This window comes from Cricetulus griseus, chromosome 7 (assembly GCF_003668045.3).
Source record: "Cricetulus griseus strain 17A/GY chromosome 7, alternate assembly CriGri-PICRH-1.0, whole genome shotgun sequence".
Lineage (NCBI taxonomy): Eukaryota > Metazoa > Chordata > Mammalia > Rodentia > Cricetidae > Cricetulus > Cricetulus griseus.
In genome coordinates, this window is record NC_048600.1 from 30110601 (window position 1) to 30182689 (window position 72089).

Below are 72089 nucleotides of genomic sequence, written 5' to 3' on the forward strand. Positions count from 1 at the left end.
ACGCAGGGGCTAGGTGTTTAGAAGCAGTTAGTCGTCAGAGAAGACCCTTTAATTCCACAGACAGGGCAGAAACTAACTGTGCTCTTGCAGACATGTTCTGCAAATGCCTCAGGTGATGACACTCACTCTCAGTAATAATGGGAGAGAGGTCTCAACTAATTTTTTTATTTATATAATTAGATTCTAAAGGTTTTACTGTTCATCAAGGCAAATGGGAAGATTTAATGAAAGCCTAGCAAATCATTTATGCTTTTTAAGATCATTTGGAAACTATTGAAAAGAAGACATTGTTCTGTCTCCGCTGGAAGAGATAATGAAAATTATCTCACCAAACTCAAGTTGTATCTTTTACAAAATGTTAGAAGTCTCCCAGGAAGAATTTAAGCATGTAATGCACAGAATAGACAAAAGCTATATTAAGAAGGGCTGGGTCTGTCGTAGTTCCCCAGAGAATAGGATCCATGAGGAGACAGGAAGATTAGACTGTACAGGCTGAGAAATCCATTGACTTGCCGAGATGCAGACAGTCTCCCAGGAATGTGAGGGCTATAGTTCCAGGCATATACCCAAAAGAAGCACATTCATATAACAAGGACATATGTTCAACTATGTTTATAGCAGCATTATTTGTAATAGCCAGAAACTGGAAGCATCCTAGATGCCCCTCAACCGAAGAATGGATAGAGAAATTGTGGTACATTTACACAATGGAGAAAAAAAACAATGGAATCTTGAAATTTGCAGGAAAATGGATGGAACTTGAAGAAACCATTCTGAGCGAGGTAACCCAATCACAAAAAGACAAACATGATATGTACTCACTCATATGTGGACCTGCTTTATGATACATAGTAGTGACCATGCTTTATCAGAGCTGTTTTTAATGATGTTGCTCAGAATGGTTTCCTCCCAGATGATGACTGAGAAGCTAATTAAAAAAAAATGGTGCCAAGTACCACAAGAATAATAGAACTGTGCTGTTTTCTGGGATTTTGTTTTTTTACTTTTTTGTTGTTGTTGTTTGTTTTTTTGTTTTTGTTTTTTTTTAATGGAGTGTGCCGATGTATCTACAATTTTGTTCAAATGACTGCAGAACCTGGAAAAGCTGTTGCTGCTATTGATGCATAACATATTGCCATTATTGCTATCTATCTATCTCTCTATCTATCTATCTATCTATCTATCTATCATCTATCTATGCTAATTGAAACTCAAATATGTGATGAATACAAGGTGTTTTAGTGAGTGCTCACCTGTGCATGCAAGTTTGATTTCATCTTTAGTAAGTAGTAAAGTTATATGCTTGCCAAAAAAAAAAATAAGTGACACACTGGAAGACAAATGTCACACAATTTCAATTTTATGTGTAACCTAGAAATGATGAACTTATGGGAACAGAGAGCAGAATTGTGGCTATTAGGCTTCAATGTGGGTCTTTTAACAATGGGGAAACGATTGGTTTAAGGATATAAAACTGCAGTTGGACAAGAGGCATGGACTCTGTGAAGTCTTGAGGTCTACTGAGAGCATGATAAATATGGTTGATAACAATATGCTATATTTTAAAAGTTGTGAGATAGTATACTTTAAGTGTTCTCAAAACAAAAATGATGAATATGTGTGATATAACATGTTAATTGGTTTAATTTAACCATGCCATTGTGAACATACTGTATTGTGTATCATAATTGTGCATGACTTTATTTATGAGCTAAATAAATGAATGGAAAAAAAGAAAGAAAAGGCATGCAAACCAGGAGGAGCAAATATCCAAGGGCAAAAGAAAGGATATTATACATCAAACACTGAGGAAGAGCCTGCCTACTCTAGATTCAGTCCTGTTGTTGTGCCAGAGACCCAGTCATAAAGCAATGTAGAGAAGAAAGGGCTTATCTAGCTGACAGCTCCAGGTCACGGTCCATTGTAGCAAGAGAATCAGGCACAAACTTAAACCAGCTGATTGCATCATAATCAAGAGCAGAGAGATTAGACCCTTGTTTGCTTTCTTGTTCTCAGGTGACTTTCTTCTGTCTTATACTGCCCAGGACCCTGGCCCAGGAAAAGAAGTTGCTTATAATAGATGGATTGGATCATCCTGTATCAGTTATCAATCAAGACAGTCTCCCTGCCCATACATACCCATAGGCTCCCAGATCTAGATAACTCTCCACCAACGCTCTCTTCCAGGTGATGCTAGGTTGTGTCAGGTTGATGGTTAAAACCAAGTAGCATCCTGTCCTCCCTGCACATTTTCATCCTCCCAGGCCTCAGAGTCTATGACTTATCCCGATTAGGGGTCTCTACTAGACCAGAGTATCTTACCCTGGGGAGCTCCCACACAGACAAAAGAGGAAAACTTTGTCAGCTCTCTGACATCTGGACTTACTCAAGGATGTTCAAGATTTGGGCTTCTCTGAGCCATACAGGATAAAGAGGAATTGTCTTAGGTCACACATTAAACCCAGAGGTGTCCAACCAGCTATCCACAGGTTGCAAGAGAGCTGTTGAATCATACTTTGACAAGATATTGTCATCAACACACCTCACAAAAGCTCAATTGAGTTATCACATGAAGAAAGAAAGAAAATTCTTGTAATGTTTAAAGTCAGTGTATGATTTTATGTTGGGTTGAATTCACAACTGTCAAGGGGGTGGAGACTGGATTTCCCTGAACTGGGTGTTCACAGGCCTTGGTCGTTTCTTTCTGCCTTTTAGCATCTAGATGATCTTCCCTCCACCCAACTCTTTCTTTCTTTTTTTCTGCAGATTTTTTTATTTGCATTAGAAACAAGATTGTTTTATATGACAATCCTAGTTCCCTCTCCCTCCCTTCTTCCTCTACCCGCCCCCCCACGAACTAAAACCCTACCTATCACATACCCTTTCTGCTCCCCCTGGATGGTGAGGCCTTCCATAGGGTGTCATCAGAGTCTATCGTATCCTTTGGGATAGGACCTAGGCCCACCCCTGTGTGTCTTGGCTCAGGGGTATTCCTCTTGGAATGGGCTCCGAAATTCCACACCTACGTTAGGGATAAGTACTGAACTACTACAGGAGGTCCTATAGATTTCCGAGGTTTCCTCACTGAAACCTTCATTCCTCGGGTCTGGATCAGTCCCATGTTGGTATCCCAGCTATCAGTCTGGGGACCAAGAGCTCCCTGAAGGTCAGCTGTTTCTGTGGGTTTCACCAGCCTCCACCAACTCATTCGTTGTGACTTTCCCCCATTTGCTGGACAGGAACAGGGTGTTTTACGCTTTACCAGTGAAGATCTGTGTATTGGAAAGTAGAGCCCTTGGCTCAGTGTGTGTGAAACATACACCCATCTGGGTGTATGGAAGCTGGGAGTAGCTGGCTTGTTGCCTACACTAATCCTGTGGAGTAGAATGGATTGGGGTGTCACTTCCATCTCTCCTGTGAGTGCTCCTGGTCTTACAATCCACACAAATAGATGCAGCTCCAAATGGTCTTCTACTTCCCCAACACTGGAAAAGCTGGGTTTCTGTGACCACAGGCAGATGGTGATGGGCTTGTGTTTGGGGCTCTGGCCACACTCTCAGGGAAACATTATCATGGCTGCCTTCAGGGTGCACCCAGAGCCTGGGGCTTGCAGACACTGTCTCATCCTAGTTTACTTATTCCTCAATGTCTCCTTGGACACACTAGAAGTCAAGCCCTTCTTGTGAGGTTTCATTATGGGGGACATCTACAAGTGTTAGTGGGAATTATATAAGAAAAAAACCATGACACAACTGAAGATCCCAACAAGTCCCCAAATAGTTCCATCTATTTGCAGTAGCTATTCAACCTCACATGCTTGGCTTATATATAACCAGAAGCATATACCTTGCATTTATCATGCAACATAAATAATCCCGTCTGTAGTCAGATATTGGTTTGACCAGGCCCCTTTGTCATTTTGAAACACAATAGAGTGATTCCTATCAGTAGGTGGCATGATCTTCACGTGTGATGCACAGTTGATCTGCATGGTGGTAAATATGGCAATGACCTGAAACCTGCTGTGGGAACACTCTGTGTTTGTTCTTCAGGGTGGGGATGTGTCCCACTGCTCAGTTGTGTGGTTTGTTATCTGTTCATATCGATCGGCATCTTTGAAACAATAATTTAAAAAAATATTTGAATCATCAATCTTGAAAAGATGGATGGTTGAGTTTTTAAGCCATAAATATCTTAAGTATTTTGACGGCAATGATCACAGATTTCTAGATTTAAAAACACATTGTCAACTTGAGCAAGGCATAGATGTGCTCAGAGTGGCTTGCCATGAGAAGTGCTGGATACAGCTTCAGAAAGCAACTGAGGCAGGAGTCTCATGATTCTCAGCTAAGAGATAAAGTTAGCTATGGTTTCAGGTTAGGACAGAGCCAGTATTTGGTTTAAGCCTTTCAAATATCTGAATTACAATGGGAGAGACCCAGGGGAGAAGAGAGAATGGGACAAGGGGCTCAGATGCAGCCTCATGGGTTGTGTTCTTCAGACACTGGCCAGACAGAATTTCTTGTTGGTAGAAGCCTGGAAGCTGGTAGAGTATTCTTCACTAAGCAAAGAGTCAACATGTCTTCTGAGTGAACCACTAAAGCTTGGCACTCTGCCTGCTCTCTGGGACTGATCTCCAGTGGAATATGAAGCTATGGTGTCTGCAGGTGTTTGAGACACATCCAGAGAGCCACCCTGTTGTTCTGACAGAATCCCTTAGCAGACAGAAGTAGTTCTGAGCCAAAGATGGTTGGAGATGGATGAATCACCAATTCTTACTGAAGTTTAGGAACTAAGAATTTCAATTCTCACTTCTAGAAATGCATGATATTAATTTACTAATAGCTAGGGAAGTTTTATCAAAACCTTTAACAATTTTACTAAATCAGTTCTAATGATGAATTTCTGTTTTGATGTAATTGCTAACTGCACCTCTAGCAACTGGGGATATGGGATGAGTCATCCCAGTGAGGTAGGCATACAGCATGCCCTATGAGACAGCCATGACAATGAAGATCTGCATTTAGAGACATTGCTATTTCATGTAGTCACTCAAAGGACACAATGAAGGGCAAGGAGTACTGGCAATTTTTGTCTTCCTCCTCTATTATTGAAGTTTCCCTAAACTACTTTCTCTAAGAGAAAAATTCTTACAGCAGAAGATGGAAGTGGGGGCTGGGAGTGACACGATAAAGGACAGAAACAAACGTAGCTAATCAATTTTTCAGGTAAATATGACTCCCAAATCCTCCCCTCAAAATTCCTAGAGCCTTTTATCTTCACAGATCTCTATGCACAAGTTACGCACCCCCAGGAAACATGTTCCTTGGGTAGTCGAACATGTAGCTCGCATGCCAGATAGCTGCTGGCATGTTCTATTTCTGGACATGCTGTATTTAAATACCATCTGAAGATGTGAACAGCCACAAAATTTTGATCTCTGCCTATGTATAAGACCCAATCAAGGCAGACTTTTTAAAGCTTGCTATGCTCGCACTTTTAATTTAGCATTAGTGGGACATCTGCGAGTCAACAGAGGCCCTCTCTGCTCTGCACTAAGCATGGAGGCCCAATTTTGATTTGCTCTGAGTCTGATTATCAGTTGGTAACACGAACACAGAAATAGTCATTCAAGCGCCATGGGACTGTGACAAAAGAACAGAAGGCTGAGCTATGGAAGAGTCCTGAGAGTCCCCAACATCTTCCCTGTGATGTGGAGGTTCCTAGATATACATACCACCTGCCTTAGTCAGGAGGCCGAGAACCTCTCATAGCTGGGCATGCCACAATCCGCTGGGGCCTGTTAGGTTATGGTGAGCTGCAGCCCACAATGCCCTGTGATGTTTAAACCTCAATTCTGGACTTTGGGGACCCTCTTTGTCCAGTATTACTTGGAGACGTTTCCTCTCTGGTGGGGTACCTAAATCTAGATCTAGTCTCCCTCCTCTGATGGGGCTGAATTGTCATAACACTCTCCTCTGGATTCATTTATAATGTTTTGGATCAATTCCATTGTTAGGAAGTCCTAGGCTTTTTGAGTAGACTTGAGGGGATTCAGAGGGGTCTGTGATAGGACTTGTGCAAGACACAGGGTTTTGATGAATGGTGTATTTTCTGGGGTAGATAGGATTTGGTAAAGAAAGCTGAGCTGGGACACCCTCGGCAGCCACAGCCTGTGTGAGGACCCCTGGGGACTAAAGGTGATAGAGCAAATTTATGGAAGGAGAAAGGTGCTATGTGCTGTGGTTACTCTTTACACAAAGGATTCTTTCACTTAGAGTTTGGGATCAAATAGATTGCTTCTCTAAAATGCTATCACAACTGGGGTGTGGCAAGATTTAGTCATAATATATATGATTTGACTGACTCAGCAAATTCATATCGCCAACCTATGTGGTAGACCTATCCTTTCTGTCTTCTTGTATATTGGATTTGTGAAACAGCCCATAGGGCTTCCTGATTCTCTTTTCCAGTGCATGCAAGAACAGGCATGAACTCTCTGGATGCAATCAGAGGAGGCTACGCTCATGGCTGTCACTATGGAGTCAGCTAACAAGATAAAAGTCTCTCTGTATTTGAAGAGCATTTGGGTAATTTAGCCCCTAATAGCTTCAGTGTATTTGCTGCTTCAAACATGAAATATATCACATTTTAAAAATAGAAGAAAATGAAAATAACTCCGCTTACTATTGGTCATCCTATTAAAAGGCTGATCATTTCCCTTCATAAATTGAGAAGCTAAATTAAAGAGCAAACCTTTGATAAGGCAGAACAATTTGTCCAGAATGATTAAGGTATTTGAAAAAAATGGAGTAAGGATGCTGGTATCTGGGAGTTAGTATAGCATTTCCTAGTGTAAAATGAAGCAGCCAGGAGCCACTCAGGATGGAAGACCTCATGTCGGTCACTGTTCAGAGAGAGACATGTTCTAAGCTTTGAGTGTCCTACATGATTCAGGATGCTCAATTTAACGGCTAGCCTGTGTTCCAGTGCAGAAATGTCTTCACAGTTAAGGAGATTTCACATTAAATAGAAAGAATATAGCCGTGTAAGAATATGTGTTTATATTATATTTCCTCTAGAAATGTCATATGGTTATGTCTTCAAGGGGATTCCAACATTTTGATGCTGCAATATCATATTATGTAGTTATCTCTACAGTTCACATTTGGGAACTGCATAAATTATAAATTTTAGAAAACACAAAAAAGCTAACGTTTTAAGTGAGTTTATGAGTTTGCATTAGGCTACATCCATAGTCACCCTTATGCAGACCTGTGGGACGCAGTTTGAACCTGCCTGAAGTTGATGCAAGTGCTAATTAATTTAACAGACACTCACAGAATACATAGTACCTGTTAGAGACCATGGCCTAGGTTGTAGCATTGTAGCAGGTGATGCCAGAACTGGCTAATTAGAATGGATAAGTATTTACCCAGAAATGGAACAAGAAAAACTAAGAGCAGGCGGAGGCAGCCTCATCGACACATAATATTAGTGAAGGAAGGGGTGACAATAGAGGTTATGCCCGCAGGGCGGTCTGAAGGCAAATGCAGTCCTGGGGCTGAGAGAGGTGGCTGTGGAGTTGATGGCACTCACACACACACACACACACACATACAAGTCTATTGGGATTGGGAGGGGTGGGAGGGGGAGAGACAGGAGCTAAGGCACTGCCACTTCTCTGCTGTTGCTGTTGCTGTTGCTGTTGCTGTTGCTACTAATGACACTGACAGCTGACTTTGAGACTTGCTGGGCCAGGCATTTAGTATCTTGAATAATCAATGCCCCTGTTTCTGTGAATCTGCCTCTGAGACTGATACAATTGCTACCCTGATTATTTTCTTTTTCTTTTTTTCTTTAAAAATTTTCATACAATTTATTTTGATCAGGTCTTCCCCTCCCCCAACTCCTCCTAGATCCTCCCCCACCTCCCCTACCCACCCAAATTCTTGTTCTCTCTCTCTCTAAAAAATTTAAAACAAAAATCAAAGCAAAAGACCAATGAGACCCTACACACACACACACACACACACACACACACACTAAAACACAGAGTTTGTTTTGTGTTATCTATCTACTCCTGGGCACTAGACCTGCTCTGGCATGTGTTTGAAATACTCCCCGAGAAGATCTAAATGTAAGTGAGGAGACAGGAACCTGGACGAGTCTTCAGAACTTAAGAGTTTTAGAACCACCCCTGCCAGCCAGTTCCTCATAGACTGGAAGGTCAGGGTGCTCTGAATTAGCACTAGGTTGAGTGTTCTCCTTGTGGTCTGGCAGAGCACCTTACCAAGTCCTGAATTTGATCTTGGGTCTCATCAGCCCTGGGTATCTGCTGCTTCATCTGCCTTTCCCACAAGGCTGCAACTACCCAAGTCAGGGAAGTCTGTCCTGGGTCCAAACAACTACAAAGTCGGTATGGTTTCCAACATAGCTTGGAGAGGGAGGAAGCAAGGCAAGGGCTGCATCAGGTTGTGCCTCCATGGAGAAGCACTCACAAAAGGCTGAGTAAGCCAGGATGGATGGAGTCAGGAAGCTCTTCCATTCCAAGTCCTTATTGCAGCACCCTGAATTCTGCCATGGGAAAAGGTTCATAGTGTTCAGTGAGACACGGCGGGGGCAGGTTGAGCCTCGGAAAGCTTATTTGAGCTGTGTGCAAATGGAATAAAGGAGATGTCGGAGGTGCCAATTAAGAACAGGCTGCAATCACAGGAAGGCAAATTCTGAGGGTTTGAACTAAGTGTCTGTGATGGCTAATTGTATACGTCAACTGCGCTGTGCCACGGGGTGCCCAGCTATCATTCTTTGTGCTTATGGATGAGATGAATGTTTAAATCAGTAACTGAATTAAGCAGCTGTCCCTTGCTGATAGGAATGGTTCCCCGGGAACCGTCTGTAAGGTGCATCCTACATTGCCTGTCCCAACTAGCATCTTCTACCCTGATTTATATCCCTGTCTTGGTTGGAAAACTCATTATCTAATATAAAACCTTAATAGTTATGTTTGACTCCATCATCTCATACATTCCTTGTGTCCTATTAAGTTCCATCCTAAAGACTGACTCTACAATAGTCATTTCGTATTCACCCCCTTTTCTATATCTAGCATCCTACTTTGTATTAATGACTTTAGAGGAGTCCATCGAAGTGCTACCATTTACTATTAATATCTCTTTTGGCTTCTGAGGTGATTATTAATCTCTCTATGCTACAGATGAAAAGACTCTCAGAGATCTGGGAAATGAGGAAATATTAGCTGCCAAGACATTAAGTAACTTGCTTGGGACTGTGATTCATTTGGGTCTAAAATTCAAAGTCTAAGCAGGCTTCTAGTCTCTTTCTTCACACTCTTTGTTGATAAAGAGTTGGTGTTTGATTTGCATAATTTGCATTTTTCCTCAATCAAGTGGACTAAGGCTTATTGTTTGTTGTGATATTCTAGGAGTTGTGCCTGGTGCTGGGCATGGCAAAGTGGAACAGGTAGGTTCTGGTCACAGCTGGACAGCATCTGACTGACAGATAAGGAGCAAGTCAGTGGCAGAAAGTGTGATCTGTGAACAAGACAGGAAGTTGAGTTGTTCTTCAAAGCTGGTGTGAGAATGGTTTGCATTAGGCAGCCCTTTTGAATTGTGTTGGTCGTTATAAATGGAAACTACCCAGGTGGTTCCAAACCAAGAGTCTCCTTGACCAAACAGAGCCAGATAATCATCACATTGACCAAGCACAGGTAGTTAAGCACTCACTCTGAACAAGCATGGGTAGTTAAGCACCCACTCTGAGCAAGCATGAGTAGTTAAGCACCACTGTGACCAAGCATTGGTAATTAAGCACCACTCTGACAAAGTGTTGCTAGGTAAAAGCACTCACCAGCACAATTCAGGTTTGTTGGTTTAGACTCAATTAATTCATTTGTCTCATTTGCAAACTGAGCCTGCATTTTAAAAACTCCTGTGAGTGACTAAGCTGAAGTCAAGCAGTGGAGAATGAGGAGAGAAGCCTACCACCTTGTGGACCTCTGAACAGTGTCCAGGTTGGCATGCCTGAGGTGGGGAGTCACCAGTTAAACTCACTCCCTGCCCTCCACCTTCCCAGAGGTAACAGCAGGAGTTAGTTTCAAGTGGTAATTAGCCATAATGTACAGCTTGATCCGATCCTAAATGCCAGTGTTGGTGATTTAATGATGAATTATCTGAGTGCCTTGCAGTGCTTAAAATAATCCAGAGATGAAATGAGCTAGGCTCTGTCATACACATTCATGCAGCACAGACCCTCACTGTCACACCGACTGCTGACAACTGAGGTGGCTCACCAGAGTGGCTGGCCCCTCCTAATTTGCTTTCTCAGAGGCACATCCATATTCATGACACGCTGCTGTCTGTCTGTCACCCGGAGAGGCCCTCCCTATCTCAGTATTACAATTACAAGAAAATATGCACATTTGGCTAACAAATAGTAGATTCAGAGAATCCGAGGTCTGGTTTTTGTTGTTGTTTTGAGCCTTTCATTCCAGAGCAGAGCACCAGTTACCTGAGAAAGTGATTATCCTAAACTTTTGGTCTGTGGGCAGTCATGTATCAGGTTCCTGAGATAAGATGTTCAGGAGAAAATATATATTAATTCACATTGGGGTTCCATGGCTCCATACACTTCCAAATGTTCTGTTCTCCTGAGCACTGGACAAACACAGATATTACAAAATGTAAAAGTGGGGACTGAAGAGGAAGCATGTGTGTTATCTTTCAGGTTTGCTAACTGCTGACAAGATCCAGGTTTCCCTCAGCCATCACAGGGGAGCTGTGCCCATGTGATACACCATACAGTGTTCATGCCAGAATTTTTCTCTCTAGGAGTTCACAGTGTTTTCTTAGCAAGTAGACAAGAGAGCATGACTGTGTTGGCTTTGCTCAGGTGGGCTGTAGTCACCAGCACTGTAGGTGACCAAGGGAATTGCTCTTTGCTGCTATAAGAGACTGCATCTGTGAACTTACACGAAGTGGGATGTCTCCTGAATGCAGACATCTACTGTTTCATTCATGTGAAGGTTGTAACTCTCACTGGCATTAGGCAATGTCAATCGTTGGGTACTGCAGCAAGGTAAGGACTAAGAGTGCAGGTGCACCACCGCCCTCTGAAAAAGACATGGCTTATTAGATAGTGAAAAAACATTACATGTTCTTGCAAAGCCTCCACCAGGCATCCCTTCTGATCTAACGAGGCTAAGATCAGCTCTGCTGGCAGTATTCGTGGCAGGGACACGCTGATTAATTTAATATTCTGATTGGATGAGCGGCAGAGCTTTAACGCCTGTTAACTTTTTGGCAAGTAGCTCTGAGAGGGCGATAATGAGATTAACATCAGGAGACTAGATTTGCTTTTCTGCTGTATTTGATTACTACTTTGACACCGAATAGTACTGCTGTGGGTTTTCCAGACAGCACCTTATTAATCCATGTTGTGTCACACAGAGGAGCCTACTTTGTAAAACCTGTGGAAAAATGGGGCTTTTATGCCCTGTTCTCTACAAGATGGAGAAGAAGGGGAGACATGGGTGAAGCAGGTCCTCTCAGCAGGAAGTCCTTGGCGATCATTTGGGCTTCTATGCCCATTCTTTGGTGTTATGTCACATGGTACCGAATCCTAACATGATTCTAGTGTCCACAACACATTTTCACACATCACATCAGCTGATGATTCCTAAAGCATTTTAAATGTAGTATGGCTTGCTTACCTCAGGGAGGAACAGACTGGATCATAGATGGAGAGGCTAGCCCAACCTCGTGCATATTTGTTCCCTTGCAAATAACTTCAGGTTTCTGTTACAATAAATCTTTCTGCCAGAAGCCACCGAGGCCACCACTACGTGTGCGCTCTACGCCAACCGCCCGCCTGAGTTAGGGCCCCAATTAATGCACAGAGAGACTTGTATTAGGTACAGTGCTGCTTGGCCAATGACTAGGATTCTCATCTGTTAGCTCAGTCTTAATTATCATAAATCTATATATTTTATATGACTTATTGGACACCTTCCATTGGTGTCCCTCCTTGCTGGTGGATCACATTGTGCCACTGGAGGAAGAGCAGAGGGGAAAAGAGGACACTTCCTGTTTCCTTTGCTTAAATATGAGTCTCCTTGCTATGTCACTTCCTGCCTGGATCACCACTTCTCTACTACATTTCCCAGAATCCTCTTTGACTGCTAGTCCTGTCTAACTTGCTGCCTCATTGGCCAAACAGTATTTATTTATCACCCAGTAACACAAACACACACACAGAAGCATTTCCCCCATCAGGTTTCCACATCTTATGAGGCCATATAGAATCTTCAAGTCTCTTGTCTTTTCTGGCATCAGGTCTGAGAGTGTGATCTGGCTTCCCACAAGGAGAGGTAGGTGAAACTACTCTCTTTGTGAAGAGCTATATGGTTACATGTGAGTAAAATGGAAGTATGAAGAATTAGTAGACATGTCTGAACTGAAAATTAAGGAAGTTAAAGTGAGCTGAGCAGGGATGTGTCTGGGAGGCTGTGAGCTATGGCTGACATACAGTTGGACCAGCACCATTTGTTGAAGATGCTTTCTTTTTTTCCAATGTATATTTCTGGCCTCTTTATCAAAAATCAGGTGCGCATAGGTGTGTGGATTTATGTCAGGGTTTTGATTCGATTCTGTTGATCAATACCATGAGGTTTTTATGATTATAGCTCTGTTGTACTGCTCGAAATCAGGGATGTTGGTACCTTGGGAAGTTCTTTTATTGTATAGGATTGTTATAACTATCCTGGGTTGTTTATTTTTCTATGTGAAGTTGTGTATTGTTCTTTCAATGTCTGTAAAGAATTGTGTTGGAATTTTTATGGGGATTGCATTGAATCTACAGATTGCTTTTGGTAGGATAGTCATTTTTTACAATGTTAATCCTACCAATCCATGAGCATGAGAGATTTTTTTTCATTTTCTGATATCTTCTTCAATTTTCTTCCTCGAAGACTTGACATTTTTATCCTACAAGTCTTTCACTTGCTTGGTTAGAGTTACCACAAGATATTTTATATTATTTGTGGCTATTGTGAAGGGTGTAGTTTCCCTAATTTCTTTATCAGCTCATTTGTCGTTTGTATATAGGAATCTCAAAGTCATTTTGATTTACATTTCCCTGATGGATAAGGTTGATAAACATTTCTTTAAGTGTTTCTCAGCCTTCTTGTGTTTGACTTTCAAGATGATGTAAATTACCTCTTTTGAGCTCATGCTGCTTTGATCTCTGATATGATGGATATAAACTGGAATTATAAGATGAATAAACTTTTTTTCCCTATGTTGTTTTTATGAGATAGATGTCCTGTTTGTGGCTGAACATTCCAAAGATATTTATCCTCTGTACTTGGAGCGGTTGTGTTTTTATAGTAACCACCATCACTGCACAAAGAAAATTATCCAATGAGGTATAAAAGGTACACTAATCTATGTGTATAATCATATGAATTTATAGAAGAGTTTGATACAATGTCCATTTTAGAAAATAAAAGTAGCAGTTTATCCGCTGGGCCTATGAGCTTCCCAGCATGAATTTTGGGGGAGACTTTACTTGCCATGTGTTTCTTCCTGCTGAATGAAACCTAAATCTTATCATATAGTGATTGGTTACTCTCATAGTATCAATGCCACTATTGCATCCATGGGCATACCTTGCCTACCAAGTCTTAGTGGAGATCACAGGCTTTACAGCTAGCTGTAAAAGAATATTGATGACTCTGTTCTCTCAACTAGCTAGCAGGGAAGATGCTTCCTAATCAGCACCAGCTTCATTTATCTTTGTCTTGTGACTAAGGTATTTTGTCTTGTGGTGTCCTCAGCATGTGTCATACCATCAAGTTCTGATGGACAAACAAGAGCAATAATAACAGCCAGCATTGTTTGGGGGTCTCTGTGACACCCCTGGTCTTGGGGTTATACTTTAAAGCCATGTGTTCGCATGTCATGTTGATAAGGGGTGGAATGTTCTAGTTAGTTTTGACTCTCAATTTGACATAGTCTGGAGTCATCTGAGAATCTCAACTGAGAAACTAAATAGATCAGATTAGCCTATGGTCATATCTAAAGGGGACAGGTCTTGATTGACAACTGATGTAGGAGGGGCCAGCTCACTGTGGACAGAACCACCCCCTGGGCAGGTTCCCTTGGCTGTTTGAAAAAGCTAGCTGAGGATAAGCCTGTGAGCAAGTCAGTAAGCTGTGTTCCTCCATTGTCTCTGCCTCAAGTTCTTGCTTTAGGTCCTTCCCTTGATGCTGGTCTGTAAGATAGAAGCTAAAATCAACTGTTTCCCACTCTAAGTTGTTTTTGGTTATGGTTTTACTTCAGCAGCAAAAACCGATATCAGTGCATGGATGTATAAAGTTTACTTGAACAGAACAATGCCCCAGGAAGACCTCATAATTATCTGCACAGGTGTTATTGACCCCATTTCCTTGGCTATGGGCAATATGACTCTGCTAACTCCCTTCCAACTCTCTTTTGGATTGCAGATCATGGGGAGACCTGGTATGGCACATGTCCACATGCTCAAGTATGGACCCTGGAGTTAACTATTGTGCCAGGCTGACTGAAGCTTATACCTAAAGCCTGTGGTGGAGCTGGAGTAAGTTGTGGCACCAAGAGACCTGAAATGAGGTCTACTCACAAGGCACTCTGTCATTCACAGTGAGACTTCAGTGGTTAAGTGTTTCTGACTGTGTTGGAGAGTTGAAATAACAGGGATACAAATAGAAGTCCTGGAGTTCAGACAAGGCTTCATGGTGGCCTTGGGGGGCTCTGGGGGGCTCTGACATTCTCACTTTCCTCTTGGTTATAGTCTGAGAGCTTATGGCTTTGATCCAGATATATCACCCAAGAAACCTTGTTTGTTCCAAACTGCACAGTGGAGGAGGCGTCAGCATGAAAGGGTGGAGGAGTTTTTAAATATGATTTTGATGTATTAATCTTTTTATAATTCATTTCTCTTCTCATGATTATACTCATTGGCTTATTTTAAACACAGCTTTTCCTTCCACCATAGGAGTCTGTGTTGAGAGTTCAAGGAAGGCATTCAGCCTGGTGCTCAAAACCATATACACCCAACTAACAAGGACTTAGGTTTGTGGCCACACAGTGTCCACAAAAAGTGAGAGCCTGAGGAATACTTTTATTTGATATGCCAAGTAGTCAGAGAAATATCCATCACTAGGGGTATCTTTGGGAGAGTGGCAGAAAGTGGTGATAGTTGTTTCTGACAGACAGCCATCCTTCAGCTTGCTCTCTGAGACAGACACCATTCTAATCACTTTTCTGGTGTCTGTTTGATGGATCTCAGTCTGTCTTATGTTGTCCCTTATCATTTTGCAAGTTTGCAGTTCTACTGAATTTTAAGCTGCACATTTCATGTTCCATCACATATGGAGTTATCAAGGAGTTATAGTTCATCTTTCTTAACAGATCAAGGGTTTAGACTTTTCTAAACATTCCTCCACATTCCCTGGCATCTGTGGCTTAGTTTAGTTTTTGTTAATAATCACTTTAAATTGTCTCTTGTAAATTGTACCACACATATAAGCAGTGCATAAGCAGATGTGATGTATAATTGTGATTACAAAGGGAATATTGGTGTAGCTGTCTAATTTTAAGTGGCATGCCATTGCCATTGTCAATGCCTAACATCACTCACATGCTCCCCCAAGCCCTGAAAGATCATGCACTGTTCCATGCAGCAGGTAGCCTTTCCTTTGGATGCTGTTACTATGTGTCAGAGCGGTTCTGTGGGCAGTGCTAGAGGAGATTTATATTGGCTTTCCAGTATTCAGAATTACCCTCTATAATTACATAGCTAGAATTACCCTCTATAGAATAATAATGTAAAAACTCATAAAGTGCATATTTTATATGTTTCTTTTTATGCTCTCTGTCTGTGAAGTGCTTCTATGCCATTCTGTGTTTGGCAATTTTCATGTTTCTTACATCTCATTGTCCCATGTCAAACATAACTTCATAATTGAGTCTGTGGTTTAGGATTTGGCATATCACCTTGAACTCTATTCCTTTTTTTAAAGATTTACTTTATTTTTAAGTGCTCTCTCTCATCTCTCTCTCTCTCTCTCTCTCTCTCTCTCTCTCTCTCTCTCTCTCTCTTCTCTCTCTCTCCCCTCTCTCTCTCACTTGCTCTCGCTCTGTGTGTGTGTGTTTGTGTATGCCTCTGTGACAGCCAGAGGTGATGTATTCCCTGGAGATACTGGCCATTGCAAGGCACCTGGCATGGGTGCTGGGAACTGAACTCTGGTCCACTATTAAAACAGTATACATCCTTAACCACTAAGCATCTTTCCAGCCCCCTGTGTGTATAATCTATTATGATAAAAAAACTGTGAAACTTGGTAAGTCTGTCTGGATTCTTTATTTTAGTATATGGATATTTTATGGCTCCAGAGCTACCTATTAAAAAGACCCCAGGTCTCACAGAGGGAACATTGCTCATTTGTCAAGTTTACATTAATTGCATTTGTGTGAATTATTTTTTTTCATTTGTATTTTTTTAAATTTATTTTTATTTTAATTAGAAACAGGCCTGCTTCACATGTCAATCCCAGCTCCCTCTCTCCCTCCTCCCCTGCCACCAACCCCCCAGCCCATCCCCACTCCACCACCCAGGGAGGGAGAGGCTCTTCATTGGGGATCCCCAAAGTCTGTCATATCATCCGTGGCAGGGCCTAGGCCCTCCCCGAAGTGTCCAGGCTGAGAGAGCATCCCTCCACATGGAATGGGCTCCAAAAGTTCATTCATATGCCAGGGATAAATACTGGTTTACTACAGAGGTCCCATAGATTGCCAAGGTCTCCTGACTGACACCCTCGTTCATGGGGGTCTGGATCAGTCCCATGTTGGCCTCCCAGCCATTAGTCTGGGGTCCATAAGTTCCATCTTGCTCAGGTCAGCTGTTTCTGTGGTTTTCACCAGCTCCATCTTGACCCCTTTGCTCTTCACTCCTCCCTCTTTGCAAATGGATTCCAGAAGTTCAGTTGAATGTTTAGCAGTGGGTGTCTGCCTCTGCTTCCATCAGCCACTGTATGAAGGCTCTAGGGTGTCATATAAGGTAGTCATCAATCTCATTATTGGGGAAGGGCATTTAAGGGACTGTCTCCACTATTACGTAGATTGCTAGTTGCTGTCATCCTTGTAGATCCCTGGAATTCTCCCTAGTGCCAGATTTCTCCTCAAATCTATAATGGCTCCCTCTATTATGGTATCTCTCATCCGGTTCTCCTCTATTCTTCCCCCAATTCAACCTTCCTGCTCCCCTTTCCTCCTTTCTCCTCCTCTCCCCCCCTTCCAGATACCTCTCATCTCCCCCCATGTTCCCAATCTGCTCAGGAGATCCTGTCCCATTCCTCTTCTCCAGGGTACCATGCATGTCTCTCTCAAGATTCTCCCTGTTTCCCAGCCTCTATGGCAGTGTGGATTTTAAGCTAGAAATCCCCTGATCCATATCTAAAATCTACATATGAGTGAGTACATACCATGTTTGCCTTTTTGTGATTAGGTTACCTCACTCAGGATGATTTCTTCTAGTGCCATCTATTTGCCTGCAAATTTCAAGATTCCATTGTTTTTTTTTTTTCTGCTGAGTAGTACTCCATTGTGTAAATGTTCCACATTTTTTCTATCCATTCTTCAGTTGAGGGGCATCTAGGTTGCTTCCAGGTTCTGGCTATTACAAACAACGCTGTTATGAACATAGTTGAACAGAAGTCCTTGTATGAATGTTCATCTTTTGGGTATATGCCTAAGAGTGGAATTACAGGATCTCGTGGCAGACTGATTCACATTTCCCTGAGGAACCCCATATGGATTTCCAAAGTGGCTGTACAAGTTGGCACTCCCACCAGCAGTAGAGGAGTGTTCCCCTTTCTCCACATCCTCTCCAGCATAAACTGTCATTGGTGCTTTTGATTTTAGCCATTCTGGCAGGAGTAAGATGATATCTCAGAGTTGTTTTGATTTGCATTTCCCTGATGGCTAAGTATGTTGAGCACTTTCTTAAGTGTCTATCAGCCATTTTAGACTCCTCTATTGAGAATTGTCTATTTAGTTCTGTACCCCACTTTTTAATTAGATTATTTGGTGTTTTGGAGACTAGCTTCTTGAGTTCTTTGTAAAATTTTGAGGATCAGCCCTTGATCAGATATGGGGTTGGTGAAGATCTTTTCCCATTCTGTGGGCTGCCGTTTTGTCTTGTTAACTGTGTCCTTTGCCTTACAGAAGCTTCTCAGTTTCAGAAGGTCCCATTTATTCATTGTTGATCTCAGTGTCTGTGCTACTGTGTGATGTTCAGGAAGTGGTCTCTGAACCAATTCGTTCAAGGGTATTTCCCACTTTTTCTTCTATGAGGTTCAGTGTGGCTGGATTTATGTTGAGGTCTTTGTGTGGCTTGGGTACCAAGATAATTGTAGCCTTGTAAAAAGAGTTTGGCAATGTCCCTTATGCTTCTATTGCATGGAAAAGTTTGAGGAGTACCAGTATTGGCTGTTCTTTGAATTTCTGGTAGAATTCTGCACTGAAACCATCTGGCCCTTTGTATTGTTTTCTTTGTTTCTACTTTATTGATTTCAGCCCTCAATTTGATTATTTCCTGGCATCTACTCCTCCAGGGAATGTTCTATAGATGTCTGTTAAGCCTAATTGGGTCATAACTTCTGTTAGTTCCTTCGTTTCTGTCCAGTTGTCCTGTCTAGTGGTGAGTGTGTGGTGTTGAACTCTCCCACTATACGCGGGTGGTGTTTAATGTGCAATTTGAGTTTTAGTAATATTTCCTATACGAATGTGGGTGTCTCTGTACTTGTTGCATAGATGCTCAGAATTGAGACATCATCTTGATGGATTTTTTCTGTGATTAATATGAAATGCCCTTTTTCATCTCTTTTGATTGATTTTAGTTTGAAGTATAATTTGTTAGATATTAGGATAGCTATACCAGCTTGCTCCTTAGGGCTATTTGATTGGAAAATCTTTTCCCAACCCTTGACTCTGAGGGAATGTCTGTCTTTGAAGGTGAGGTGTGTTTCTTGTATGCAGCAGAAGGATGGCTTCTGTCTTTGTATCCATTTTGTTAGTCTGTGTCTTTTTATAGGTGAGTTAAGACCATTGATATTGTGCAATATTAATGACCATTGATTATTATTTTTGTTTGTTTTGGATTTGTTTTTGGTGGTGGTATTGTGTGAGTTTTTCCTCTATTTCTGGATTTTGGTAAAGTGAGATTACCCATTGCCTATGTTTTTCTGTGTGTAGTTGACTTCCTTGGGTTGGAGTTTTCCTTCCAGAACTTTTTGTAGGGCTGGATTTGTGGATATGTATTGTGTAAATCTGGATTTGCCATGGAATATCTTATGTTCTCAATCTATTGTGATTGAGAGTTTGGTGGGTATAGTAATCTGGGCTGGCATCTGTGATCTCTTAGTGTTTGTAGAACATCTATCCAGGACCTCCTGGCTTTCAGGTTTCCATGGAGAAGTCAGTGTAATTCTGATAGGTCTGCCTTTGTATGTTACTTTTTCTTTTTCCTTTGCTTTCCTTTTAATATTCTTTCTTTATTCTGTTGTTTGATGTTTTGAGTATTATGTGGTGAGGGGACTTTTTTGTTGTTGTTCCAGTCTATTTGGTGTTCGGTAAGCTTCTTGCACTTTCATAGGCATGTCCTTCTTCAAGTTAGGAAAGTTTTCCTCTATGATTTTGTTGAATACGTTTTCTGTACCTTTGAGCTGGGCTTCCTCACCTTCTTCTATACCTATTATTCTTAGGTTTGGTCTTTTTACAGTGTCCCACATTTCCTGGACATTTTGTGTTAAGGGTTTGTTGAATTTAAGATTTTCTTTGATCAATGAACCTATTTCCTCTAGTTTATTTTCAGCACCTGAGATTCTGTCTTCCATCTCTTGTATTCTGTTGGTTATGCTTGCATCTGTAGTTCCTGATCGTTTACCCAGCTTTACATTTTCCAGAATTCCCTCAGTTTGTGTTTTCTTTATTGTCTCTATTTCAGTTTTCAGGTCTTGAATTGTTTCCTTCATCTGTTTGACTGTTTTTTCTTGGTTTTCCTTGCTTTCTTTAAGAGATTTGTTGATTTCTTGCATTTTTTTTTTTTTGGTTTGACTTTTCCTCTATTTCTTCCAATTTTTTGTTCTTTCTTCCATTTCTTTAAGGGATTTTCTCATATCCTCTTTTAGGGCTTCTATCCTTTTCATGATGCTGTTTTAAAGCTCATTCTCTTCTGTTTTGTCTGCTTTGGGATGGTCAGGTCCTGGTAATATAGAGTCCCTAGACTCTGGTGGTGTGATATAAGTCTTTATGTTGTTGGATGTATTTTTATACTGTCATCTTCCCATCTCTTCTTACAGTGGGTATAGGTGGGGTCTCTTTTCTCTTCTGGTAGGTATGGGTTCAAGGGTCTATCCTCTCCCCTTGTTTGTTAGCACACTCTGCTGGAGGGTGGAAGCTGAAGGCAGTGATGTCAGCTGAGGCTGGCTGCTTTGGACTGCTTTCAGGTCCCTCTGTAGAATTTGGTGGCAGGAAGGGTCTGGCCCAATTTTTTCTTAGTTTTTAAAATTATCACACACAGTAAGAGGTTTCATTATGGCCTTTTCATTCATACTTTGCTATTGTGGGTCCTTCTTCCCCACTCCCCTCCTTTGTCTTCCCTCCTCCCTTCCCCTGTACTCCTCTTTCTCCCCCTCTTCTCTCCCCCTCCCTGTCTCCCGTTCCTCCCATTACTCCTCTTCCTCTGTAGTAGCCCTGTCTTAATGCCATACCGCATGTGTCATATTACCCTCTTTGTATTTATTGTCCCCAAACATCCTTTTCCTGTTCCATGGTCTGCCCCCTAATTCCATGAGCTATCTGTATATGCTGCTGTCTTTTCCCTCGAACAGATGTATTTATGTTCATTTTGCCAACGCCACATTAGCTTGATAAGAACTGAAGTTGGATTGTATGCATCTCATATTTGCTTTCTTCAATATTGTATCTCTGAGTCCTTTGACTCTTCATACAATTGTTTTTATTTGTTTCTTTTGGAAACATCGTCAGACTATGTAGCCCAGGGTAGCTAGAATGTGCTACACACACTATGGTGACCTCAAACTTAGATAATCCTCCCATCTCTTTCTCCTCTGAGTTGGTATTGCTGGTAAGGGGCAGTATGACAGTCATATGTTTTACATTTGTTCATGTGGAGGGCTCACAACTGCCCACAGCACTGTGGCACACAAACATGTACAGAAGCAAAGCAGTCATACATAGAAAATAAATCTAAATTAAAAAACTGTGTGTGTGTGTGTGTGTGTGTGTGTGTGTGTGTGTGTGTGTGTGCGCAGACATTCATAGAAAAGCCTTTGTTGAAGTTATGGAATAAACAGTGGGGATTAGTTCTTTCCAGCATGTATGTTCCAAGGATTAAACTCAGGTCTTCAGGCTTGGCAGCAAACACACCTGTTGAGCAATCTCACATATCCGAGGTGTATTTTAAAATAATTTCATTGACACACACAAATGACTTACTGGGCTCTATAAAGAAAGTAAAAAAGAATGATCAGTTTTAATAATGTTTTCCAACTCAATACACATGAAGGGTTCCTCATTTATTTAGATATTATTTGATCTCATCAATCAGGTTTATAGATTTCCTTGTACAAACCCTTTATGTAGTTTGTAGGAGATTAAGTATTTCAATTTTTGTGCTTAAGCAAGTATTTAATTTCAATTTCCAATTTCAATTATTCGTTGCTATTAAATAAATATAATAACCTTCTACATTAAGTTTAATTCTGCCCTTTTGCTATTTACTAGTGAGTTACATGAGTTTTCATTGATTCCTTGGGACTGTACATAACATTGAGAATGGCTCTATCAATGGAAAGTTGTTCTCTTCCTTCTCCACTTGGGGAAATTTTCTTTCCCTTTCCATTATCCAGGCACCAGCTTGATGCTAAGCAGGGGAGTGAGATAGGACATTTCGACTTGTTCTCAGCCTAAGCAGCAAAGTTTTCTCTGTGTATTCTTGTAGCTATGTGTTACGTACATTTTATCATCATGGCTCCCTTTCCTCTGCCAAGTCAGCTGATGACTGTGTCATTTAGCTTGTACTTGTGATGTTTATACAATTTGATCTTTCAATTTTGACACATTTGGGACATCTGGGTTAGCTCACATCAGATCATTATACGAGACTCTTTTTAGGCACTGCTGGGTGGCTTTGTTAATATTAGTGCAGGATTTGGTATTTTTTGCTGGCCATAAATATCCACTCTCGCTTTCTTATGGTATTTTTTCTTGTCTTGAGATCTTGGCATGATCTGGGAAATGTGTTCCCCTACTTCAAATTTTGAAAGAGGGACTGGAGAATTGATACAGTTTCATTCTCACTTGCTAGAATTCAATAAGAGACATCATCTGATCTTGAAAGTTATAGACACAATTTCATGAATAAATCTTTCTAGCAGCTTTCGCCTTTCAAACAACTGGTCCATCTCATTCATGTTATCAAATTTGTGTTCAGTTACATTATTGTTCTTTTGATGTTTATGGAGCAATTGCAGAGACAGAGCAACCATCTTCCTTTCATTTTGGACATTACTAATTCTTTATATTCTTTCTTTGTTTTCTTTTTTTTTTTGCTTTAGCCTGGGTAGAATTTCATAGGTTCTATTGACTTATTTTCAAAACTCAGCTTTTGGTTTCATGAATTTCTGCTATCAAAATTCAATGGTATTTTTAAATCATATTTGTATTAATTGATAATTTCACATGAGTGTATTTTGATCATATTCAGTGCCTCACCTAAGCCTTTCCAGATGAAACATTGCCTTCTCTTTCCACCCAACTTCTTGTTCTTTAAAAAGAAAAACTCACCAAGTTCAATTTGTGTTGTCCTGATCTTCTTGGATACTCGGTCTTCCATTGGAGACCACACACTGAGAGATGTTTCTGTGTTCTTTCTGATGTTGATTCACACTTCTGTGATTTTCCCTTGCCTTTTGGGATTGTTAATGGGTGCTTTATGAGCCCACAAGTAGCCTTTCTTGGGAATGCCTCTTAGGAGTTTGGGAAAATGGCACATTTCTAGTTATTTGAGGGTTCTCTTTACTTCAGCCATGTCTACATGAAATCTAATAAATCCAGATCCTTGGATCATTAATCATTGCTGAACTGTAGATTACACAGAGCCCTGAGCAACTTTGCCCTCAGTCTAACTCCCTCCCCCACCTCTGCTTTGCTGCCTCATGGTTATGGACTGATGAAGAGGTGACTCTGTGTCAGTAAATTAGTCTTCTTCCTCATCCCTGGAACTTTTCAGTATCCTGTAGTCAACTCCGTCAGAGAGAGAATAGCTACCCCAGCTATATTTTCATTAGGATCTCATAAGCTATTCATCTCCATTTCTTAACTTCAATCTGTCTGTAACAGTAAAATCCAGTTCCTTAGAAGTGGCACATTTTGCACCCTCAGATCCTCCTCCATCTCTCTAATTTCAACCTTTCTAGATTCCAATGTTTGTCTCTTGCTCAAAGCTCATGTTTCTTAACTGAAGCAAAGCTATTTGTATTTTCACTGACATTTAGTTTATTTACAATTTCAGTGATTGCTCATATATTTAAGCAGGTCTGTGTCACAAAAATTTTATGTTTATTTTTTCAGTGTTTTGATTGTTAAAGGTTCTTAATTGCATACATACAGCTGCCCCGTAAGGTCTTCAGTCTAGTAAGAGAGCCAGACAAACATGCCCAAGTTAAGCAAGTATGGTAATAGCCGCATCCCTGTTAATTAGTGGTTACAGAAAATATTCATCTGCAATCTTTAAAAATGAAAACTGAACTTTAAAGTGTTTTTATTTACTAAACAATAACACAGGGGCTGGAGAGATGGAAGAACAGTTAAGAGCACTCGCTGCTTCTCCAGGGGACCTGGGTTTAGTTCCTGCACCCATGTTAGGTAACTCACAACCACCTGTAACTCCAGCTCCAAGGGATCTGATGCCCTCTTCTTGACTCTGTGGCCATTTTACTCATGTGCACATACCACCCCCAACACACACATATACATACCAATATAAATTTTAAACAATAGCACAGAACCATAGCTTTCTTCTGTAGTAAAGGGTATCATATGGTGTGTTTGTCTTTCATGTTATTTGTTTGATATTTTAGAGATTAGTAAAATTATCACAATTTCAATAATCAGAAAATGTTGAATTCTGTATTCTTTCTTTATTCTGTATTCTTTCATGTCTACCTCTGTCTCTACACTTGTACAGTTTTCACTCATATGAACATTGCCTAAGTATTGTGTGTGTGTGTGTGTGTGTGTGTGTGTGTGTGTGTGATAAAAAATGATGAGGACATGTCCCATTCAAACTTCTGCAACACAGGGAACTTTCAACACCCAACATAAAAAAGCTTTCCTTGGTAGAGTCTGAGTGGTTTCCCATATCTGAAAGCAACCTCTTCTCTCCCAAACTTGTGCCTATTTGGACACTGATTGAGGGTCTGTTTTACCAGCACTCCTTCAGCTTACTCCTGTATTCCCTGCCTGAAGCTATGGATAACCTTTACCATACTGTGTGTTCAGTAAATATTGAAAACACAAATAGAAATCCATCCATCAGGTAGGACAATGTTTGTGATTCCTTAGTTATTATTTTATGTAATACTGAGTTGTTAATGGTTAAGCAAACCTTTGGGAAGCACATAATGTCTACAGTGTGAAAATCCCAAAGGTGTTTGTGATAGATACTCACTTTAGGAATACCTGCGATCAGATTGAAATTAACATGACATCTCCATGCCAAACAAGATATACTATGACAAAACTACAATAGCTCATGCGGGTGTAATTATTTGTTTCTCAGATACATGTAGGAGAGATGTAAGACTTAGGAAGTAAAGCGTATTTGTGGAATATTACCTGAAAAAATGCTAAAGGATAAAAACAATCTTCTCAATTTGAGCACCAAATGCTATATATAATTAAATATAATCAATAAGATATAATGCCAGTTCAACCTGCATAAGACCAAACTAAACTTCCTTAATATAGGTGACAATGGTGTGACTGGGACAGTATAAGAGGCCAATGGCAGTAGGTCCAAGATCTAACACTAATGCACAAACTGACTTAGTGGAGCCTATTCTATTGGAGAGATACCATGCCTAAACACAGGGGTGTGTGTGACAGAGAGGTGCCTTGGTCCTGCCTCAACTAGATGATGGGACAGACTTAGTAGACTTCCTAGGGGACTTCATAGAGCAGATGGGAGGAGGGAGAGAGTGGGGGGGTTGGGAGGAGAGGACAGAGGGGGAAGTGGGATTGGAATATAAAAAATAAATTAATAAAAAAGCTAAAAATGAAAAATAATGCTGCTTCATATTAAGCTACCATATGCTATTTATCTAAGTTATGTTCAATTTTATTTAAAATCACACTACAATAACACTCCTATTCATGATTCTTAATTTGCCACATTATGGAATTTTCAGGTCATCAAGTCTTCTGCAATATGTATCAGTTACTTGCTTACTGCTATGACAAAATACCCAACATGAAGCTATTCAAGGCAATCAGGTTTATTTTAGCTCATGGTTTGTGGGTTCAGCTCAGCTCATCATGGCAGCCCACGAGAGGCAGCTGGTCATGCTGCATCCACAATCAGGAAGCAGAGAGAAGTAAATACTGGTGCTCTGATTATAAGCCCCCTTTCTTCTTTTTATTAGGTCCAGGACCCAATCCATGAGATCCTGTTGATCACATCAAGAATGGGTTTTTCCCACTTCCATTTAGAATTTAGAATCTCCTTTAGAGTCAGTCCTGTAGGTGACTCTTGATCCTGTCAAGTTGACAATATTTACCATAACATGACATACTACACTTGCTTGGTCACAAAAGACTGGTGAGGTCTAAAGGCCAGATGACAGGTGAAGGGTTGGAATATTCCCTCATTCTGAATGTTTCTCACTATGAATTTTCAGCCTCCTCTCGACCTGAAGATTGCCTTAACTTTTGCAAATATAACTTTGCCATCTCAACCTCTGCATCAAAAGTTTAACCAGTTCTTATTCCTGGTGATCAGTCATAGGTGGGCCTGTTACTTTTCATGCTTGATTTAATTATACTTGAAATTTAATTCATTGCCCATGCTGTAAAAAGCAGAGTTCCATGTTTAGTATATTGTTATCCACATCTTCATTTATAAAGGTCTTCTTTTATTATACTCTCACCCTTCCCATATAACCATGAGATTCTTTCTTCTTTTATCCCCTCCCATTGAGTCCAATTTGTGTTGCTCATATAATCTTAGAGTTGGGGTCTACCCTGGTGGTCAACCTATAGTGTCAGATCACTAAAGTTCTCTCCTTCTTCCAGTAGAATAACAAGAACACTTAAAAACACTCTGCTAAACTTATAAACAAAACATGGAAAGGGCAGAAGACTTCAAAAACAAAAAAAAGAAAGAAAAGAAATTCTGACTCTGCAAGGACTCCCCCCCCATGTGTATGTATGTGTGTGTGAGTGAGTGTGTGTATATGTATGTGTGTTCATTCCCTCTTGGCCCCAGAGGAAAGATTAATATTTATGGTTCTTATTATTTTTGCTGGAGCTAAGGGGAAGTCTCATTCTTTCTTCTTGGACATTGGATTTTACCCTGAGCAGCAGACATGACCACGTTAGCATCATTGAGTTGAGAGTGTTTCCCTTAAGGGTAATGATAGCTTCAGTCCGAAGAAAGTAAAATGCCCAGGTCAGGAGATTGTTCAATGGGTAAAAGTACCTGCTTTCCAAGAGTGAGGACCTATGTTTGATTCCTAGCACTTATGTTAAAAAAGTAATATAGCGGTGCATGCCTGCAACCCAAGTGTTGGAGAAAGAGAGACAGAAGACACCACACATTCACTGACAAGCCAGCCTCCCTTACTTGGCACTTCCTAGGCCAGTGACCCTATCCCCCACTCCAAAGGACAGTGCACACACAGCTGCTCTCTGAGCTCCATGGATACATGTATTCACCCAGACATGCCCACATCTCCACATACACCTGGGTATTCTCCACACATCAAAACTCCCTCCCAAACTCCATAGCCTGTGAGAAGTCATTTGAAAGCCAGAGAGAAGCATGACTGGCCATTAATTAGACTAACATTAATATTCAAGTTAGCGTTAAAGTGAAGCTAATAATTTTCCTAGGTCAGAAATAAGAATATTAAACAGAAAATTGTCCCCTTCAGTTAGAAACATGACATTCAAGGTTGAAAGTTTCCCTAGACTCTGGAACTCATGTAATCTGTGAATCACACAGATAACGATGACTAATAAAAATGGTTTATGACTTGCTCATTCAAAGAGATTAAGTGAATCAAGATATTATTTCAGTACCTATTCTCAGATGGCACCTAAAACAATGGTAACATTAAAATCCCATCTTTATTAGCTCTTCCTACTAGGCCATCTTATCAGAGAATTCCTATAACATGGGGGTTTAGGTTGATAACAATCTCATGGTACCATTTATCTGTATTAAATGCCTGGCTCAGAAACTGATTTCCTGAAGTGTGTATTCTGCAGTATATTATGTTGTATTTCTGGGGCTGACTCCTTCTTCCATGTGTCTGATTTGCTTGTATTCGGCCAATCCACTGGATGGTAGTAATACACACTGGTATCCTTTGTGGCGTCTTTTCTGATTTCCGTGTTTTTGAGAGTTGCAGTGGACTGTAAGAACTGACTTTCAGAAATGTATTTATGCTGGGCATTGGTGGCACACGCCTTTAATCCCAGCACTCAAGAGGCAGGGGCAGGTGGATCTCTGTGAGTTCAAGGTCAGCCTGGTCTCCAGAGCAAGTGCCAGGATAGGCTCCAAAGCTTCACAGAGAAACCCTGTCTCGAAAAACAAAAACAAAATGTATTATTACTGAGGTCCAAGATAGCTCTTTTTTACATCCATTTTAGATACCTAGGATTTGAAATTCCCGTTTTTTATTATGAAATCTTCATTCTTTCATCCATGAACGTATTAACATATTAAAGCAGTAATGCATATTAAGTTTATGCTAAACATCAACACAGTTAATGTGTTAACAAGCACCTTGTGCTTGCTCTATGCAGAGGGCAAGTTACACAGCAGTAAAGGGGATCTCGTTTATATTTTGTATGTTGGGAGCACCCATTACTTAATGTCCCGCTGATATTCCAGTAAGCAGGATACACCAAGTGAGACAGACATCCAACCATCCATCCCTGCTGCAGAGTCCTGGGGATGCCACTTACTGAGTCTTGGTTTCTTCCTTAATTACTTTTCTAGTGTTGTGCTAAAAACCCATATCCAAAAGCAACTTCAGCAGAAAGGGTATATTTCTTCTTACACTTCCAGGTAACAGTCCATCACTGAAGGAAGTCAGCACAGGAACTAAAGGTAGGAGCTGATGCTGAAGCCACGGAGGAGTGTCACTTACTAGCTTGCTCCCCATGGCTTACTCAGCTTGCTTTCTTCACCCAGGACCACCTGCCTAGGGTTAGCATTTCCCCCAGTGAGCTGAACTTCTCTGAATCCCATCAAGGCTTCTGTATTTATGAAGCTTTGTTTCCTGCAGATGTAGTTTTTTTTTTTTTTTTTTTTTTTTTTTTTTTTTTTTAACTGTAGGGATTCAAGGAAAATAATACTTCTAACATGTGGATCAAGTGTCTTTCACCTTCCCATCACCCCAAAGTGCATTCCCTTAAGAATAATGTGATAAATGAAAATGCATATGTTAGAAAGAATAAAAAAACAGGTTCTGAAGGTGTGAGGAGGCTGTCTGCTCATCTATTGTGAAACATGTCACTGCACAGTCCTCAGATAACACATCCCACTCAAAGGGGTACAGATGACAAGTTATAACCTGAAAAGGCATGGGTAGAGGGTGTGCCCTGCCTGAGCGTCTTCACAGCTGTGAAGATTCTTGTCGCTGTGGCTAGATATCAGGAGGTACAACACAAGCCTCACATTGGGTGTGCAATAAGTTCTTTGCCTTTGCCATTTCTGGGACTGAGAAATAAGTGTAACACTCACAGTTTACAGTTGAAGCCTGAGTCTTAATGGGTTTTCATGTGTGCTGGACTCAGTGCCTTTAGAGGAGCTGAACCTGAAGGAGGCTGAGTGACAGGGATGGGAGGAGGCTGAATGGCTGGGAGGAGAAGCTGGCTGATTGGTAAGGGCCTGAGTGGCTGGGGGTGGGGGGAGACTGAGTTACTGGGAGGGAATAAAGACCTGGTGAAAGCCCCTAGCTGTGAGGCTGGCCATTGCATCTCCTATGAGCCCAGCCATGGAAGGGTCCAAAGAATACTGTTTTCTATCAGTCATCACTTCTAAACTCACTAACTAAACCAAATAAAATACAGACCGCTGTTCTGACACTGAACCATTTTCTAGCAGCCCATGTTTCAGGGTGTGTGCATCCCTTCCCAGGCTTCTTCTCCTTCCCTTCATCTTTCTGTATCCCCTCCTCCTTCTGTATCCTGAGATACAAATCTCACCTGACTACATTCCCTGACTCTACTCTAAGCTACTGCTCCCAAGTCCTCACCTTGATTCTGGGTCACAGTGTCCAGTTCATATTTTTCTAAAATCCTTTATATCCCCCCAAATTAAAATCTAAGGAACATAGCAATAAAAGTACACTACATCTAAATCCCAATGTCTGAAAACAACTTTGAAATCTCAATTTTACTTTCTAGGATGTGTAGTTCTGGGCCTGGAGAGCATGTCCTGGAGTAGCTTGGGAAACACATTACTTGTGAACAAACTTTCTTTTGAAATGATGTGCAAAGGGCAAATAGCAGATGTTAAACATGACCAACCAAGCACACACACATCTAACCATGTGTTGCCACCATGCAAACTAGAAAACATACTTCAAATCAGATACCCCTCTCCATGGGGGAACTCACCCCCAGCAAGGGTGGACCCTTGTGAATGGGCAGCTCTGCTATCTTTGTGCAAACAGAAAAAAACATAGTTGCTTGTTAGGATCACAAAACTCTTGTCAGTGGGTGACTTCCCCAACACCAGAGCTTCGATGCTTGCGACCTCTGCTTTGCAGTCATCCTTCACCCTACCTTTGCACTTTTCTCCCAGTTCTGGGTGAGCTCACGTTTTAGGCAATGCCACTTCCTCGAAAGCCTGTTAAGCATCTTAACTCTCCTATCCACTCATGCATTTACCTGTCAGTGCAGAATGTCCTCCTCATACCAAACAGTTGAGTGCAGCTGTATTGCATGCTCAGCCATTTTGAATGTCTTCACTTAAAAGTTATAAACACACGGCCTCTTCTTGTGCATCTTTATGTGTTCCCGGGTGGGTACAAGTGTGCATGTGGGTTTTGATGTGTGTATGTGAAGACTAATTCAAGTACACTACTACTTTCATAGCATACTGGACCAGTCACATAAGACATGTCCTCCAACAGTGTTGATATCTACGAAGTAACTACACAAGTATAACCAAGGAGAGGCCTCAAGAAAGGTAGCACTGAGGGGCACACAAGGTAGGTGTTCAGGTATCATTATAGCAGCAGAGTCATTAGGAACAGATATGGTTACAGCAAAGGAATGAATACCTGAGTTGGCATTAAGGGAGCATACTATTTTAATAAGACATGAGCATTTATTTCTACTAGTTTGCATAATTTGATTAGTCAGATTTTACAAGAAAAAAACTGTCGAATATAGAAAATGATATATCATAGCAAATTCTCTCTTTCCACTCCTGTTCTGTAAAATTCTGAACCCCCAAGATGTCCACAAGTTCTCACTTTGATGTTAACGTATGGAGGCCCATGGCACTTGATCAGTTGGGAGCACTAAGCCCTAATCCAGGAGTAAAGAAGTGCAGTGAGAAACTGGGCTCAACATGTGATGGGTCATACACCTCAGAACAAATAACTCTTTGGCAGTAGCTGCTGGGAGGCGCAGAGTTTATGAATATAAGCTCCCGGGTTCTGGGAGAACACATTGAGGGGTTGTTATCACTTCCCTGAATTCTTGGAGTCCTTGAATGACATGAAAGTCTACAACCAGTTCTCTGCTCTGTGAACTTGAAGTTCCCCCAGGAGGCAATTTGTCTGTGTCAGCAGTAGCTGCTGTACAACTTACAAGTGTGTGCAGTGTGAGAGGTAAAATACAGATTGCAGGTGATCCACATCCTAAAGACACCTGCATTGTTTTTTAACATGATAAAGTCATGACCCTTGTTACCTGGAACACACAGGTGACAGAGTCCAACAGCAATGGAAAAAATAATGCAAGGTAAACGAAGCCTCTTAATTAACCTTAAATGCGTGTCTATAAACACAGGGAGTGAGACTCACATGCTCAATAACAAACACTCTACTGGGGATTTCAGGATGAGCAAGAAGTCAGCTTTTAGCTGTTGTGAGAAATGCCTTTCTCACCAGAAGATAAATACGTGAAAAAGCACAGAAACTGGGTGCCCAGGTCGAGTGAGTGTACTGGGGCGGAAGACAAGGACTTGATCCTTTAGATCACAGACCAGCAAAGTGTTTCTCACACTGGGCAGTAGACACTGAGGTTCCTTCCAGAGCCAAGTGAATCAGAAAGGGGAGTGGGTCTACTGGCCTTCATTTGACAAACTGATCATGGTCCAGTCGAGCGTAACCACCATTTCAGGGGAGACACTCATCATGTCTCAAATCCACAGGATCCCAGGAGCACAGCCCTCTTGGACCCCTTTTCCCTTACAAAATCACATCTAAACCACCACTGTGAGCTCACACTGAACCTGCTAGGCAAGGCTCCTGTTTGTTCCTGTACTCACTCGGCTGGTGATAACATGAGCCAAATCCTGAAACAGATTGGCGGGGGGATGGGGAGTGGGGGTGGGTTGCCCAGGTGAAATGGGATTTTTCTCAGCATACCTTCTCATTGAAATCTTTTTATTTTAGCAAAGAAAAATCCATTCACTGGTGTGATTTGAACATTCTGTGTTTGTTAGGCAAGCCAAAAGATCATGTGTGGTATAATACAATGACCTAAAATGGGATACTAAAATGCAAAAATACAAAGTGGAATTGCTAACAAATACATGCTTAATACCTGGTCATGGTAACCATTTCAGCTTTCTGTGGTGTGGTACATGTAGAATGAATCCCTCATTTAAACTTAGGCTATCTTTACAGAGGCTGTTACCATTCCTGCTGTGGGGAGCACAGTTGTTTTTACACGGGATTCTCATAGAATCCCTGCAATATCCAGATAGGTCTGGAACTGTGAAATAGCTGACCTAGAGGTATGCCTCATTTCAGTTTATGGGCCCTTCTTCCACCTGGGCAAGTTTCTTATTTTATTATGATGCTATACATTTGTCAAGCAATGGGGACCTTCATATCTCACAGAAGAAAAGGGTGACTGCACTTATGACCCCTGAAATCACAGTGAAGGGCGAGGCAGGCCTGCATCTGTATTACATAACCACTCAAGCACAGCAGCTGACCTGATCTTTCATTTTAGTACCCAGGCAAAGGGTACTGCTTACAAAGGGTACCTTGGCGACATGCTTCTATCACTGCAACTTCCCAGTTTATTTATTTTTTATTTTTTGGCTTTTACTGTTACACACTAGTGATTTCTTTTTCACATATTTTATTCTATAACCACATGATTACTTTTAATAATGCATGTAAGCATATTATTTTATATATTCTTTAAAACATTTCTTATCAATATTTTCTGTTTCTCCTTATCTAGCCTTTCTGCTCTAAGGGTCACTGTACTTGTTCTAAAATTAGTGTGTGTGTGTGTGTTTCTGTGTGTATGCTTATGTGTCTGTCTGTCTGTCTGTCTGTCTGTGTCTGTATGTCCATGTGTCTGTCTGAGTCTTTGTATCTGTATATACATTTATTTGTGTTTGTGTGTGTGTCTATGTGTGTGTCTGTGTCTGCATATATTATAATTTTATTTTCTCTTCTAGCTGTCATTTCCCTTTTTTCTCTCATTTTTCTCATGTTTAAATATATCTGCCAAGCTTTTCTTTTAATAGCAAGATTTAATGTATTTGCTACAGTTAAGATTCTGGAATGTTTTTCCCTTTTCATTTCCAGAGATTTCTTCTTGCCCTGTTTTTTTTTTTTTTTTTTCTGCTTTACATCTTATTTTAGTTTTGAATAATCTTTAATCCTCAACTCTATTTTCTTCACCTGTTTATGCCTTTCCTTTTAGTTTTTTTTTTTGTTAAACCTGTTGATGACTCCTCCTTACCTTGTAATATCTAAATTAAATTGGTATTTTATTACTATGAATTACAAGGACTTTAAAAAGTTAATATTACAAAATTTATTTTAGAAAGATTTAATTATCCTACATTTTCATTTCATGATTAACATTAAATTCCTTCCAATCGGTTACATTTCTGTTCATCAGAAAAAAAAATACATTAGGATTTTGACCAAGATCTTAATTGGCATAATGAGTTATTTCAAAATAGCTACAATTTGCAATCTCTAGGTCAGATCTCTATGACTTATGCAAAAATGTTTCAATTACCCCACAATTTTATGTCTTGAAGACCAGAGTTTTATTGCTTTCTGGAACACATTTTTGAACACTCAGATCTTGGCCTCAATTACTGGCTGGGGCTTACAAACACATCTGAGGCCACGATTAAGCCCCCTAGAGCTGAATTCTCAGTCTGTCTTCAACTAATAGGCATCCAGGTTTAAGACCTCAATATTTAGGAAGGTATTGGCTCCACGGTTCATCAGCCAGGGAAGTCTGCGTGGATGTTGTTTGCACCAGACATGAGCAATAGTTGATTATAAAGTACAGTTTTGGGGGTAAGGAACAGATAGCATCATGAGCTGCTCACTCAGTCTCAGTGGAGCAGCAACAGTTAGGAGGTCAGCAACCCAAGTGCCCCCAGATGCTCTCAGCAGAAACAGGTAATCGCCCTACAATCAGACCAGTATGAACCCTTTGTGGATACGGTAGAGCATGGCTTTGAGATGTGCAGTCTCCTCTCCATCATCCAAAGGATGATGGGAATAATCAACTTGGACTGAAGAGGGTGCTGTGTTTGCACCTCATTGACAAAGCAGAGGAGACAGGGGCAGCAGTAGGAAATGGGAAACCTGCCTGCAGATGTAGATAGCCGCTGCTTCCAGTGGTGTCCTCAATGAATCTTAGAGCAAATTTTCATTGGCAGAAAGCATCTTTTATACTAAATGGAGGACTCTCAGGGAGGGGGGTTATAGACTTTTTATTGTGGTATCTATTAGTTTGGGTGCAGAAGATGAGTTTATCAGTGATACATCTTGTCAAATTAATAGGTACAGATAAAACCTTCCATAAATATTCATTACAGCTCATTACTGCGAATTAATAAGATATTTCCAAATTAAGCGTAGTCACAATTGATGCTGAAGACCCTGTTTTAATATATGATACTTGAAGATAAATTATGATTGTGAAAAATGATTATGCTCATTCCAAGAAGTTTCTAGATGGACTGAGTCAGTAGCAATTGAGATGAGGGCTGCTGATTTAAATGGTTATAAATTCTTACATCTCTGTGCTTCTAAACATTGTAAGCAAAGCTCTATTCTCCCATGCAATGGCAAAGCAAAGAACTCCTATGTAGAATCACCAGAGCACTTGAGCAATTCAGAAAAGCTTTTACTTACGAGGATATACCACACTGACTTAACATTCTGAACCAAATATGATGTCCTCCCTGAACAAATAAGATTCAGTTCTCCATCGACATTGGGGAATTGAATAAATCATAAGTGCATTTTGGGGGGGGGCAATAAGTCTATAAAGTCTGGAAAAGCATCTGTGAGTGGATTACAACTGGTTTCATACCTGTGGTAAGTTATTACTCTTTCTGAAGAGCTCTGCAGCAGGAACTGGCAACCACCAACACCTCAGGTTCTCCAGGAAGGGAGGCCTTGAAGATAGTCCCTGTCCTGGTGAACTTCTAGAAGGCCACTAGCTTCCTATTGAACAGGATTCTCCTCCATCTCTCCCTTCAGACAAAGGGCTACTGGGGACGTTTCTTGATTTACATGAAAAACTCGTGGAATACAGGCTTTCCAAAAGTCACAGCTGTCACACAAGAGACAGTTGTCTTATCAGCTGTCCTTGTGAATGACTAACACAGAATGTCCTATGTGCACTGTCACTAACCCAAGTTCAGATTAAGCTACCTGCTTGGTTCACCCCACCAAACGGTGGACTTAGCCCAAGTGTGTTACGATAAATCTTTACGACAGCCGCCCGAGTTCTGCCTGCTGCATGGATGGGCAAAATAATACAGAGACTTATATAATGTACAAATGCTGCTTGGCCAATGACTAGGATTCTCATCTGTTAGCTAAGTCTTATTTATCATAAATCTATATATTTTATAAGACTTATCTTATCAGACACCTTCTGTTGGCGTCCTTATCCCCAGGATCACATGGTGGCTCCGAGCAGAGAGCAGGAGGAAGAGTGAAGGGGAAAAGGGATCACTTCCTGTTTGTCCTTGCTTAAATATGAGTCTCCTTACTATGTCACTTCCTGCCTGGATCACCACTTCTTACTACATTTCCCAGAATCATCCTCGACTTCTAGTCCTGCCTAACTTGCTGCCTCATTGGCCAAAGTAATTTATTTATCATCGAGTAAGACAAACATATACATAGAAGCAATTCCCCCATCACAAGTGGAAAAGCACTTAGGGTCTGTTGCTCTAAATCTGGATGGGCCCCACTGACAATCTCAAGCCAGGCTTCTTATCTAAGAGTAAAAATTGTCTGGTTGAATTATAGCAGAGTGAACATCTAGCTATAAAATGCTGTGATTCTCTTTATATTTAATGTCAGTGCTGTCTATAACATATAGTTTTTATGGAGTTTGTTTACTGTCCCAATTGATGTCTTCTGGGACAAAATTATCTTTGATCTTAACCTTTTAAATATTTGTATCTTCTCATTTTCCATTTTGATCTTTGCATCTCTGGGATATAAGCTGTGAGAGATACTAGCTTGTCTCATGAGCCTCTGTGTCCATGGAGCTCAGACAAAGGCAAGCACAGAATGCAAGGACCAGCTTCTGTGACATGTGGCTATAGTTATACAAGGTCTAGTCTCATAAGACATTTCAAATCAAGTGATAATGCCAGGGAACATGCAAAGTAGTGAGGACTCTGAGGTATAACAGATACCAGGAACGTGGAGAAAGTAGGATCAATCCAGGTCCTGAGCTTCCCAATGATCCTGTCCTTTAGCACTCAGGAAATAGCATATAAGAAGAGAATCCTTTAAAAATATTTGAATCCAATTGTCACTTGTTTACTTTAATGTGTTGAGAGATTCATATGCCAAGACGCACATGTAAAGGTCAGATGACAAACCCATCAGGATCTGTTCTCTCCCTCTACCATGAAGGTCCCCACCATGGACCTCTGCTGCATATACAGGTACAACTGAGAACCACCCATATACATGTCTTCACACCCACATGAACATATGTGTCATTATATATGCCCATATCTATATACATAGATGTTTAAGTAGCAGATTAATACATTTAAAAATATTAAATATAATTTAGTTACAGGAACCAAATGTAAATGCTTACCATAGAACCAAAAGTAGATAAAAATTCTCCAGTGAAGCCCTTGACCCAGTAGTAGGAAAATAGGGTTTGTAGAGCTTTAGGGTAGTATGTAGGCCTTTGCACCATAGGCTTTTACACTATGGGAAGTGTCCTGGTTTACTCTCTGCTACTGTGGTAAATATGACCATGACCAAAAGCAACTTGTGGAGGAAAGCTTGCAGTCCATCATGAAGGGAAGTCAGGGCAGGAACCTAAGGCAAGAGCCTGAAGGCAGGAATTGAAGCAGAGACCTTGGAAGAGTGATGGTTACTGACTTGCTCTCCATGGCTTGCTCAGCCTTTTGTTTTGTTTTGTTTTTTACATCCCTAAGAGTGGCACCACCCACAATGAGTTTTGCCTTTCCACGTCAATTATTAACCAAGAAACTTGTGCACAGGCTGATGAAGGCATTTTCCCAGTTAAGTTTCCCTCTTCCAAAATGACCCTAGTTTGTGTCATGTTGTCAAAAAAAAAAAAAAAAAAAAAAATAGCCGGCACAGAAGGTATGGTACTTGATATTAGCTATTTCAACAGCAAAGTGAGAAACACAAGGTTTAAAGTGGACAAGGATCACAGACAAGAAAAACACATTATAGGGAGAAGGACCCATGGGCACTGTCCCAAGATGAATGATTTGAGCAAGACCCTCTGACCTGGTGTCACTGGAATGGTAATGGTGGCCTGAATGTGAAAGGCCTTAACTCCTTTCTTTATCGAATGGTGCTTACTAAGTGATGAAATTACAGGTACTCCAATCTTTAACCAGTGTGAAAAATACAAAATCTGTGAGAGTCACTCAGGTGTGAGATTCTTACTGGCTTCTTCAGGATTTTGAGAAGAAGTTGAGCGATGTTGAGAAGAGTGAGAAGCTGACTCCCTCTCTGGGGGAACAGAGTGTAAGCCAGTTCAGGGGTGGAGAGGTGGCTCAGTAGTTCAGACACTTGCTTCTCTTGTAGAGGACCTGGGTTCGGTTCTGAAAGAGCCCCAGTCTCACGGAGGAATAAACCTGAAGGAAGGCAGTGTGAAGGCGAGGTAATGACTTCGATAAACCAAAGATAAATGATAAATTGGTGTTTATTGGGGGAACAATTACACAGAAAAATACAAAGAACCACGGGAGCATTTCCCTGCCCTTTCTACCAGATCAGCTGACCCACCAGAAAGAAGGTACCAAGGAAAGCCACACCTCAAGCTTAGCTCTTTCTACATCCATCTGCCTGAGGCCACGCCCAAGCAGGTGTGGTCACCCCCTTGGCAAGTTCACTGCAGGACCACTACAGCAGAGGGCAGCTATATGGGTCTACTATGCAGTCCTTGGTTGCCTTTGGTGGACACCAGTGTGTGCGTGTGTGTGTGTGCGTGTGTGTGTGTGTGTGTGTGTGTGTGTGTGTGTGTGTGTGTGTGTGTGTGTGTCTCTCTCTCTGTGTGCATGCATGTGCCTAAGTCTGTGTCTGTGTACCATGTGCTTGCAGGATCCCACAGAAGCCATAAGAAGGTATAAAGGTCCCTAGTCCTGAAGTTACAGGTGGTTGTGAGCCATCTGACTTGGTTGCTAGGAACTGAACCCAGGTCCTCTACAAGAGAAGCAGGTGTCTGAATTACTGAGCCACCTCTCCATTCCTGAACTGGCTTACACTCTGTTCCCCCAGAGAGTGAGTCAGCTTCTTACTCTTCTCAACATTTCTCAACTTCTTCTCAAAACCCCAAAGAAGCCAGTAAGAATCTCACAACTGAGTGACTCGCATAGATTTTATATTTTTCACACTGGTTAAAGATTGGAGTACCTGTAATTTCATCACTTAGTAAGCACCATTTGATAAAGAAAGGAGTTAATTTGGCGAGAATATAGGGTTCATTGAAACACTGAGTTTTCCAGTTACACTGTTGGGGGAAATTACATGGATGAAAAATGCACATATGGCTATACTGATAGAAGCTCAGATAGAAGCTGTTCTGTTTCTGCCCTCACCCTAGCTCTGGCAGCATTGTTTTGAGGGTCCCCACCTTCACATTGTCGTGCTTCCTATGAACAGCAGCTCCTCCCTGTCACCTTGTCATGCTTTCTATGAACAGCAGCCAGTCAGTTGCAGGGCAGTGGTTCATACTCATAGGAAGATTTGGGGAATTTAATGTGTTTAATAATGTGATGTTTGGGATATATTGGTTCCCAGGAAAGATCAGCAAAGCCTTGGACCTTTTTCTGAGCTGTGTTCTTATGCCAACAATGTGCAAATGAGACTTCAATATATATGTAGATTTTGAGGCAGTGTGTTGCTAAGTTCATATGCACATGAGTGTGTGACCATCTTTCTCCTATGCATTCATGTTACTGCACAGCAAAAGGTTGCTCTTGCCTTCTCTGTTTGTAATTAAATTGCATCTGAACTGAAGGGAGTGGATAGAGATGGATGGGAGCATTTACACTGAAGTAATAAGGAAGTGGAAACAATTTATGATCTTTAGCAGGAATCTATGGTGAAGATCGTCTTCCATATGCCTGTCTCTCATCCCCTTCACTCTCTCTTGCTTCCTGGCAGGGACCTCAGATACAAAGTAGAATAGGAGTGTGGAATGTGCTCACTACCGCTCATCCCAGAGTTGGAGGTCACAGCTCTCCTCATCACATATGATGCTTTCACAGATGTTCTGTGACAGATCGAAGATGTCTCTTCTGTTTATGGTTGTCTTGGCAACCTTTTTCTTTTCCTTTTCTTCACAGATGGGATGTTCCAGGGAGCAAAGGTAAAGTCACCTGCTCTCTTTTCTTCATTTTACAGCGAGTTGGATGAGTTGATTCTCATACCTCTTCGTGCCTGTCCAGGGGCACTGAGATTTCCTCCAATTTTGTTTTTAAGTCGTATTTTCCTCACCAACATGGCTGACTTCCCTGCAGGTGTTCAAGGCAGAAGACTGTCTTTACTACCATGTCTGTTTAGCAGCCAGTGTCACTAGATGTATTTTTCATTCAGCATTACATTTTCTACCTCTATGTAACATTAGTTTATCTTCCTTCCATTTTCTCCCAATGACCCTTTCAAAAATTCATGATGGACTTATCCTCAGTAGTGTTGATCATTTATCAACCACAGCTGATTCTTGATCCCCAGACTGATTGGCACACACAGGTTCCTAACCAAAGCATCACACTAATGGCTCCTGGACCATTGCTAATGAAACTCTTGTTCCTTTCTGAAACCTCATCTGTGGGATCTCTACTGTGCACACATCTCTCAAGCAACGTTGTTGTCTAAGCTCTCACCAGAATAGTCCATCAAGTTCTACCAACAGCACTCAATGGGTCTTGTAGCTCAAATTTCTCCACCCACTGCCACTGAGGGAAAAACACAGCATGGTTGCAGCAATTACAATCCTTGGTGGCAAAATTTAGTCTAGTTTCATTCTATTGGTCTAATAAAATACTCTGATGATACTCAGGGGAGTGTGGTGGTTTAAATGAAAAATGTCACCCATAGTGCCACATATTAGAACACCAGGTTCCAATTGCTGGTACTCTATGGCAGGAGCCATGTAAATTTTAAGATATAGAACTTTGCTGGGAAGTCCAAATGGGAATGGGATTTGAGAGTTTATAATTTCACCTACTTCTAGTTCTGTCCCTGTTTCCTGTGTGTGGATGAAAGATCTGATCAGCCAGCTTCCTCCACCAAGCTTCTCTGCCTTCCCTGCCTTTATAAAGTCTAACACTCTGGAACCATAAGCCTAAACAAACCTTTTCTCATACCCTGTGTCTTGATTATGTTTTCTCACAGCAATGGGAGAGTTTTCACACTGCGGGAGGGGAAGAGTCTACTTGGTTTACAATTATGAGTATGACCTATTACCTCAGGTAAACCAAGGCAGGAATGCAAGGAGTTAGTCACATCACATCTACAGACAGGAACAAAGAGAGAGTAAATGTATCCTCCATTTCTTGCTTAGTCTCATATAGATTTCTCTTCTACTAATTAGGATTCAGCTTTGAGGGGAACTGTCCAGAGTGGGCGGGGTCTTCAACATCAACAATTAATCAAGACAATCCTTTACTTGCATGCCTATAGTCCAGCCTGATCTTGGTAATCCTTCATTCAGATTCTCTTCCAGGATGACTCTAGGTTGTGTCAGGTTGACAGTTAAAGCTGAGCAGTACAACATTCATGCCCTGAAGTATTTATCTAATTATTCTTTATCAATAAAAACTCGGGAGTCGGATATCAAATGATCAGGGAAGCATCGGAGAAGCAACCGGTGACATCCTCTTTCTCTCTTTCCTCAATCTAAAACAATCAAGCATCCCTCTAATTCCCTCCCCACTACTTCCTGTGTCTCTCTATATGTCTCAGGTCCTCCAAAACCTCTAAGGCTAATTTGTCCAGCAAGTAGCTAGCTCTGCCTTCTGATTCAAGGTAACCTTTATTGTCAGTCTTGGTAGCAGCAGAGTGCAATCAAAATATCCCATAACAATGCTCCATGAAGCAGACTTGCTCTTGACACTTTTCCCTTCCCTACCCATAAACTCCAGTGACCTGCACCAGCTACTTATCTCTATTATATCTCAAAAATGAAAAAACCCACCCACAAACTTTCATAAAATTGAAATATCATTTGATTACCCAAGAGTCATACATTATACTATATCTGATTGCTTCTTAGAGGCAGGCCCATGCTTTTTTTCTGTGGTTTGAACCCAGGGCTTTATGCATGGTGGGCATGTGTTTACAGCACCAATCTGAGATATATGCTGTTTTCAACATAATCAGAATTATTCAAAAGTTAAAATTATCTCATAAGTTCAAAGGGAAGATTTCTCGGACTCAAGTGTGGTGCTTGTTGACTTTCCTTCCTGCCACTGGAGGTGACCACTGTCTATAGTTACCCCAGTAAGAGACTGATCTCTGCCCTTCAGATAATATGTTTCTAAATAAAGTGGCAAAATGTTATGAATACATCACAATACTCCACTATTGACATACTCATATCATAGCCCAAGATGGATGGGAACAAGGGAATGAGAGAATTATTGACTATTTTATGTAGTGGAAATTAAATTTATTTTTATCGTAAATATATATTCTGTTGTGTTTCTTGGGAGAAGTTAGACTTTCAATACCAAAAGTTTAAAATTACTGATTCCTTCAGAGAGCTGGAATAATATGCCCCAAATCTTTTGTAGGAGGGAATTTGAGTTTGTGTAATTATTGCCTAACCTTATGGGTCTGTTTCTTTTTCAATTTGTAATTTTAATAAAATAGTTTTTTCCCTCAATAACAGGATGAATGTAAAAATAGCCTGATTTTGGGTCACAGATGTGTTTTGAAAGGACATTCCACATGATTTGTATGAGCTATTAATTGGTAAAGGAACTTTACCTAGAACACAATTTTAATAGAAAATACATCCTGTATGTGATGGCTGTCCTCTTGGAACACATCGTCCTGGATGGAATACTCAGTGCCATGTACTGCTTGTTAGATTCTGTGGACAATTTAATACTGGACAGTAGGGCTGGGGAGATGGTGAAGTTGTGAAGTTCTTCCTGGGTACGCAGGAGGATTTGAGGCTGCTCTCCAGCACTTACTGAAAAGCTTGTCATACTGACTCAACATTTGTAATTCCAGTGTAGAAAGATGGAGGCAGAAGGACTCTGGCCTCCTGGCCAGGTAGTTTAGCCTAAGCAGTGAGCATCAGGAGAGTCTTAAAGATTCAAGGAAGTCAGTGCCCAAGGAATGGCAATCAAGGTCAACCTATTTTAGTTCCTTTTGGTTGCTGCCATAAAATACCTCAACAAAAGCAACTTAAGTGACAAAAGGTTTATTTTGGTCTATAGTCCCAGAGGAATAGAGTCCTTCATGGAGGTTGAGATGGGGGAAATGGACAAGGAAGTTTGGTAACAGAAACACGAAGCAGTTGGTCACATTGCACGTGCATGTAGGAAGCAGAGAGAATAGGAAACGGGGATGAGGCCATACAACCCCGAAGTCCACCTGCAGTGACCCATTTCTACTACAAGGCTCGACCTCCCGAGGTTCCACATTCTTCTGGGTCAGAACCACCAGGAGTTCAAACACTTGAACCTGTGAGGTCAGTTCAAATCCCAACCACAAAAACCTCTCCCATCCACATACCAAACACATGCACGAGCAAACACACACACACACACACACACACACACACACACACACACACACTCACAATACACAAATTAAATAACATTGGAAGGAAAATATAAAAACTTCAACTTCTTTGGTTTTGGATTCCTGGAAAAAATATCCATGGTACATTTTTTTTATAGACAGATATGTATACATGACTTTTCACATTCACAATTTTGAAACCACCTGAAATTTTTATTATCAGGTCTGCATTTATGAGAAATTTTCAGTTTTATTCCCAGTTCTTCAGGTTAGCCTCTGATATGAAATGAGTTTGGGTGAAAATAAATTTTTATTATCCTCACTGTAAAATGTATGTGCATGTATGTGATTTGTGTGTGTATGTGGTGTGTGCTGTGAATATGTATGTGGTATGTGTATGTGGTATATGTGTGTGTGTATGTCTGTGTGTGTGGTTTGTGTTGGGAATGTGTGTGTGCTTGTATGTCTGTGTGTTATTTGGTGTGTGCTCTGAAAGTGTGTGTGTGTGTGTGTGTATGTGGTATGTATGTATGTGGTGTGTGTATATGTATGTTTGTTGTTTTCCTATAACATTGTCTTCACCAATAAATCTAAAAAAGAGCATCCTGTGATTAGTATGAGATTCTTTTTAAACATCAATAAAACATAAGTATATTTAAATAGAATGGCCAATAAAATATGCAACCAAGGCCTGTGTGTGATCACCTATTTGTTATATTACACATGACATCACAATATAATTATTACCTAATTTGATATGACAGCCACCTAATTTCATAACAAGGCCTTCCATTTTTCCATTTTATTTATGAAATTAGATATTTGGTTAAATTAATTGCTATGCTTATCAAATAAATTAAGTTTTGTCAGCATTATTGGTGCTATTGTAAATGCTCTGCTCATGCAGATATTCCACAAAATGCTATTCAATGTTAAAAGTAATTTTCTCTTCAAGTTAAATGTGTAGTAAAAGAATAAGTACTTACTGAAAAGATAGAATTCAATAAATAATTCAATATTTAAATATTACTACAATGGGATCTAGAATCAGCTCTGTGGGATCTAGGATCAGTTGGAAGATGAACTTCTGGGCATGTCTGTGACAGAGTTTCTAGTTGGGTTAATTCATGAAGACCCACCATAAACATGGGGGGCACCAGTACATAGGTTGTGTCCTAGAACAAATAAAGAGTTTCTAGTTGGGTTAATTCATGAAGACCCACCATAAACACGGGGACACCAGTACATAGGTTGGGTCCTAGAACGAATAAAGAGATAGTGAGCTGAGCACCAGCATCCATCTCTCTCTATTTCTTGTCAGCAGATACAATGTGACTGGCTGCTGTGTGTTCCTCCTGCCACAACTTCCCTGCCAGAATGGGACAACACCCTAAAATTATGGGACAACACAAGTCCCTTTTGCTTAAGTTGTTTTTGTCAGGTGTTCTGCTGTAGCAACTAGGACAGTGATAGAGGTGCCATCAGCAAAGGTTTCTAAATCCCCCAAGGGTGTCGTCTTATGCTGTTCAGTACCGGACAGACAACTCATTTTCTGGTCATTTTCAGTGCGATGATTCTCATTCCTAACAGAGAATTTTCAGATCCTCCAGGAATACTTTCCCTGGTAAAGCAAATCAAATGGCAGAAATGAGAAAAAAAAAAAAGTCCTCCACAGAGAAATTTGCACCCATTCTAACTGAAAGGGCTAGTTCTTGATACGTGTGTCATGTTCCATCCTGAACAACAGGAAGTAACAGGGAAAAAAAAGAGCATGACATAAAAACAAAGAACATGAGAAGCAACTGTGGGTTGTGGTTAGTTATAATGGGAACACGAAGAGGCTTGAACTGGAGCCAGATGTGGCTCTATTGGCTCTTTGCTCTGTTCTGTCACTGACACTGGCCGGGTTTTTATGTTAGTTGCATTGATATAGGAGAGCTGGGTACAGTGTGAGAGACTCACTGCTAGTTTTCTAAAATCTAAAGCTGTTGTAAAATGAATTTCTTAGGATGACTCTGATTCTCACAGTTTGTTATGTCCCTAACTTGCTTAGACGATGTTGGAGATGTCCATGGCTTTAAGTGAAAAGAAAGATGGTGGTTTGGCTGTGTTGGTTGTCCCACTTAGACCTGGGATGGCTTAGATCTCCCTCTGAAGCAATGAATCCAGGTGACAGCTCTGAGGAGCACAGTGGGGAATTTATCTCCTCAGGCTGGTCCTGGCTCATTGGCCCAGGGGCATTGGACAAGGTTTTGTGTGTCTGTTCCTTTTTGTTGTTCATTGAGGAGCTAGAACATTTGGTGGATTTTAAAACACATTACTGAATGAATGAACTAAAAACAAACACAAACGAAACACCAGCAATTCAACTAAATGATTAAAAAGTAACACCTAACTACAGGCAAGAAGAAATCACCCCAATGAAAATCATTAAGTGTTTATTGTCTGTGACGCTGGGAAAGCACCCGAAGGGTGGGGTTTTTCTGTTTCTTTTGTCTTATGCCTGAGCAGTTCACAGACATGGGTAGTGTTTTCCTCAGTGCCTTCCCTTAGCCACAGCAGGGTGTTTAAGCCTGTGTCATCAATGACTCATCCTTACACTGTCAGCATAAGTTCAACTCCTTCTAGGAGGAGACTGACAGACCATTTTCTTTTATTAATTTTTTAAAAAATTTTCTCTCATATATTACATCCTTACCACAATTTCCCCTTCCACTTCTCCTCCCAGGTTCCCCATAACATCCTGTCTCCCCCAGGCCCACTCCCCCTCCCTTCTGAAGGAGTATTTTCATTTAGAATAATGTTTAATTAAAGTTGAGAAATTGTTTAATGGATTCTACATGGGAAATATTAAGAGACTTGAACTGGAGCCAGACATGGTTCACAGGGTCTCTGACCATACCTTGGTGACCAGCAGCAGGACTTTGAGCAGAGTGTTGTGAGATTAGGGCAGCTGTCACCATCTATGGTCAGCAGAGTATCCTGCTGGGCAGCCCCACCAATGATCTGTTACTCTAGGGTCAGCAGAGTGTCCTGTTGAACAGCCCCACCAAAGATCTGTTACTCTAGGGTCAGCACAGTTTCCTGCTGAAAGGTCCCACCAATGGCATCAAATCATATCATACCATTTAATATGGGGCACTCAAGTCTCAAAATAATGTCTCTATTATCCTTAGTAAAATGCTCCACTTCACAGTAGCTGTTATGAATGTTGTAAAATAGTCAAAGAGAACAGGCAGAGTCAGACTCTCACTTCTAAGAGGCATATCCTATCCATCTTGGTCATAGACTTATAAACAGGCATGTGTCTCTCTGGGAGAAAGACAGAGATGCAGGACTTTGGAGGGGAAGTTACCATGGGGAAGTCATCCAATCTCAGAGGATCGACATTCTGTCTGAAATGCCAACCACCCTTGCCCTTGAGCTCCTGTAAGCACATTTCCACAAGCACTGTGAAAACTCACCCTGCGTGAGAACAATCTGTGCTTCTCACATGAGTGCCTGGGAGACAGAAAGACAGCTGCCAATCCCATCACCCTGAGATGTTCTGCCTGGGATCCTGGGGTCAAGAATGACCTGGAGAATTCCTGATGTTCAGTGGCTTCTTAACCAATGTCAACATCTGGGTTAAGAAGTATTGCTTCTCAATTCTGCCTGGGCCTTTCAGGTAGAACCAAAGGAAAGATCAGGCCCACACAACAGAGATAATCTTGCAGACATTTGTTCTGTGTGTTGTTGACTGGATAGTAACCCTCTTAGCTAAGCATCTTAAAAATTTTATAAATTTTCTGAGCTTGTGAACAAGGCCTCTTTTAGAATAATTCATATCTGTTACTAAACTTGTAAATTATTCATCTTTTGATTAATATGCTAATTAAGGATTTGCTGTTAAAAGGTATAAATATCTTTCATTGCTTAAAGTAATTAGAATAAGTAATTACTTAAACACCATGATTCTGCTGTTAAATACTATGAAAAAGGAAGGAGAAGATGCAGAAATATGTTCGATACAATTTCAACTGTTGAACCAGATGACAATATTTTACGCTGTTTATGTAAATACACACATATGTCTTCACAGGACTTCAGTATTTGCTTCTTTTTGGACGAGCCATTTAGCTTTCATTTCACTGACAACCTGGTCCTCTAAGTTGCTCTTCTTGGGCTTCTTTTTTTTTATAAGAGTAAATAATAAAAAGAATGAAAGTATAAACTCATTTATCTTGTAATAGTTTGTACTTAAAATTATTTAAGTTATTTCTAAATGGCTACTATCAGAAGATGTGGTGTAAAATTGTAATGAGGTCAAGTTAGATAAAGCCTGCAAGCATGTCCACCCGGTAGCACTTGAGTCTTTATCATCTAGAGGAGCTACAAACACAGCCCAAAATATTTGTAGATGGCAGCATGACTCTCTCATGCTGAGAAGTTGGATGGCCCTGCTAGAGCAACCAGTACCAGATGAAGATGATTCCAGTATATTTCCAAGCTTACTGCAGTACAGAATCCCTCCCATCCTTCAGGCATTTATGTTCAAACAATCCATCACGTAAATTTATGGTTTAAAATAATCTTTGATGAATATTATATGCTGTGTGTGCATTTATTTTAAAAATAAATCAATATATTATGATGAACTATTATTTTAAGATTTATTTACTCTTAGTTTATGTATATGAGTGTTTGCTTGCATGTATATTGGGCACCATGTGTATGTTTTGTGCATGAGGTGGCCAGAAGAGGGCATCGTGTCTCCTGGACCTGGAGTTACAGGTGGTTGTAAACCACCATGTGGGTGGTGGAAATCAAATCCAGGTCTTTGCAAATGTAGTCAATGGTTTAGTCAACCACTAAACCATCTCTCCAGTTCCATGACTAATGTCTTAAAATTAGCTTTTGTGGGAAGGCCTAAACCTTAGCATTCCCTAATACACATTTGGATAAATACACCCATTTTCCAGACCCATACTTTTATCTTTACCCTTTCCTAATCTACTTGTCTGAGCTACTGAATGACTTGTTTTGACTTTTAAATAACTCAGTTTCTATGTTTTATTTGTCTTTTCACCCATCTTTCTGTGTATCATTTGCATACTTATTTATATTAAAGACAGAAGGGGATTGATAATGATGTTACAAGTCCACCATTGAAGAGTCGCACGGACATTTTGTTTTTAGGTTGTTGTCATTGGCTGGGATGTGACTGTCACTGAACTTGTACACACACAGGAAATGGATTTCTCATTCATTCCCACCAGAGAGTGAACAGTGGATCTTCAAGCCATAGCCTCCAAGTAAGCATATCCATTCCACTTGTGCATTTCCCTCTGTGCTGCTTAAATCAAGAATAATCCAGACTGCACATCCAATTGGCCTGGCCCTTTTCCTTGTTTCATATTAGGATAAATAAGCTGCTGATGACCAGGCATCACCCTCTGTGCCAGGGAACCCCAGCTGAGTCAGTGTCATTGTGTGTGAAAGTATAGTGTCTACCACAAATCAGATATCAATGTAGTACTTTAAGATTTTAGATGGAAATGGTTAGAATTGCCAATTTAACATTTTCTTTATGAACTTCACTGGGTCACCTTGCACATCTCAGAAGCAGGACAATTGGCTGACATACAGCTCAGGTGCAGCTGTCTTCCAGTGGCATGGTCCTGGTGCTGCCTCTAAGACCACAGCAGCCAATGTGTTTGACTGCTAATAGTCTTGTGACCTGGGAGCCACTGCAGATGACCAGTTCTCTACCATCCACTTTTGTATCAACACAGCACAGAAGAGCAGATGCTACACAATGGAGATTCTTAGTAAGAGAAAGAGACTATTTCACTTGACTCTAAACTTTCAGGGTGCAAAGGACCAGATATGACAGTCACCCCTGAGACCGAGGTGAGTGTGACACGGATAAAGGGGGAGAATTGCCAACTTCAGTACCAAGGACATCCTTAAGCCCAGATTCATTTTTCCTCTGAACCACTGTGTAGCTGTCACTGTGGTTGGGTCTTTGTCTTGCACCTACTAACTCACTGTTAAAGACATCTTTGAAATGAAGAGGAATGGATTTAGGTACAGGGGTGGTAATTTTTTTCTGAACCAAAACTGACAAATATGACAGAGTCCTTTGAATATTAACCTTTCTTAGCTGTAACTCTACTATGTCCCACACAAGGAGATGAGAGCCATTCAGGGCTGGGTGAGGTCCCTGAGCCATCATCTCTGGCACTGAAACTGGCTAGGTCATTCTCCCTCTGTGACAGAACCAGGCTAATGAATGTTCATTTAAGTCATTTTATGGAATGATGAAGATGGAAAAGACCTAATGCACCACCCATGTGTCTACAACTCCTAGCTTCCCTCCAACCTTTAAGTCTCTCAAACTCCTAGAGAATCAAACACATGTGAGCTTGAAGCTTCATCACTAACTAAAACTGAATAGTAGTCTATTCGTTACCAAGATTATAAAGTGGAAGAGACCTTATTTTAAAAGGAGAAAAAAAATAACTTTTAAATGGCATTGACAAGTTTCCTGAAAAACAAATTTAAGTGCTAAGAAGAGTTCCAGGAATAAGTTTGAATTCCATAGAGAAATCAATCAATTGCTTCATGGAAAACTCTCATGAACAATCTCAGGACAAAGTGTGAAACAAAAGCAGGTAATTGGGACACTTGAAAAGATGCTTCTAGGAGACACAGTCTCACAGCAAACTTAAAGCTCGCTCTTCTGGCTCTTATGGTCTTTCTGCCCACTTCTGAATGAACCCTAGACCTCTCGTTCAGGGATGGTGTTGTAGATGACTTGGCTCCAAAGGAACTTTTATTACCTGTATTTTGACAGTCGCAGTTTCTGTGGTGGCCTCTATCTGCTTTAGATGTATTTTTTTAAACTCCTTTTGTTCACTGCCCATAGAACGTTGCAGTGTTGGGAAGGTTGAGAACCAGTAACATAGGCAGAGCTGTTCTCTCTTGCTCTTCCTTGTTTTCTACATAAATTTATAGAAGTACCGCTGTGCAGTTACCCTGGTTTTATGACTTTTAAATGAGCCTGATCTCCCTGAATTGCTGACTCTTCCCAGTGCATAAAGTAAGTGTACCCTCATGCATGCCTCTCACCTGTTTCTGCCCTTGGCTCTGACCACATTATTGCAATCTTATTTTCTGGTGCTGAAGCTGGGGCATTGCTCAGTGAAGGATCCCGGAAAGCTCCAGCACCAGTGCTGACAAAGACCAGCCCTGCAGATGTCTGACCCCTTGATAGCCCTGCTCTTCCAAAGGGGAGTCACCTCACATGAGACCACTCTGAAGCAGCCCATCTCTCAGTCCTGCGGAGAAAGATCATGCCGAGCAAGATAACAGAGTTGATTTGGCAGGAGTAAAAGCCCTCAAAAGTAAACATTCCACAGTCTTGTATATGTGTGTCTATTTTTCTTTAACCTTGGATTGCAGCAGGCAAACATTTCCTGGGAAGTCTTGATAGCTCAAGGGTGGCTTGCAAAGGAGATTTTCAGGTTACCATGGGGACACCTGAGTGTGAGAAAACATAACCTTCCCTCCCCTTAGCTCTTAAGATAAGCGCAGAGCTCGACCTTTTATCTGTGGTCATTTATTTATTTATTTTTCTTCTCCCCGCATCCTTTCTTTAAGGTTTTATGAAAGGTGGCGTCTGTGTTGGGCAGGCAGCAAACTGCTGTGAGAGTTCTCTCTGGCCTTGGATGGCTCTTAAAACTTCCAGATCTGTCCTACATCTTCTGTAGCCTTAAGCTTCAGGCAGGAGGCTGGGGTGCTGCTGCCAGGACTTGGGGAGCAGGGAGATGAATCTGCTTCCATCCCTGATGCTGCTGTCTGGGAGAAAGGCACTGATACCCCCACTGTTAAAACTATGAAAATGCTCTCAAAGAATGTATTCACAGACAAAAACTTAGGAATACCAGATACCACAATGGTGGTAACTTTAGCCTCAGCATGACCCAAGGCACATTAAACACCCCCCAGGGTCATGGTCCTCAACTCTGGAAGATGAGCTTCCAACCCAAGGGGAAATGCCACACAGTGGGGGAGATGACACTCTGCCTTCTGTGAAGTGCAGGAGTCCCCTGGCTTTTCAACAAAAGCCATAGCTTTCTCAGGAAACAGCCCATTATAGCACAGATTCACCCCAAGGAATAAGTCTGAACATATCACAAAGATCCAACATGAAAATTAAATAGGTTGAGGCCACCTGCCGAGGAGTTGAAGAAGGTCAGAGGCAGAGAAGTTAACAGTTCTGAGGATGAAAGGAAACTGCCTAACCCAAGGTCTTGTCCAGCACCAGAGACCAAGCAGCAGTGTGTGGTTAGAGGAACCACACAGCAGGCAAGAATCTGGTGCATATGCAGGGGCCAGCTGAGGTCCAAAACTGAGCAGGTGCCCGTAGCTGAAGGCACCCTGATCCATGTCTCCCAATCACTCTGGGTATCCAGGGATTTCCTTTCATTTTTAGCATTTCTTCTTTTTCAATTCTGCTTTTTATTTTACTTTTGCTAAAACTAAACAGAAATGTTTTTATTGCTTTCTCCATAAATGTGGAACTCATCCCCTGGGCCCAGTGAGTCCTTGACCCTTCTTGCCATAGTCTGTGCTGCTCTGTAAACACAGGTCAACTTCATCACTGAGAGAGGAGACTTTTAATTAGTTTTTGAGTGGGATTAAATATACTTTAAATTTATTTCATTTCTGTCAGACTATAGCTGATAATAGATAGATGATTTATAGACAGATAGATGATAGGTAGGTAGATAGATAGATAGATAGATAGATAGATAGATAGATGATGACAGGTAGATAGATGAAAGACAGACAATAACATATGATAGATGATGGATATATGATGGATGAGAGATAGAAGGCAGAAATGTAGATGATATACAGGACATAAATATATGTGCAAATTGTATCATCATTGACAGTGTAGTAGACACAGGCATGATGAGTGCCTCTCCACCACTGCCCTGGCCCTATCCAACACTGTGCTACTTGGAAGTGTGTTTTACAGGGGACATCAGGTTAGATGGCATAAAGCCTGTTAAGATGTGAAATCTATGCAGCGGACTGTCTGTTTTTGAGTGTTGTCTCGGCTCGATCACTTAATCATTTCTCTTTTCATGGCTGCATTTTCTCTGTCACTTTTGTATGAAGAGCTGGCTCTCACTGGCCACTGAATTCTGTTATGTCTCTCTGTGTGTTTTCTTCATCTCTCTGTCTTTTGGATTGACAACTTAAAGGTGCTTCTCCTCCTTGGAATATGACAGGCAGGTCCTTTTCATGTGGGCACACCAGCCAGAGGGTAAACCTTGAATGGTGTTTATCCTTCTCCCAGAAGGAAACGAAGTTAGCTCAAGGATACTTCAGCTCTCTGCTTCTCCTTGATCTTGGGTCCTGTACATGTTACCAACACTAGCTTTCAGCCATGATGTGCTGTGCTGTCTTCCTAGGTCAGGATAGTTTAGGTTGGTAGTACCTTTACTCTTCCTTGTTCGGTTCCTACATGGGGGATAATTTTTCTTCTCCTTTGATGTTTATTCTCAATCAGCTCTGATGGCAGCAAGTTTTCTGTGTTTTGTTTGGAAATGTTTCTTCTCTTGTCCTGATTCTTGCATGGGGTCACAGGTGCAGGTGAAGGCCCACCCTGGCTAACACACCGAAGTTCACCCCCCTGTAGTAGGGCCTCTGCTGCCCAGACTAAACGTTCTGCCATGTAACTGTGCCTGGGGATCTTCCTGCACACACACACACACACACACACACACACACACACACACACACTTCATGTGTTTTGAAATCCATTTTTAGGTTGTCAGCACATCAACAAGAGTATGTGTAAGTAAGGAAAGTCCATTTCCCTCTGGGAATAGAGTGGGCTTGAGTGGGAGAGGGCTTGGTCTAAAGCTTTTCTCACATGGAGCCTTGGGCTTGTGTAGCTCCAGCATTCCAGACAGAAGTTCCTGTGTGTGTGCCTGAGCCCAGACTATGCTAGTGAGTCCTCAGAAATCTGATTCTGAGTACTGCAGGCTTGTATCATAGAGATTCCAAGTGGCCTTACACACCACCCCAATGTCACTCACTCCTACAGTCTGCTAGACTTTCCATACTCATTTCTTATAAGATTTTTTTGGGGGTATGTTTTCACATTTAACCATCATCTTTGACAGCTTCAAATCCTTTTTTTTTTTTTTTTTTTTTTTTTTTTTTTTTTTTTTTTTTTACCTCGGTGGGATGGTCAATTAGGAGCCACAGCTTATCTTGTGCCCAGAGATAAACAGACATGATGATGGCTTCTTGACTCTTTTCAGATCCATCTTTTCTTCTTACAAATTAGTTTTTTTCCCTCTAATTGTAGGGTTGCCTGTGTGAACTATGGCACCTGAGTTTAATTGGAAGTCATAGCAAATTTGTGTCCTGATGTGTGCAAATTTAAAATATAAAACTGCTTTTAGTTTATAGCATTAGCATACTTCCAACTTGCACACAAAATGTTTATGCTGTCGCATTTATTTCTTTCTTTCTCAATCTTCCTTAGCTTAAATTATTTTGTGATATCACTCTTAGACACCTCAGATTTGTTTTAATACTTAATCTGTCAACATTTCTTCATTTCCATCCCACTCCATGGTGTGTATAAAGTTGGCAAAGGGAGTTGGTGTGTGAATAGAAATATCTAGCTAACAATTTCATAGACCATTTTATAAGTTCAGTCTCTGGTCTTGTAAAGTTCATGTATATGTAGGTGCATATGTTAAACCTTAACACACCTTTTATGTATTCAAATAATACTTGGTCATCTTTACTTGCTCTAGCTACCTAAGAAAGTTACTATTTACATATTTCCCTGATAATCTTACTTGTTGTTGCTCTGTCATGTTGGTTGTTACTGTCAAAACTTTACATGTTCATTATCTCTCCTTCATATATAAAATGTTGGAGATAGAAGTAGGATTGTATGAATTTCAAGGCCAGCTTGGACTACATAGTAAATTCAGGCCAATCAAAGCTAGTAATCCCCTATCCAAAACTAAAACAAACAAACACAACCACCTTTCCTTGCTGATCTTATATAATGGGCCAGTTAACATCCATTTGCTTCCCTCTGAATCTTTTCTCACCTCTGTATCCCTGAGCCTAATAAGAGAAGACACACACCGCTGGCGTCCTCCATCAGATAAGTCCTTATAAATATATAGATTATGCCTATGGTTGATACTTAAGACAAAGCAAGCATACAAGAAATCCTAGTCATTGGCCAAGCAGCATTTGAAATTAATATAAGTCTCTGTGTGTTATTTTGGGCGACCATGTGGCAGCGGGGCTCCGGTGGCTTGGCATAAAGACTTAACGTTACAATGTTAATCTTAGTTATTCAAGCTGCTCCTCCGATGCTCTAGAAGTGGATAGACACAACTCTACACCCCACCCTTAAACCTGACTGGCAGATGACTGACAGCACACTGCTACTGGTATTTGCAGCAGGCTTGGCCAGCTCTAGTTTGTTTTCACAGAAAGGGTTTTGCTTAACACGGACAGTTCCAGTTTTTCTTAGATATATTCTCCTCTGCAGAGACCACAGCCAAGTGGACATTAGTTAATGGCTTTTATTATCAGGCCATGATATATTGTACACAAGCAGAATTAGCTAACCCTGCTGCTTCCCTAGTCACTGGGGGAGAGTCATCTATTATATTTTCTTTACATTAGCCAAATATAGTTGCAATGGCTTTATTGTGAATCACCACTAACTAGATGTCCTAAGGCAAACCCAGCTGACTTATAATCAATAAGAAATAAAGAATAAAGGCATAGGAGTCATAAAAAGACTGCATTTCTATAAATTATGTCAGGAAAAGTCAAAGTGTGTGCAAGTTCAATTTTGGATAATGCACAGAGAAAGCCTGCTATATATAGCAGGGTGTGATTGAACCCGCGCTGGTTCAGACAGTTAATGGGGGTTTTGCCTTCTCAGAGTAAGTTATGCACCATTGCCACCATCTCCGTTATTGGTTAAAGAATAAAATTAGAGTGCTAAGTAGTCACTCTAAAGGGAAATTTGAAAGTATGTTTTAATTTTAACTAAGGCTTTTAAGGAGGATTAAAGGAGAAGAAAGCTTTGTTTTGAAGTCATGAGATAAATGCCCTCTCTGGGTGTGTTTCAATCAACATTGTAGTTTTAGAATATGTCTTAATTTTTTTTCATACCAGTTTACAAAAGAAAGAGTATGAGCACACATACACACACCCCTACACACATATTTATGCAGGAGAGTTTGGCCTTTTATCTTTCCCAAAGAACACATGTGCATCAAGTAAAGAGTGGATCATAAGATTTAACTCCATCAGTTCACCTTCTAAGTCCTTGGAACAGTGAAATCTGAGAGGTCCTTTTCCTTTGCTGCTAGCCATGTGTCTTAATGCTAACAGCTACATCACCATTTCCCTTTCTGATGTAAACATCTAGTTTTGGGGGTCTGCCAAAATGAAGGTCATCTGTGGAGCATTATCAGACCAGAGTTGCTGAGCCCCTGAGCTGTCAAGAGTTCTGAGGTGGAAGTGGCTGGGAAAATCCTGGTTCTATGGCGGGAGATGGCCTGCAGCCCAGAGGAGTTCCCACCTTGTCATGTGCACTAACAGAAAATACCTCTGAGGAACTGCCTCTTGCACACACATCTGTGCATGCATTACATTCCCATGGGTGGTGGATAGGCACAAAGCTTTTCTGAGTCACACATCACTGGGGCTGTCCCAGGTAAAGCTGACATGATCCTGTGTGCAGGTGTGTGTGTGTGTGTGTGTGTGTGTGTGTGTGTGTGTGTGTGTGTGTGTGTGTGAAACACATCATCCAAAGCTTTAAAGATGGTGTTAAGGACAAGTAAAAAATAAGTATATTTTAAAACTTTACAGAAACTTGGTCAGATGTGAAGAATTGCAGTTTGTGATCCAAGATATCTCCCTCTCTTCTTCCAAGACCACACCATTGCAGCTGAGACCACGGTGTGTCTTCCATTTCCCTTTCCCCCAATCTTAGGTAGAGGGTTTTCTCTTTGAGGAGACATATGTAGGGTTATCTCTGATCCCAGCAACTCTTTGCTATACTGAGCCCCAAGCAACACAGTTAGAGGTAGAGGCTTCCATCAGATCTCAGTTTCCTCTCACCAAATGTCCACCCCACCTATGGAAGAAGACTGGAGTACTCACAGCCATCACCACCACCACCACCACCACCACACACACACCACTGAGGATGCCAGGGAAGGCTAGCAGAAGGATCACTAGACAGAAAATAGTCATTGTCTATTCAGACCTTGACAGGGAATTTACCTGCATTGGTGGAAAAGTTGCTCACAGGGTAAGGAGCCTTCATTTCTTCACAAGGGAAATAGCTCTTTCAATAGAGCAGGTGACAGTTAAAGCTCAGGGTTCTCTCAAGAGTAGCTGAAATGGAATGTCCTAGCTAGGACCCTTAGGAACATCTGTAAGGGGATAATACAATCCTAGGAACCCTGATACTTTAAAGTGTGGAGGGGCAGGAAAATAGCAAAGTCAGGGCTGCTGTGAGGGCCCCAGTCTGAAAGTAACCATTACAGGTCTGAGGGCAGTTGACAGTGAGAGCAAGTTACAGATTGACAGGGAACCTAGAAACACCTGTCATAGAGAGGAAACGGTGTAAAAATGCCATGCTTTGTTAGAATAGATAGCTGACTCCCATCAAGTGATATGAGGATCTCTGGGTCAGACTCTCCATAGTTTCCTGGGCATCCTTTACCCTCTTTTCCCTGCTTGGCCAGTCCAGAGTATCTATCCTCCCTAGGATAGGCTCTTCTCTGTCTAGAACCTTCACAACGATACCTCTATACAATCATGCTTACCCAAGACCCCTGGATCACTCCATCCTTCCAGAACCATAAGCCAAGATAAGCCCATTAATCCTCTAACTTCTTCACTCAAGGTTTTGCTGTTTTGGAATTTCTGCATTGGGGAATTACAGCCTTCTGGCTTGTGTCTTTGGGGATTATGAAACAAACTGAGGTCAAAGACATTAACCACAACACATGTAATTGGAAAAATCTTCCCACATTTTACGATCAGAAGACTTGACAGTGATGTGACCATGATTCCCTCCGGCTCATCTGTGGATTCAAGTGTTGTCATGGGAAGCCTGATGGCTTTTGTGCCATTCAACAAGCTGATATCAGAGTTATCTTCAATCCTGGGCACCCACAACTGTGAGAGCAATGTTTAAGAGGAAGAACAAAGTGGATGAATGTGTAACCATGATTTAAAATTCACTACAAGGCTGGAGAGATGGCTCAAAGGTTTAGAGCATTGGCTGCTCTTCCAGAGGTCCTGAGTTCAATTCCCAGCAACCACATGGTGGCTCACAACCATCTGTAATGAGATTTGTTGCCCTCTTCTGGGCTGCAGGGATATGTGCAGGCAGAACACTGTATACATAAATAAATAAACTTTGAAAAAAAAGATTCACTACAAATCCAAAACCAATCCAAAGGAGGTGACAGTGGCCTACAGACCATTACACAGAAATAAACAGAGGTAGATCAACAAACCAACAAACCAAGTTATCACTGAGAGGACCCCAAAGTCTGCCCAGTGCGGAAAACACAGCCTTTTCTACAGCAGCATTTGGAGAAATGTCCCATAGCTGAAGCCTCACCAGAACACAAAAAAATCAATTCATTGTTAAAAATACACATACAAGTCAAATGTCTAAAGTTCTTAGAAGACACACAGGTGAGACATTGCAAACTTAAATTCACCAAATGAGTCCTTGATGTAGTAACAGGATCACTAGCACTAAGATCTCGGGATTTCAGAATGTGTTACAAAGCATGGTGTAGTTCATGACAGAGTTACTCACTTGGAACTGATTCCCAAATGTTCTGGGAGATAAATAAACAACCATATCCAGGGTAAGTCAGAACTCCCTGGAGCATCTATCAGAGGATGCCAATTCAAGGTGCTCAGAGGCCAGGTCTGGGGAATCTGTCAGGAGAGTTTGACTCTCAGGATACAGTTCTAGGTTTCTCAGCAAAGAATGACTTACAGCCTGTGATACTCATCTGTGAAATAGGGATTACACATATCTTTGTAGGCTGTCAGGAAAATTAGCTTAGATCCTCTCCGAAAATGTTTGCCTTAGCAAGGACCCATTCAGGAAAACTGATATTATCACTCTCTTTACTGGAAAGTATGTAATGTAACTGACCATAATCTTAATAACAAGAAACTAAGCAGATTCTTGAAAAGAATTCAGTGGCTAGCCGGAAAGATTAAAAATCACACAAAACTAGCCAATATGGCCCTTCTCTCTACCCTGCCTCCCAGGAATGACAGACACTAAAGGTGTAAATGAGGGGAAATTGGGAAGAAGTAAAGGTTCAGAGAGAATGGGAGGGGTGTGAGAGGGTGACAGGCGTATATGAATGCACTATGTATGTCTGAGTATGAAATTGTCAAAGAATAAACTTTCAAAACCAAAGAGAGAGGGAACATAGGGAGGTTGGACTATGAGCATGTAGACACCGGAGGGAGGTATCTCACAGAGCAGACAGTTAAACACTTGAGAGCAGGCCTTGCCTCTCTCAGCAGACAGGCCAGTGCTGTCTCCAGAGTACTGACAACTGCAGGAAGTGGTTGCCACAGACAGCAGCATGGAGTGGTGATTCAACATGGGGAAGAAGTACTCAGGGAAAGAGTAAGTCCCTACCTCAATCTGCCTGCTTCTTTTTTTTCTTAATTTATTTTTCACAGTCCAATCCCAGTTGTCCCTCCCTCCTCTCCTTCAGCTTTCCCCACTCCCCCTCCCCTCTTCTAATCTGCTCCCCAGAGAGGGTTAAGGCCTCCCCTAGAAGTCTACTAAGTCTGTCCCATCATCTAGTTGAGGCAGGACCAAGGCACCTCTCCACCCCAACATCCCTGTGTCTAGGCTGGGAATGGTAGCTCTCCATATAGAATGGGCTCCACTAAGTCAGTTTATGCATCAGTGTTAGATGTGACTGGTACCATATATGCCTGCTCCTTTCTTAAAGCACCTTTCAGCCAAACAACACAGACAGACAGCTAAGTTGGAACAACAGAGAAAGGCATTGTGAGATCCCAAACCTAGAAAACAAACCCAAACAAAAACGTTGTATGAGCAAGAATTCCTGAAAAGCATTGTGTCAACAGACACTAACATTTTTCACAACCATGGAGAGCCTGGAATGTTGCCGATCTATATATATATATATTCCCTCTAAGTGCCATTCATTGCCTGCCTCTTGTCAAACCTAATGACTTGACAACAGATAAAATCCACTGGAATTTATTAACCAAACAAAATTCTATTTCCTACCAATTGAAGGGCTAAAAATGACACTAGATGACATTAGAGATATGTATTTGAGAGTCTCATCATTAGGCAATTAGCCTCTGTGATATTCCAATCAATGTATCTTTAAAATTTGTTGTTGGTTTATAAATTTCTTTGTTCTGCTACCATAAAGACACAATGAAACCACAGCCATACAGGAACTTTGGATTTGAGGGAGACCTAAGTCTATGTTCCCAGTCCATGGTAGCTCATATTTTGACTGCAGAATAAGCCATCTCTATTCTCTTTAAGTCAAAACCTGGAATTTTTCATTGACAGTTGGATTTAAAACTAGGGGATATGAGATTAGTCACCAATTCATGTATTGTATTGATGTATTAGTCTGTTTCCTGTTTGTGTAACAAAATAATAGAACAGAATACTTTATGAAGGAAAAAGGTTTAGTTGACTCATGGTTCTGGTGACTGTGGAGTCCTAACAGCACATAGTCAGTGTCATATGATGTGACAAGGGAATGGGCTAGGCAGACATGGCCAAGCACGATGGTTGGGTTCACTGTCCTGATCACCTTCTCTGGAGAACTGACTCAGCCCTTGAGCTTAGCAATCTTTCCTTCTGTTGTGGAGCACCTCCTGTTGAGGAGTACCTCCTGTTGGGGAGTACCTCCAGAGACGAGCTGACATGTTGATCTTAAAAGGCCCCCCTTCCAAAAGAATTCTCCATCTCAGAATCACTGTGCCAAGGACAAAATGCCAAGGGTGTGAACCTGTTAGAACAAATATCACACAAAGCCATCAAGTATTCCACGAAGAGTTAGAATTGAAGTTCTATAAATATTATCAGCCTGAGTGTAAAATCTGTAAGTCACTGTCCTGGTTACTGTCCTATTGCTGTGATAAAACGTCATCACAAAGGGAACATATAAAGGAAGCACTTAAATAGAATTAGAGCTTGCTTACAGGTTCAGAGGGTAGTGCCCACGAACATCATGGCAGGGAGCATGGTCACAGGTATGGTACCAGAGCAATAGCTGAGAGCTCACATCTTCTCCATATGTCACAGGCAGAGGGGGGCAGCTGGTAGGTGGGAAGACTAGGCCTGCCGTGGGCTTTTGAAACCTCAAAGCCTACCCACAATGACACATCTCCTCCAAAAAGGCCATTTCTCTTATTCCAACCCAAACAGTTCTACCATCTAATGATCAAGCATTCGAATATGTGAACCGATGGGGGCTATTCTCATTCAAACCATCACAATGGCAGACTCTTGATAACAGAATTCCAAGATAAAGCAGCTCAGATTTGAGTATTTAATACCTTGAGGGTTTTCTATTATCCATGTGTCAGATTGACACAAGTTAGTTATCTGAAAGGAGAGAACCTCAACTAAGAAAATGCCTCCACAAGATCCAGCTATAGGCAAGCTTGTAAGGCATTTTCTTAATTAGCGATTGATGGGGGAGGGCCCAGCCCATGGTGGGTGGAGTCATCCCTGGGATGGTGGTCCTGGGTTCTATAAGAAAGCAGGCTGAGCAAGACATGGGGAGCAAGCCAGTAAACAGTACCCATCCATGGCCTCTGGCTCCAGGTTCATGACATTTGAGTTCCTGTCTTGACTTCCTTCAATAATAACCAGTGATATGGAAGTATAAGCCAAATAAATCCTTTCCTGCCCAGCTTGCTTTGCTCATGGTATTTCATTATAACAACAGAAACCCTAATTAAGATCCCACATTCTCAGTATTCATTCACTTATCACCCCTGAGTCCTGTCCCTTTCTGTTATACACCATTAAGGCCACACAGGCTGCACTTATTATTCCAAGTGTGATAAATGCTGGAGCGGGAGGAAATCTTTCCAAAGGAGGCACTTGAAGAAAGTACTTTATGATTTCCTCCAAGATGCCAAGACTTGCTCCTGCTCAGCCCATTTGGGACTGAGGAGCTGTGGAGTCAGGGCATGGGCTTGCTCTACAGTGACGATGACAAGATCAGGGTAGGCTTTGCTTCCAATTTTCTTGTGGCAGACATGGTGGTCTGATGTCTCTTTTCTGTCACTCTTGCTTATTAAATTGTGAACATAGGCATAGAGAATGGTTTGGAAACCAACACTGAACAAACATCGGGTAACAGAATTCAGTATTACAGTTGTAACCCTGGCATGGATTATGGGTGCATAGGATTGTTTCTGCGACCAATGCATGCTACCCACATGTAAGCTTAAAAGACAATGAGACAGGTGAAATGGTGACTGGGTAAATTCTTGGCATAACAGTCAAAAGCATGGCACACAGGGCCAGGGATGGCGGTATGTGATGGTACAGGGGCCAAAGACATCGTCATTGCCACTCTTTACAATATCAAATGGAACCTGGCTTGGTGTCCTTCAACCATTAATAGATAATAAAATGTAGTACACACAAAAAGTGATTCTTTTGGACAGTAAAGAAAAAGCAAAGTCGTGAAATTGTCAGGAAAATTAATGATACTGGGAAATACTGTACTGAATGAGGTAACCCCAACCAAGAAAAACAAATGCCACATGTTTTCTCTTATTTGTGTATCTTAACTCACAGTATTCAGACCTGAGTATATAACCTGAAGTATCCAAAGAAGCCACGGGAATAGAAAGAGACTGTGAGAAAATGGAGATAGGAGGAGAAGGAACCTGAAGGGGGGGGTAGTAGGAGACAGGTGCTATGAAAGGGTAATGGGAAAAACAGGGGTGACTTTAACTGAGGATAATGAAGGAAGGAAAATATAGAGTGAGCTCTGGTTTAGTGGAAGGGTCCCCCCACCCCCAACTGAATGTAGAATGACAGGTGTCTCCACAGCCAACAGGATGCATGTGGCCGAGGATGGCTCCCAAAAGGGTCCAGTAAAACTTAACTGCAGCTTTACATAAAGCACTGAGAATTCCTTATGATTATTTTTGGTAGCATGATTGTGGGGTTCCTAAAAATGAACTTTTGAAGCTGATGATGTTTTGTTTGAAGTGTCAAAGAGAGAGAGACTCACAATTTTGTGTGAGACTTGAGTCTCACTCTCCAGGAGTTTGTGAAAGAAAAGATGCCAACTTGCAAATATTTGAACTGCAGGGTCATGTAGGGGTCACATGGTCCAGTGTCCTGGTTTTATAAAGGAGAAAGAGCAGACTCAAAGTCACTTTTGGAAGACTGCTGTGGTAGACATGATCTAATCTGAAGGTAGACCTGATTTTGTCCTGTGCTCTTTCTAATAGTAATTACTTTGAGTGGCTATTGGAGATAGGTATCCCTGAGCAGTAATTACTCTGAGAATCAAGACTGGAGCCCCCACCACAGGGTGGTGGGGAAAACTGAGATGTCAGCACAGATGACATCAGAGACAGGAGTCTCAATGCCCCACCATCACTCAGACGTCAGTACTTTGCATTCCTCCCTAGGTGCCTCGGTGGGAAGAGCAGGGTAAGGATGATACGGGGCATGAACAAGACTTTAAGAAAGATAATTGTTCCTGCCTCAAAGTAAGGTGCCAGGGTTTGTTGACTCCCCATAGGAAGCCTTACCCTCTCTGAGGAGTGTGTAGGATGGGGCCAGGGAAGGGGGAGGGGAGGGAGTGGGAACTGGGATTGTATGCAAAATGAGAAAAGATTGCTTTCCAAACTTAAAAAAATGATAAAAAAAAGAAAGTGAAATACGTTTAACAAAAAAGGAAGATACTCTTGGGAAAGGGCTTATACTTGTTCATCTCCAGAAACAAAGAGATGAAACAGTTCTAGATACAGCATCTCTGTGCTTATTAAAGCAAACCTTGTATTTGATTACCACCTGCTGGACTGGCCTCTTTCTCAGATTTGGGTACTTATCTGTTCTTTGTGGATGTTGAAGACAAGAACACACAGGAGAGGTGAGAGTATAGGAGATGACAGATTCCTGGCATGCAGATAGATAGGTAAAGGCCATTGATAAATAATAGCCATTGCAAACTTTCAGCTTCCTCCTGACCTGAGACAAAGTCCTGGCAGGCCTTTCCTCTAGCCAACAGGGTCTTCTCTTGCAGTTGACTAGTCCAGGGTGACCAGATACATTCAAAGACGGCCCAAAAGATGTTTGCCAGGAGCTGTGGGCCAATCAGCCCTCCTTTCTTTAATCTAAAATTAGAGGAATATGACCCACCTTATACTACCAAAAACACTTAAAGGACCTAAGCTTTCTCAGAGGGCTCTAACTTCAGTTTGAGTCCCCTTTATGGTCTTTAAGGGACATGCGCACACATGCACACACACAGACACACACACATACACACATACACACACACACACGTACATAACTGCAGATGCCTGCTGAGGCTGGAGGTATTGGACCCCATGGAGCTGGAGTCATAGACATTTAATATGGGTGCTGGGAATCTAACCCTGGCCCCTCTGCAAGAGTTGTAAATGCTCCTAGCTGCTCAGCCATCTCTCCAGCCTCCTATGCCTTCATTTTTAACCTCAATATCTTCCCTCAGAAGTGCATCTCACAAAGTTTCTTGGGATTTGTATGAACTGTATGATTACAACTCTGATTAACAGAGAACACCATTTGCCATACTTAGTTTTTGTTTTTTTGTTTCTGGTTTACTTTTTAAATCACTCTCAGGAGGTAGGTGAGGGCCTGGTTCACCAGCCAGATGTGAGGTGAGTTGTGCACTGGCACATTGATGGAATGTACACTTTGGTTCCCATCTCTGAACTATTCTGTTCTGCCCTCAAGGGAAGGATTTTATGTGGTAACCCACTGTCTGTCTTTACAGCATCACTTTGAATAATTTTACAAGGAGGAAGCTTAGGCCCCACATGTCCCACAGCTCCCCATGGTTCTAATATATTTTAAGGCCTTCTGAAACACACACTGAGCAATGGAAGCACCCACTAGGAAATGTATAAATGGTTGACCCATAGGCCTCTTTCAAGTATATCCCCCACCCCAATGTATATGTGAAAATGCCTGAGAGTGCAAGGGGGATGCAGAGAATGTCTGACCTTTCTTTTTATTATCATCTGAACACAAATCCCTCCAGATTTATGTGTCAATAGAAAACAACAAAAAATCCACCAGGAAAAATGGCATTAATGACCCAGGTAAACCTCTCTGTCTGCCTTACCCTCTCCAGTTGAATACATGTAACCTTCATTGAATTTATCACAAATATTCTGTAGAGTGTTTTCTTTCAGTCTAGATCAATTTTAAAGCTCTAAGAATTGATAGTGTGAAGAGGGGATATCTGGCTTTAAAGACGAGCTGGACTTGGGGCTAATTGACTTGTGCAGCTGGTCATTCTGACCAGTGAAGAAGCCAAGCTGAGGACACAGGCTGTCAGTTGATATCCCTGATTTACATGCTGTAATTGGGTCAGCACTGTTCTTCTAGAGGGTTCCTTGAGTCTTCAGCTTCTGGCAGAGTGTATAGAGGGGTGGGCCTGTAAGTGACAGGAGGCAGAATAAGGCTGGCTTAGTGAGTGTGTGTAGGAGGAGGTTAGACTATGGCTGTTGAGACACAAAAAAAGCTATGTAAGGAAATTCTGTTCCTTCCACATAATCATCCGGTAGATTGGTGCAGGCACTGAAAAAAAAAAAAAAGCTTATTTTTTCGTGAAGAAATCCTAAAGTCCTGCAAATATTATCACCAGAAACACACACACACACACACACACACACACACACACACACACACACACACACACACACACACACACACACACAGAACCATGAACACAGAGAGGCGGTATCAATCATCACAGAGCGAGAAGGAATGGGTGGTGGCTACAGGTGGGAGAGGGAAGAGTAAGGCAATGTAAGCCGCTTAGCAAGATGAGGGGAAGGTGGGGCAGCTGGACTGTGAGGGAGGACAGACACGTCATGAGGAGGGGACAGACTGTGCACAGCTGAGATGAAGGGACTATTCCGGAAATGTAGGAGAGGAGAACTGTGAGTTTGTGCATGAGGGAAGAGCATGTTACAGGAGATAGCTGGCAGTATAGAAGAGACAAACTTGGGCAATACAGAAGCCTGAGAGGGTGACCATGTGTCACAGGTGTAGACATTAGCTCAAAGCCTGGGCTGAATGAGTAAGTTTCCATAGGGTTGGTCATAAGCAGTAGTCAGGACTCACTGGCCCTTTGGGGAAAGAGTCTCAGATTTTCCCCTTCTCATAGTTGTTCTCTCACAGAGAGAAGAATGAGGCTTTATGGATCAAGCAGGAGCAAGCTGCTGGAGGTTCCAGCCAAACAACAACCTGTCAAAGGCCCTGGTATCTGGGGTCATATGGCCAGGGCAGGTAGACCATGCTTGTCTGCACTGCTGTAGCTCTGGAGGGAGGTGGGAGACAGATGAGAGGCAAGGTCATCTGCTGGGGAGTAGACAGCCAAGCACTCCAAGCACTCCAGGCTGGTTCACCAAAGCTGTAGAAATCCAGTTAACCCTTGAGACTCCTGGTTGAGGTTTGGAAAATACCACAGATAGTATTCTTTCTCCACAGTCAGGAAAATGAGAAGGCAGACTGCATGTGAAGTCAATTCTAACTCCAAGTAACCTGCCCTTGCCCAGTTATGTTTGTTTGTTTGCTTGTCTGTTTTGTTTTTTCAAGCAGGGTTTCTCTATAATAGCTCTGGTTCTCTGGAATTTGATTTGTAGACCAGGCAGGTCTTGAGCTCACAGATATCCACCTGTCTCTGCCCCTCAAGGGCTGGGATTAACAGTGTGTGCACCACCATAGCCCAAGCCAGTTACAGCATTTTTGTTAGCTATGCAGAGAACACACAGAAAACCCCCATCACTTATATTGTCAAGTAGCCTATTCAACTCAATTCGGTGTTCTGTTGTGGTCATATCTTGGTGTATGTACTTTTGAACACCCTTTAATGAGTTATAACCATGAAGTTAGAATGGCCATATACTTTATCTCACTACATACATTATATAAAACTGTGTGTTTAGGTGATCAGATTCTATGATTAAGAGATGAGTTCACTAAACTGAATTTCACAATTGTGCCCTGAAATAAAATTCACTTAGTATTTGTTAAGTTCATTTGAAAATGTTTATAATTATCTTATGAAACTATTAATTGGATTTTTCACAACGAACACTATACTAATTAGAAAGGGCTACAGGGGACACATAGAATGCAATTGGGGGATCATAAAAAGAAAACTAAATACCTTTATCTTTTATCTCATTGCACTTTGCACTAACCTGACTCATTTTTTTCATGACTGAATCTGTGTGATTGTGGATGGGCACGCGTAGGTGTGAGATCCATCAGGCTGGGGTTTTGATCTCAGCTCAGAGGCACCTGGGTGTGCTGGTATCCCCTGCAAGACTGTCAAAAGCTCTCCTTTCTCTTCTAGCAATCCCTGTGGCTTGCACACACTCCATTAACTCAGCTCTTCCTATTCTTTCCACGTCTATCATATAATCATGATAATGAACCAGGAAGTGGTGATATTTGAGGAAAACACACTAGACAGAACCAATTTATCATGTTCTATTTCGTGAAGGAATAACATTAAAAACAAAATTGCCCATGGCAGTGGGAAGCCTTCCAAAGGGATTTTTGATGAACAGAGGGCAGCAGCACTAGCAGGCTAGCAATGGCCTCTGCCCAGAGGACTCTAGAAAAGACACAGCCTCGGTTAGTGGCATTGAACAACCTGCATTCAAGGCATGCCATTATTCACAGATGCACAGACACCCTCTTGAACTCTGGACACCAAAGAATTTTAAGTAGGAGTTGGAGCCTTGGGAGATGAACTCTATGAAGGAGAGTTGCTGTGCCATGGGAAGAATATCCTTTAAAGAGTGGATTTACATGATGCAGAGGAGCAGCCCACAGTAAAGCTAGAAATGCCAAGATGTCCTCATCCCCAGAAACACAACACAAGAAGGCTTGAACTGGCTATCCAGTCCATCTTTGGATATTTCCAACAGCTAGACAGTTCTTTTGTGTGCCAAGAGAGGCTTCCCTCTAATTTTCAAATGTTGATATTAGTTATACTTTCTGGAATAAAACTGATAAATGTGATACTACCCTCAAATGTTTGAGGATGGGGAAATAAAGGGTTTGTGCTGTTTTTTTCTAGCTAAAGGTCTTTTGCTTGGTTTTCTTGTTCCTTTATCATTGTGACTAGGTTTGCATTCACTTCCTCTCATTTGCCACCGAACTCTTACATGATTTCCCTGATCAGAGTCGTCTATAGACCCACAGAGGATAGAGTAAGATGAAATACATCCTGCTTGCTGTATTTGGGAGACTTAAGGCCAGTGATTCCAGTCCCCTGGCTTCAAAATGATATTGTCAAGAAGAGCCTTATTGGGGGCAGGGGTTGAGAAAATGAAGGATTTCATCTGCAACTGAATTATCTGTGTGATAAAAAAACTTCTGAGGCAAGAGCAACTTTGACTCCATTATCCTTTCAAGCTGGAACACCCTTATCTCTAAATATTTTCTGCCCAGCTTGGACCAAAAGACTGAAAAAATTAATATCACAATAAGATTTTTGCATAGTTGTTCTCATAGCACGTCATGGATATCAGTGACTGATGAATTTGTTTTTGTGCTCTCTCTGTTCTGAAAGTCTAAGACAGAATTCTACTTGTTGGACCAGTTAATGAATTCCATTATGTGGGCACAGAGGAGCAACGGCTGACCTCACCTGAGAATTCTGGTTATATAGATTGCATTCTCCAGTTTGGTGTTGCAGATAATATTATTACTAATTAGCTTTCCCACTGAAGACGGTACAAAGTGGTCAAACACCATTGAAAAAACACTAAGTTAAGAGGAAAGTCTATGCATTTCATGTAATATCTTATAAATATGCAATCTGGCATGCTATATTCACCAAGGTTTGTTTTTCTCTCTATGCTAAAAATTATAAAATATATTAAAAGTAGAAAATGAAATAATTTAATACAAACCTATATACATCCAAGATTAAAGTATCTTAATATTTTAATTATATTTTAAATTAATATTTTTGAATTTGGAATACCAAATTACTCATTATTTTTAAAAAAAGACAAAAATTTAATGGGTATGTATTCCTAACCCCAGCAGTAATCACCTTCCTGGGATTAGAGTGTGGGCTTCCAAGTTGTTTTGTCATTCAGTCAGTCTTTATCTAACACCAAGTCATGTTAGGTACTAGCGAAATGATGAGGACAGGGAACTAGAGAGTGATTCACAAACATCATTTAGAAGACACGCTAGTGGGAACAGATGGACAATCACAACAGGGAAAGAATGAATAGCCTACCGAGCAGTGAAAAATGATGCTTTGATTATGACACTTCAATGTAAATAAAGCCAAGAAAGAAGACAGGGGTCCCAGGGAAGCCACCCTTAAAGAAAATCCTACTCAAGATCAGACGAAAGTGCTGGGTGGGGGGGTCACCAACCAACCTGAAGCAAAGCCAAGCACAGTCCATGGTAGGTGGTTTATGGATTTTTGTTTTTCATTACTATGACATAATACCCAACACATTTTCAGAAGTTGGTCCATCATGGTGAGGAAAGCATGGGATAGGGGGAGATGCATGAAGCAGCTGGTCACATCGTATCTGCATCCAGGAAGGAGAGAGAGATGGATACTGGTATTCAGCTCACTTCCTGTCATCACATTGTGCCACCCACAGCGGTATAGACCTTCCCACTTCACTTAACACACTCTGAGAAACCCCTCAAAATCACCTGTCTCCTGTATAACACCAGATCACATCAAATTCACAGGATCACCCAATATAGCAAGGCAGGGGCAGGGAGGGGGACTTCCCTGAAATCCTCCAAACCCAACAAAAGGCCTCTGGAACAGAGAAAAAAATGAGGGCACAAACACTAGGCAATGAGGCAAAAACATAAGCCAACCAGGCACACTCGACTGTGTGATCCACTTTGGTGAGTCAGGACAGAAACATCCTGCTCTGACATGAAGTGCCGGCTGGCTGACTACTCCATAGACCAGTGGTTCTGGGGCCTCCTTTGTTCCTGCAGAGCTCACTTCCAAGAGCCTTTGTGGTGTGGTGTATTAACTGTTCTTCCCCTTTTCTGTGTAAAGTTGCTACTACTATGGGACAGCTCAACATCCAAACTACAATGAGTATTTTCTCAGCCCAAACACCTTTCAAGAATACACTTCAGAGCATTTCAGATACTGCCATGGTTCATAAGGAAAGACAGAGCTGGGCAGAGTTCCTGAATGGGGCCATGCTGCTCCCAGACACACACACATACTTGAGTTTCACTAGACAATGCTCATGGGACCAGCTTCCATTACCCCAGGAGTGTCTGTGTATCCCACTGATCCAGAGGCAAGGAGGTCACCTTCTCAGATTTAAATGTCCCCTGGAAGGTTCCTCCTGACCTTGCTATGGATTTCCAATACCATAAGAGAGTGCTTATCTCTCACAACACTTAAAACAGCCAAATAATTTTTATTTCATTTGTTATTTTTATCCATTTCTTCTATTTGTTAAAAACTGATATGTTGCAAGTTTTTTTTAGATTTTTTTTTATTTGAATTAGAAACAGGATTGTTTTACATGACAATCCCAGTTCCCCATAAAAGCAATATACAGCAAGCCAACGGCCAACATCAAATTAAATGGAGAGAAACTCAATGCAATCCCTCTAAAATCAGGGACAAGACAAGGCTGTCCACTCTCTCCATACCTCTCCAATATTGTCCTTGAAGTTCTAGCTAGAGCAATAAGAAAACAAAAGGAGATCAGGGGAATACATATCAGAAAGGAAGAAGTCAAATTCTCACTATTTGCAGATGATATGATAGTCTACATAAGTGACCTGGAAAACTCAACCAGGGATCTCCTACAACTGATAAACACCTTCAACAAAGTGGCAGGATACAAGATTAATTCAAAAAAATTCGTAGCTCTACTATACACCGATGACACATTGGTGGAGAAAGAAATCAGAGAAACATCACCCATTACAATTGCCACAAACAACGTAAAATACATTGGGGTAACACTAACCAAAACGTGAAAGACCTGTAACGTAAGAATTTTGAGTCTCTAAAGAAAGAAATTAAAGAAGATACCAGAAAATGGAAAGATCTCCCATGCTCTTGGATAGGTAGGATCAACATAGAAAAAATGCCAATCTTGCCAAAAGCAATCTACAGATTCAATGCAATCCCTATCAAAATCCCAACACAGTTCGCCACAGACCTTGAAAGAACAATTCTCAACTTTACATGGAGAAACAAAAGACCAGGATAGCCAAAACAACCCTGCACAATAAAGGAACTTCTGGAGGTATCTCCATCCCTGACTTCAAGCTCTATTACAGAGTCCTGAAAACAGCTTGGAATTGGCACAAAAATAGACAGGTAGACCAATAAGATATAGTAGAAAACCCTGATATTAACCCACACACCTATGAACACCTCATTTTTAACAAACAATCCAAATATATACACTGGAACAAAGAGAACATCTTCAACAAATGGTGCTGGCATAACTGGTTGCGGACATGTAGAAGACTGCAAATAGACCCAAGCCTTGCACAAAACCAAAGTCAAAATGGATCAAAGACCTCAACATAAATCCAGCCACACTGAACCTATTAGGAGACAAAGTGGGAAATGCACTTGAATTAATTGGTACAAGAGCCCGCTTCCTGAACATTATACCAGTAGCACAGACACTGAGATCAACAATTAGTAAATGGGACCTCCTGAAACTGAGAAGCTTCTGTAAGGCAAAGGACACAATCAGTAAGACAAAACAGCAGCCCACAAACTGGGAAAAGATATTCACCAACCCCACATCTGACAGAGGGATGATCTCCAAAATATAAAAAGAACTCAAGAAGCTAGTCTCCAAAAACACCACAACAATCCAATTAAAAAGTAGGGTACAGAACTAAACAGACAATTCTCAATAGAGGAATCTAAAATGGCTGAAAGACACATAGGAAAGTGTTTAACATCCTTAGCCATTGGGGAAATGCAAATCAAAACAACTCTGAGATCTTACTCCTGACAGAATGGCTAAAATCAAAAACACCAATGACAGTTTAAGCTGGAGAGGATGTGGAGAAAGGGGAACACTTCTCTACTGCTGGTGGGAGTGCCAACTTGTACAGCTACTTTGGAAATCAGTATGGCAACTACTCAAGAAAATGGGACTCAGTCTACCACAAGATCCAGCAATTTCACTCTTAGGCATATACCCAAAAGAAGCACATTCATACAACAAGGACATCTGTAAGTTTTTTTTTTTATGGACTGGATATTAGTTTGTCACTTCTGTGGTTTTTCAAGGCTTTTCCCATTTCTGTAACTGTCTCTTCTTTTTCTTTCTAAATTCTTTTAATTTAAAAAGCTAACTTTCATTAACTCTTTTCATGCTACCATCTTTAATGCTTAGTAATCTCATTACCCTTTTACTTTTATTTAAAGTCTTATTTTTTGCCACCATTCTATACACTTTTATCAATGAAGAATTATCACCATCATATGTAGTTTGAAATCAGAGTCTAATTTCATTTTTAATCACACAGTTGTCCCAGTGAAGTTTACTGAAAACAAAGTCTTTCGCCCTCTGCTCTAGATGCCACAAATGGCAACTATTAAAAATAATGCACCAGATACTTCAAAATAAAATTAAAAACCATAAGTTTTTAGCCTATCTAATGTCAACGAGAATGCCTTTGAAAATTCAACTGATGGGGGATGTCCTTCTGTATATATGTTTCTCTTATTGTTTGATGAATAAAACACTGTTTGTCCAATAGTTGCAGAAAAATAGGTGGGACTAAGAGGAGAGGAGAATTCTGGGAAAGATAGGAAGAGGGAGATCGCAAGGAGCCACCATGTAGAAACCGGGAAGATAGGACACACCAGATGTTCTCTGGTAAGAT